The 71554-nt window shown below is 38.9% G+C and overlaps 4 protein-coding genes and 1 non-coding gene across 9 annotated transcripts in view; 3 read left to right on the top strand and 2 right to left on the bottom strand.

The window, feature by feature from the left end:
* Positions 1–5106, top strand: part of LOC133852103 (serine/threonine-protein kinase Nek2) — a 13146-nt gene extending 8040 nt beyond the window's left edge. For all 3 annotated transcript variants that reach the window (XM_062288778.1, XM_062288777.1, XM_062288779.1), the window contains exons 4-15: positions 223–288; positions 419–465; positions 583–628; positions 756–836; positions 931–973; positions 1108–1157; positions 1246–1327; positions 1430–1479; positions 2153–2226; positions 2443–2494; positions 3145–3606; positions 4129–5106. In XM_062288778.1, coding sequence (XP_062144762.1) covers positions 223–288; positions 419–465; positions 583–628; positions 756–836; positions 931–973; positions 1108–1157; positions 1246–1327; positions 1430–1479; positions 2153–2226; positions 2443–2494; positions 3145–3606; positions 4129–4764 — 1689 coding nt within the window. In that variant the 3' untranslated portion in view covers positions 4765–5106. The remainder of the gene's footprint in view (positions 1–222; positions 289–418; positions 466–582; positions 629–755; positions 837–930; positions 974–1107; positions 1158–1245; positions 1328–1429; positions 1480–2152; positions 2227–2442; positions 2495–3144; positions 3607–4128) is intronic.
* Positions 5107–10667: 5561 nt separating this feature from the next.
* Positions 10668–10806, bottom strand: LOC133853095 (small nucleolar RNA Z247). Its single transcript, XR_009896216.1, has one exon. It is a non-coding gene; the product is annotated as a small nucleolar RNA Z247 (small nucleolar RNA).
* A 2500-nt stretch (positions 10807–13306) lies between these two features.
* LOC133851008 (uncharacterized) lies at positions 13307–21850 on the top strand. 3 transcript variants are annotated; one of them, XM_062287295.1, is made up of 3 exons: positions 13307–13651; positions 15995–17149; positions 21571–21850. In XM_062287295.1, exons 1-2 carry the CDS (start codon positions 13373–13375, stop codon positions 17114–17116), a joined length of 1401 nt encoding a protein of 466 aa, XP_062143279.1. In that variant the 5' UTR covers positions 13307–13372; the 3' UTR covers positions 17117–17149; positions 21571–21850. The 3 variants fall into 3 exon arrangements, with proteins under 3 accessions (XP_062143279.1, XP_062143278.1, XP_062143280.1); XM_062287294.1 differs by lacking the exon at positions 21571–21850 and adding an exon at positions 17234–17791; XM_062287296.1 differs by lacking the exon at positions 21571–21850 and adding an exon at positions 17238–17791.
* A 12735-nt stretch (positions 21851–34585) lies between these two features.
* LOC133851997 (VAN3-binding protein) lies at positions 34586–40713 on the top strand. Its single transcript, XM_062288647.1, has 7 exons — positions 34586–34969; positions 35397–35522; positions 36598–37030; positions 39483–39713; positions 39859–39908; positions 40003–40060; positions 40180–40713. The coding sequence occupies exons 1-7, from the start codon at positions 34598–34600 to the stop codon at positions 40392–40394; spliced, it is 1485 nt and encodes a 494-aa protein (XP_062144631.1). The 5' UTR covers positions 34586–34597; the 3' UTR covers positions 40395–40713.
* A 904-nt stretch (positions 40714–41617) lies between these two features.
* Positions 41618–43960, bottom strand: LOC133851998 (protein LIFEGUARD 4). Its single transcript, XM_062288648.1, has 4 exons — positions 43516–43960; positions 43283–43396; positions 42222–42379; positions 41618–42110 (listed from the first exon to the last, which is right to left on the bottom strand). The coding sequence occupies exons 1-4, from the start codon at positions 43763–43765 to the stop codon at positions 41904–41906; spliced, it is 729 nt and encodes a 242-aa protein (XP_062144632.1). The 5' UTR covers positions 43766–43960; the 3' UTR covers positions 41618–41903.
* Positions 43961–71554: the final 27594 nt, after the last annotated feature.

Genomic DNA, 71554 nt, shown 5'->3' on the forward strand with positions numbered 1-71554 from the left:
TGTTTTTCTTTAAACTTTGCATGATACAATAATTTTACTTTTTTGTAATATGATCATATATATAAAGAAACTCTGATTATAAATCTTTCGTTGACAAACTCTGTATAAAAGCAACATTTATTTTTTCCAAAATTTTCTTTATAAAGAATGAATGATGCTATTGTTGTACCTCTATCTATAACTTCAGCCTCTAAGATGCTCTCTTGGTTCTTAATTCTGCAGATGGAGCTCATTTCTAAAGTGCGGAATCCATTCATTGTGGAGTACAAAGACTCCTGGGTGGAAAAGGTCAGCATTGTGTGTTTAACTTCTAATGAGGCATTATAAATTTTCTATTCTGAGCCCAAGCATTTTAAGGAACTTAATTCCCCAATTACTAGTAGTTCTACAATTAACATTTTGGTGTTTTCACTTCCAGGGTTGCTTTGTTTGCATTGTAATAGGATATTGTGAAGGAGGAGACATGTAAGTTATATTTTTTGCTGAAGTCAGTTATTTGATTAATGTTATTCTATGTGCTTGGACATGATTTCTTCTTGCTATTTTCTGACCTTTGCATAATTGCCACTTCTTGTTATACAGGGCAGAAGCTATTAAAAGGGCCAATGGTGTTCATTTTCCTGAAGAGGTTGTCACTCTTGCTGCCAAGTTTCTAATTTCCTTTCTGAAATATAATAGACTGTTCTGTGTTAGAAACTTGGGTGAAAACTATGGAACTCCATTTTGTTTCATACTTGAAATTGTGGTAAATGCAGAAACTTTGTAAATGGCTAGTTCAACTCCTCATGGCACTTGAATATTTGCACGCCAACCATATTCTTCACCGTGATGTCAAGGTTAGTGGCAAACTAATAGAGAAAAGCTTGTTAGATTTCATATGTGAAATGCCAAAAGCTAATTTGCACTGATTGTGTTCCAAATTTGCTCAAGTGCTCAAATATATTTCTGACAAAAGATCAAGACACACGTCTAGGTGAGTGATTTTTCTCTTTTGTCCCCTTTATTGATGTACATTGTAAATTTTTTTGACATCTTCCAATTATGCCTTGGTCTATAGTCTTATATTTTGATTAGTTTTACCATATTAAATATTCACATTGGTTGCAGGTGATTTTGGTCTTGCTAAGATGTTGACTTCTGATGATCTTGCTTCCTCTGTAAGTTAGCATGACCAATGATATTACTATGTCTTTTTCCCACCCTCTGCTCTGTATAGTTACAATGGATTTTCTTCTCCGTATGCAGGTTGTGGGAACTCCAAGTTACATGTGCCCTGAGCTTCTTGCTGATATACCTTATGGTTCCAAATCAGACATATGGTCTTTAGGTAAAATCTCTGTCTTGAATTTTTATTATCACTCTAGACTTCAGGATTGTTCCTTTTTGCTCAATTTTCATATGTATATACATAATATGATGTGTATTCCAGGATGCTGCATATATGAAATGGCTGCTCACAAGCCTGCATTTAAAGCTTTTGTAAGTTTCTGACTGGTGGTTACTAACTGTAATTATTTTTGTATTGTCTCTTTGCCTTTTTTCCCCAGCTAGTAACATGGTTTTTTTTTTTTTTTTTTGAATTCAGTAACATTGTTTAGTAGCTAGGCATTTATTGTAATGTTCACTTTTCCTTCTTTTTTTTTTTTTCTTTTCTTTTCTTCAGTAAAGTAGGCTTCAGGAACCATTTGATGATGACAGGAACTCTATTTTTGGATCATATGGGACTATGTATAAGAGTTCATTACGATGTGATTTGTGCTAATGCTGTTTGGAAACGGAATCATGTAAAACCATGGCATGCAAATGCATTTCTATTTATATGTGAGACTGTATGAGCACTTGGCATTTTGATTCATTACTTAATTACAAAGAAATGGTAATTGAATTCCAACAATCTGTTTAGTCTGCCAGTAATTAATGTCTTTCTTGGAGATTCTAATTGTGAGTTTAAGCCTTAGATAATTTCTATTAGATGTGATTGGAATCAATATGGACTCATTGAAGTTGCGATATGAAGTACAAGGAATGATTCTCTTTCCCTTGTTATTTCTATGTGCGATTATAATGGTTTCTTTCCCTTTTGCATTGAGCTCCTGTTTATTTGGCTGAATTTTCTATAAATATTTCATGTTTGTCTTGTTTTACTGAGCAGGATATGCAAGCTCTGATTAACAAAATAAATAAGTCTATTGTGGCTCCCCTTCCGACCATGTACTCTGGTGCATTGTGAGTCTGCTTGCTCTTCATGCGAATCCTGATCTTAAGTTCTCCTGAAATTATTATCCTTCTATATTGTTTTTTCTGTTATGTAATATCTTGAGATTTTCAATCTCAATAGAAAGTAATGATGTTTTTAAAATAATGTTCTCTTTTTTTCATAACTGCCGTGGGCTGTGATACTGCTGTGGTTTTCCTAATCTGGGTTTTTTTTTTTTTTCTCAGTCGAGGGCTTGTTAAAAGCATGCTGCGGAAAAATCCAGAGCTTAGACCAAGCGTATGCTCTTTTTTTTTTTTCCCTTTATTTTAATATTTTTTTTTTCTTTGACACATGCATGTAGATCTAGAAACAAAGACACAGTTCAAGAATATCATTATTTGAAACAATGGATACACCTGAAGTGTATTTTCTTTTATTTGATTGGCCATCTGGATTTGGCATTGAAAGGTGCATATGAGTCTCTGTACTGTTGATATAGTGCCTGAGTGACTTCCATGCTTGTCATTGAATTATTGAATAGGGTATGAGTTGCTGTGTTGGATTTATATGATAATGAAACCTATGGGTATGATACTTGGGATTGCATTACAACAAATGAGATTGTTTTTAGAAATGGAACTTTTATATACATTCTGTAAATTTTTGTAGGCATGGAAACTTTCTACTGTTATAGAAAGCAATATTTAACTAGAAAGCAGATTGTTTGATTAAGACACATTGAGAATTATGGGCACAATTGTGAAGCATTGGACTGATGTCCCATAAGATCCTTATCCAAGTTCATATTATGTCATGTTGGGGTTTGGTACTCCATCGTTCTTTGGCTGCCTTAGCTTGTCAATATCAGTTGTGGTTTATTCAAATATATTTACTTCTGCTTTCTTTCTTCAGACTTATTCACCACAAGTGTAACTTGGTTTTGACAGGCTGCCGAGTTGCTCACTCATCCACATCTTCAACCGTACATAATTAAGATTCATCTAAAACTGAATAGCCCCAGACGGAGTACTTTCCCCGTCCAATGGTCTGATTCTAACTACATAAAGAGAACAAGATTTGTAGAGCCAGAAACAATTTCCATTCATTCTGTCAAAGAGAAGAGGAGGTCATTTAGCAATGACAGGACCTTGAATCCTAGTATATCTGGAACTGAACAGGACTCACTGTGTTCTTCTCAAAGAGCACAGGACTTCCCAAGCTTGAATCAAAAGTTCACAGAATTATATGTTGGTTGCCTCCACAAAGAATATGATATTGATAAGTCAATAACCACTAAGTTTTCAAGTGCTGTCAAGACTCCAAGATTGACACCAAGAAAGGTTTCTGCTACACCGAGGAGACAGACAACACCTTCGAAGATATCCCACACTGGTTCAAAACGTGACTCAGTAAGTATATACACGTCTGTCGTGAATGTAGCATCTCAAGTTCTTTATTTTTCTTACTCGTGGTGGCTAATGGAACAATATGTTCTTCCTGGACTTTTAATGTTTTATACTATTTCTTACAATTTTCCAACTGGAAAAAATATCGAGTCTGGTACCTTATCAACCTTATGGCTTGCAAATAAAGGTTAAGACCCCATATTAAATCCACCTTACCTTTGACATGTATGTAGTTAAAAGTTTTTGTCCCTGATTGTGAACTGCCTGACTGTATCTTGTTAATTCATGCCATAATAAAAACTTCTTTCAAGTAGTGTCAAAGATAATCTAGAATCACATAGTTAATGTCATTTAGATAATGTATTTTTGTTATTATTGATCATCTACTTAAGCTTGGTGATTTGGGGTTCTACAACCCTCTACATCTATAGAAGATTCAAGGATCATTATCAAGATGCCAAGTCATTTGTCTTTGAATTATATGCCAGTGGTTGATTATTTAAAAGCAAATGCTTTTATTTTCAGCTTCCAATGTCGCAAACTCCAGTGAGAAGATTTTCTCTGCCAGCACGAAGAGCATCACTTCCATTCCCAACAAGAGCTGCAGCCTCAGGAACTCCTTACAGAGCCAATGTTGGTCTCCTTCACAGCATGGAGTCTCCAGATGTCTCTGTCAATGCCCCACGGATTGACAAGATTGCTGAATTCCCCCTAGCTTCTTTGGAAGACCCACTCTTTCCAATCCGTAGAACTTCATCAACATCTGCACAATGCTCTTCTAACTCACCAGCCAGTGCTGACCGCTCAATCACGAAGGACAAATGTACAGTCCAAGTTATGGAGAGAACCTTTGCGAGGCCAAATTTCAATGATGCCAGCTGTGGAGCTACAGAAAGTGGCAGTGAATGCTCCGAGCATAATCCAACAACTGGGGTCTCAAGTCGTTCATCTTCCGAGTCACGACAGCGTCGGTTTGACACCTCGTCGTACCAGCAACGTGCAGAGGCATTGGAAGGGTTGCTCGAGTTCAGTGCACGGCTCTTACAACAAGAAAGGTTTGAGGAGCTTGGTGTGTTGTTGAAGCCATTTGGGCCTGAGAAAGTCTCTCCCAGGGAAACTGCAATATGGTTGACTAAGAGCTTCAAGGAGACAGCAATTTAGATGGAATACTGATTGATGACATGTGATTGTTGCAAATGTACATTATTTCCACCTTTGACATATGAAATTTTAAAGTGTAGGTAGCTGTAAGTCTTCATCTTGAAGGTAGCATAGACTGATAGAAACTGAGCCCTTCTCTTATTCCCCAAAAGAGAGACAATGTACTGATCTTTAAGATTTATGTACTCGGTAGGATGTTTTTCAGCTCCAGAAAGACATTGCTTCATACACAAGTTGAAAGAAGTCATGGAGATGAATTTCATGAGTGTCTAGTTAAGCAATGGGCTATGTCAATTTCCACAACTCCTATCAGGTTTGATTTGAAATTGGATGTTAAGATAAGAGTGTTTGGGTAAGGAGGGTTCTCTTATGGGCTTCTTGTTTCTTCTCGGAATTATTTCACAAGGACTGGAACAAGCAAACTTGGAATACATGTCATTTTTCGTCTTCCTTGGAAGGGTGTCATACATGCTATTTGTATAAAACTGATTTAATTTGGTATAATTTGAGGCCATTGATAGCAATTAGTTTTGAGAATAATTTCTATAGGGACTTGGCAAGACTTCAAACCCTCTTATGTTGATTAGGGGTAAGACACTTAAGTATAGAATTTGATTTATGCTTATTCTGTAACAGGCAGTTATGATGAGTGTCAGGAAAAGATCATGCGTGTAAGTCGATGGCTCTACCTCCTAGAGCACTTAGGACCCCCGACCCACTCCAGACACAGGCTGCTTATGACTTTGATGCTACAGAGTATGAATTCGAATCAACCCCACTCGTAACTTCACCAACCAAAGAGCCCCAAAGACTCCATGAGCCGTTGTTTGATTGCATCAAGTTTCGCACCCAACTAGCATCCTACACATTCTTCAAACAGTACTTGGGAAGGAATGTGGTTTTAGAGAGAAGGGTTAAATTTGACGACTTCGTGAAGTTTGCTCCACGAGTGGTGGAGGTTTTCACCTAGCAAAGATGGGTGGAGATGCTCTCCACATCTGAGGAGGTGTCCCCTACCTTGCTTCGCGAGTTCTACGTGAACCTGCACGACATTTAGGATGGCACCTTCTGATCCATGCTCCGGTAAAAGGAGATTATAGTCTTTCCTACCTTGATTTGCAAGCTCACCAGCACTCCCTTGGTCGATGACTTGCCATATCCTTGGACTCCCGAGAAAGCCCCACCCCACATGGAGGTCGTTGCCACCTTAAGCACATGGCAGACATAGGCTGACACTTAGTATCTTCTCAAGACTCTTCTGGTGGACGTCTACCTCATTTACCGAGTTGTAGCAGCATGCATCCACCCGATCTCTAGCATTGACCTGATCACACCTAAAAGGGCATATTTCCTATATGCACTGCTCCAGGACACTCCGATCAACTTCGCCACCCACGCCATCAGGACAATGGGGAATATCCATAGGATAGTGACCAACACCGCTTTGCCTTTTGGAGGGCTGATTATGAAGGTAGTAAAGATGGTTGGGGTACAGGCCTTGCACGGAGGAGATATCCAAAAGCCATTGGGACCCTTCAACAACCGCTTCATAAGCATGAGCATGGGTCACTTGACCAAGGCAGTGTCACAACAGCAAGGGGAGAGAGACCCAAAGCAGCCATTTGATGGAGCGACAGGACCCCAGCAACCGCCCCAAGACCAAGACATGCCCTCATGGGCAGCCTAGCTGTTTAGCGAGGTGCACTCACTACGTGCGAGTGTGGATGCCCACATTGCTACCTTTAGGAAGGAGTAGGGCAGATGGGACGCTGACCACTCGATGTTAGCGCTTCTCACTACAATGGTCAACCTCATCAGAGAGAGGATCGTGGGCGAGGAGACAACTCTGGAGGACCTTTTCGCTTATCATGAAGACAACTTAAACTGATTTTGCAGTGAAAATGTCTTGAGGACTTCATATTCAATATTTAATTTATAGCAGGAGATTACAAGAGAGAGACTAAGTTAGAAAACAAAAAAAAACACCTTTCATCTGAGATGCCTGAGTACAACAACATTTAGCAAAGATATTTCTTGAAAAGAGACGTTGCAGGCTGCGTATGGTCTAGGAGAAAATAGGTCTGACTTGCAGCAAACTTTTCCTTGAAATCTGGTTGACTTGGCAGCAAGCTTGTCCTTGAAATTAGGTTGGCTTGGCAGACTTGGCGACAGGCTTTTCCTGGATATCAGGTTGGCTTGGCTTTCGTAGATACATCCTTTGATGAGTCTTTAGACTTTGCTTGGAAGTCTGTGGCAGAGTGGCTGAAACGATAGACTGATTTGCAATAGACCCCCTCAAGCTGGACGGGTTGGAACAAACGTTCAAATTGTTCCTAAGTGAAGCAAATCGGGTAGCGACCAAAGGTTTAGTGAGAATATCAGCGACTTGGTCCTTGCTAGAGACAAATTTGACATTAAGAGTTTTGAGGGCAACGCGATCCCGAACAAAATGATAATTGATCTCAATGTGCTTGGTGCGAGCATGAAAAGCAGGGTTAGAAGATAAGTATGTAGCACCAATGTTATCACAAAATAGAGTGGGAGCTGCAGTTAAGAAGACACCAAGTTCTTTAAGTAAAGACTGAAGCCATGTTAATTCAGCTGAGGCATTGGCAAGGGCTTTGTACTAAGCTTCAGTACTAGAGCGAGAAACAGTTTATTGTTTCTTGGAATTCCAAGACAAGAGATTTGGTCCAAGAAACGTGCAATATCCAAAGGTGGATTTGCGATCATCAGGACAACCAGCCCAATCAGCATCGGAGAAAGCTACAATGTGAAAATTGCGACACGGGTGAAGAAGGAGCCCCTGAGTGAGGGAATGCTTTAAGTAACGGAGGATGCGCTTGATAGCGGTCCAATGGATGTCACGAGGGTCCTGCATAAATTGTGAACATTTGTTAACGACAAAGGCAATGTCAGGCCTGGTAATAGCGAGGTACTGAAGAGCACCAACAGTGCTGCAATATAAAGTAGCATCAGACAAGGAAAGGCCATCAAACTTGCTGAGAGGAGCAGAGGCAGACATAGGAGACGTAGTGGGCTTGGCCAACGTCATATTAGTCTTGTGCAAGAGATCAAGAACATAACGGTGTTGAGACAAATGAAGGCCTTCAGGACAGTGTGTGACTTCCACTCCCAAAAAGAAACTCAGGGGGCCAAGGTCCTTAATAGGAAAGTCAATGGAGAGGGAACGGATGAGACCATCAAGAGCTGCAGTAGAGGACCCTGTGAGAAGAATATCATCGACATAAACAAGAGCCATGAGTTTAACTTGAGCAGAGGTAAACAAGAAGAGGGAGCAACAAAGCCAAGTTCCAACAAGCGATTACTCAGAAGGGAGAACCAGGCTCGAGAAGCTTGCTTTAATCCATAAATAGCCTTTTTCAGCAAGCAAACATGCTTGGGATGTTGAGGATGTTCAAAGCCAGGGGGTTGTGCCATATAGACAGTTTCATTCAAAAAACCATGTAGGAAGGCATTGCTCACATCAATTTGTTTAATAGGCCACCCATAGGACACGGCAAGGGAGAGAACCGTGCGAATAGTGACAAGCTTGATAACAGGATTGTAAGTTTCTGCATAGTCCAAACCAGATTGTTGATGAAAACCTTTGGCAACAAGGCGTGCCTTATACCGATCAACACTGCCATCAGCTCGCTGTTTGATTCTGAGGACCCATTTGCACCCTACAATATTCAGAGAAGGTCGAGGAGGAACCAAAATCCAAGTGCCATTTTTTAAGAGAGCATTGAACTCACTTGCCATGGCCTCACGACACACTGCATTTTTAACGGCTGTAGAAAAACAAGAAGGTTCAATGTCAGTAGAATCTAAAGAGACAGTAAGGGCACGGGGAAGAGGATAACGGATCGTGCCATCAGTGAAGATTTTGGGCTTGTGGATGTGAGCTTGAGCTCTTGTGACCATAAGGTGAGGACGGGGAGGTGGGGAATTGGGTGCACGGGGACTGTTTGAGATAAGAGAAGGTGAGAGAGGACCATTGAGGGGACTACGCGGTGGTAAGGGAGAGACACATTCAAGTGATGGGCTGCAAGCTATGGAGGGAAAGGTGGAAGGATCACGTGGGTTGCTACAAAGGGAAGAGTGACGTGGTGTACTGCATGGTGTGGAGGGAGAGACCTGGCCACGTGGGTTGCTTGAGGGAATAGGGAGTGAAATAGGAATCAAAGTAGGGGAGTCTGCACGTGAAGGTGGGTGAACGTTGGGCAGTGAAGGATAGAACATGGACGGCAGAAAGGCAAGAGAGCCAGTACGTGGGACAGTAGGAAAAAATGAAGACGACTGTCGCATCCCATGTTTGTAGGGAAAAAAGGTTTCATTAAAAATAACGTGCCTGGCAATGTATAGTCTGCCGGTGGACAAGTCAAGACATTTGTACCCAAGATGGGGTTTACTATAACCCAAAAATAGACAAGATTTGGAACGAAAAGAGAATTTATAAGAGTTATAGGGACGGAGGTAAGGCCAACATTCACAACCAAACGTTTTTAAGAAGCAGTAATCTGGAGATTTCCCGAAAAGGAGCTCAAATGGAGATTTAGGACGAGTGACAGTGGGAAGATGATTTATTAAAAAACAAGCAGTATCAAAAGCATCATCCCAGTGTTTGAAGGGAACACTGGAGTGGGCAAGAAGAGCAAGTCCAATGTCACCAATTTGACGATGTCGTCTTTCAACACTACCATTTTGATGGTGAGTATGGGGACAAGTCTGTCTATATGAGATGCCACTGGAGGCTAAAAAACGCTGGAGGGGAATAAATTCACCCCCACCATCGGTTTGTATAGCCTTGATGGTATGGGAGAAAAAAATTTCAACAAGTCTCTTAAAGTTGGCAAAAATGGCAGAAACATCAGATTTGCATGACATGGGAAAAAACCATAAATACTTGCTAAAATCATCAACTACACAAAGGAAATAATGTTTGTTATTGGATGGTAAAACAGGGGCAGGACCCCATACATCAAGAAACAAAAGATCCAGAGGTTGCTTAGAAACAGAAGCAGTTATACCAAAATGCTGCTTGTGTAGTTTCCCCTGCTGACAAGAGGAACAAAATGAAGGCCGGTTGTGGGAAGTGACAGGGAGACCGTTCCAAGACAAAATGCATTTAACCAACGGAGATGCAGGATGACCAAGGCGGTGATGCCATTGATCAAAGGAAACTCGTTCACCAACAAAAGCAACTTGAGATTGGCCCGACAAGGAAGACGTGGGCCAAGGGTAGAGGCCGCCCCTACTCGGCCCTTTGAGAAGCAAGGTCCTCGTGTGTAGATCCTTGACACAGAAAAATGAGGGATGAAATTCAATGAAAACTTGATTATCATTAGTAAATTGATGAACAGAGATAAGATTTTTCTGGATGCGTGGGACATGAAGAAGATGAGGTAATTTAAAAACACGAGTAGGAGTGGATAAAGAAGCCAAACCAGTGTGACATATTTCCAAACCTTGGCCATTACCAACGCGGATTTGGTCAGGGCCATGATAGGCATCAGCCCGAATGGTGAGATTAGAGAGATCATTGGTAAGATGATTGGTGGATCCAGTGTCAGGATACCAGTTTAAATTAGATGGCCCAGAGGGAATGGTGAGAAAAGCCGAAGGAGCTGCTGAGTCAACTTGATAGGAGTGGTCGAATCTGTGGTAGCATTTGAGAGTAGTGTGTCCAGGCTTAGAGCAAACTTGACAAACAAGCCGGTTGGAGGTGGGGTTGGAGAAATGCTGTTGGGAGGGACCACGGCCACGGCCCCCTCTGCCACGACCACGACCAGAGGCATGAAAAGGGCGTGATGGACGGCTTGAAGTTTGGTTGTTGCGTTGAGCAACATGAACACTGGAAACTGCTAAATCTCCTGCAGTGTTGGCATGATCAAGGCGCTGGTCATGGGTCAGTAAATGACCATAGAGATCCTCAAGAGAGACAGGATCAATGCGAGTAGTGATAGACGTAATCAGTGGATCATAGTCAGAGCCAAGACCAGCAAGAATATATGAGATTAACTCAGAGGCTTTCAAGGGTTCATCAATAGCTGCAAGGGTGTGAGCAATGCTTTGAGCCTTTTGAAAGAAGTCAGATATGGAAGAGGCTCCTTTCTTCAACGTAGCAAGTTGGTAACTTGAGTGCATCACACGGGCTTGAGACTGGGCAGCAAACATGCGCTCAAGGGTGAGCCATACCTCACAAGAGGTCTTGAGGCCAACTACATGGGTGAGAAGACTCTCTGAGAGAGTGGACAGCAGCAGACTGAGGATGAGCTTGTCTTGTGGATACCAAGCTGTGTAGGCAGGGTTGAGTGTTTGGGTAGAGGTACCAGTGCTAGGGTCTGTAGAATCAATAAATTGAGGACGACAAGGTGTGTCACCATTGACATAACCAAAGAGGGACTGTCCTTATAGATAGGGAATAATTAAGGTGCTCCACAAGGGATGGTTTTCACGAGAGAGTTTGAGGTTGGAGGAAATGTTGAAGTTACTGAGGGGTTGAGGAAGTGAGGAAGCAGAGGATGTGTTGGTAAGAGACATGGTGGCTCAAAAAAAAAAAAAAAAAGATGTTAATCCTTTAAGTCCTTTGATACCATATCATGAAGACAACTTAAACTGATTTTGTAGTAAAAATGTCTTGAGGACTTCATATTCAGTATTTTGATTTATAGCAGGAGATTACAAGAGAGAAAGACTAAGTTAGAAAACAAAACAAAACACCTTTCATCTGAGATGCCTGAGTACAACAACATTTAGCAAAGATATTTCTTGAAAAGAGACGTTGCAGGCTGCGTATGGTCTAGGAGAAAATAGGTCTAACTTGCAGCAAACTTTTCCTTGAAATCTGGTTGACTTGGCAGCAGGCTTGTCCTTGAAATTAGGTTGGCTTGGCAGACTTGGCGACAGGCTTTTCCTGGATATCAGGTTGGCTTGGCTTCCGTAGATACATCCTTTGATGAGTCTCGAGACTTTGCTTGGAAGTCTGTGGCAGAGTGGCTGAAACGATAGACTGATTTGCAATATCGCTGACATTTAGGTCTATTGGTTTTATGTTGTTTTTCTATGACATTTCTCTTTTGCTTAAAACATTATTTAAATTTGGTATATTTTTGTGTGTTTAAAACATCTTTTCAATTCAGTAATTAGGGTAATTTTGGATAATTTGCGTTTCCATTAATGTTTATTTAAATCTTGAATGCTTACGAAATTTCGAGGACCAAATTTTTATAAGAAGGAGAGAATGTGATGCTCTGTATAAAAATCAATGTTTTTAAAAAATAGATTAATTCTATAACGCACCCCCACATGATGTGTAATGATGTTAGAGTGATTCCTCCAATCAATTACCAGTTAATTGAACTGAGGGAATCGCTAATAACTCTCCAAGTTAAATAAATACAATTACTTAATTTTGGAGGCGTTACAGGCGTACTGATCTTGGAGGGAACAAATGACTTGATTTATGCCTAGGTCCTTATAGAAGGCATTCTCATTCATTTTTCCTTGTTCTTTTCTAAGACAAAAATGCATAAGAATTGTTAACCCCATGTAACATATGATACCAAGAAAACTTTGTCAAAATGGAAACAAGTTTTCTCTAATGTTCCATTTGTTTGGGTGTAAAATATTTCCTGTATTTTTCGGTGTTTGGTGCAACCAAAAATGATGATCAACGGAAATTATTTTTCAGTTTGACTGTAAAAGCCTATAAATCGTTTTCACAATTTAAATTTTTAATTCTTGCATGCATGTTTGTCGGAACCTGTCATCGTCGGCATTAGAGTTTGTTGGTAGCTTGAATCTACCACCAAAGGTCCCCAAATTTTGGTATCTGATTACCAGAATCGAGCAGCACTGGCCAGAATCTAGCAAGCCAGATTTCGACAAAATATGCCGAAATCCAACCGGTGCCGAAATTTGGCCATTTGTACCTGATTCCGGCCACCTAGGCCCGAATTCGGCCGTACTAAGTAAGATTTCAGTTAACTGGTCGGAATTTGGCTCGCCGGAATCTGATGACTGTGGCCAGACATTGCTAGATTTCAACAAAAATTTCTAGATCCTGTACTGGCGAGATTCTGGCTTATTTTGCCGGAATCTGGATTATCGTCAAAATCCAACTAGTGTTGCCAGATTCCAACCTTCATCGCCATAATTCGGCAACAGTAGCCAGAATCTGGTGGAAGTGATTGGAATCTTGCTGATTAGTGACGAAATCTTGTGACTAGTGATTTTTCACCGTTGATCTTTTTTTTGTAAGAGCCAAACATTGGACAATATTTTTAGGTGTTGAAAATATTTTACGACAGAATATTTTACGTCGAAACAAACAGAGTATAAATGGGGTTGGAAAAAATTGATCTAACTTAGTCTATTGAATTGACAAAGTCTTTAGAGCATGTGATTTTCACATTTATTTTTAATTCTTTAAATGCCTTTTTAATAAAGTATATAAATCACATATTCTAAAAGACATATATTAATTTAATTTGTGATTTAAAAAGTATTTTTTCAATTGGGCTTGCAAGTGGGTGAAGACCCAGACCTCTACAAGTGGAAGAAGGCCCATAGCTGTCTCCTCCGTCGTGGTGTTCGTAGAGAGATGGAAGAAGCAGAGGTCTTGGAATTGTACGAGCTCCACTATTCGGATCTCATGCGTCTGTCTTCGACAATTACTCCGTCCTCATTGTCATTAGCAGAAGAAGAAAGGGAAAGCCTGAAATTAATAAGCAGAGACATAATGGAAGCCCTAGGGCCCACGGGCCCGGGCCTGCTGTCGATCAGTGGGGTCCCCGACGCCTCCACTCTCCGTCGAGACCTCCTCCCTCTCGCTCGCCGGCTCGCCCTTCTCAACCCCGACGACCGTAAAAGCATTCTCAAGGTACTTTCCGAATTCGATTACGTTTTTTTTTTTTTTTTTTTTCTTTCTTTGTATGTGCATTTAAGGGTAATATTTAAGAAAAATTACAGTTTAGTCCCCAAATTACTATCCGTTTTGCGAATAACCTCCTAAACTGCCATCACTCCGACTCCGGCCTACCAAATTACCAAATCCTTTGAAAAATGCCTCATTTGGCGAAATATCTCCATATTATCCCTCCCACGTGTCAGTTTTTAATTAAAAAATTTTAATTTTTTTTTTTTTAAAAAAATAAAATAAAAAATATGAGTTTTTGGGGTGGCTCGAGGGAGGGGGGTGGCATGCGAGCCAACCCCAGAGGTGGCCGAACTAAAATTTTATTTTTATTTTTTTTTAAAAAAAAAAAATAGAAAATATAGGTTTTTGGGGTGGCTGCCGAGCTACCCCCTTGGGGAGGGGGGTGGCCGTGCGACTACCCCAGTGGCCAGGAGTGGTCGCGCGCCACACACCGAGCCCTAGGGGTAGCTTTCGGGCCACCCCGAAATCCATTTGGGGTGGCCAAAAAGCCACCCCTAGGGCTCGGTAGGTGGCGCGCGGCCGCTCCCGACCACCAGGGGTAGCCGCGTGGCCACACCCGGCCCCAGGGTGGCCACGCACCACCCCTTGAGCCCTAGGGGTGGCTTTCGGGCTACCCCGAAACCCATTTGGGGTGGCCCGAAAGCCACCCCTAGGGCTTGAGGGGTGGTGTGTGGCCACCCCCAGGGGCCGGGGTGGCTTGCGAGCCACCCCAAAGGTGGCGCCGGCCACCCCCCTCCTCAAGGGGGTGGCTGCCAAAAACCCATATTTTCTATTTTTTTTTTTAAAATTATTTTTTAATTGAAAAATGATACGTGGCAGGGGTAATATGGAGATATTTCGCCAAATGGGACCTTTTTCAAAGGATTTGGTAGTTTGGTAGGCCGGAGTCGGAGTGTTGGCAGTTTAAGGGGCTATCCGCAAAACGGGTGGTAATTTAGGGGGCTAAACTGTAATTTTTCCTAATATTTAACACCTTATTTATTCTGGGATTTGTTTTTTTGAATAGTTTGGTCTTAGTGTGTTTGGTTCCTGAGAAAATGCGGGAAAGATAACAGGTTTAGTTTTGGTGCTGTTTATTTGTTTGGGAAGAGATTATAAAATAACGTGTAGGAGACTCCAGGATTTTCGAGTAGGTTTTTATTTTCAATTAGCAGCCAGAGAAATTGGAAAATGGTGCCGTGAACACAGTTTAGAAGTATCTTTTGTAGAGTAATGATTCACTACCACCTAAATATACAACTTTTCACCACCTTGTCTATGTGGCAAAGTGGTCCCCCACTACTTTTTGAATTTTTTTATTTTTTAAAAATAAATTAAGGTGAGGGACCACCTTGCCACATAGATAAGGTGGTGAAAAGTTGTATATTTAGGTGGTAGTGAATCATTACTCTTTTTTGTAAGATTTTTTGAGAAAGTAATCTGGGATGGCTTATTAACAAAAGTTCCCTGAGCCAAGAAGTTATTTGTGTATTTCATTGTTGATGTTCTTTTTTGTATGCTTCGTTTTGTTTTTATTTTCTGTGTTCCAAGAACATTTTTTTTTTTTGAAATAAGTTCCAAGAAACGGAACTTGAATGGTACTGTCCACTATGAGAATCATAATGTGCAAGAAATGGGCTCTTTCTCGATCGGTCATGGGAGTAGGTGCTATGTTGATGAGTGTCTAGTGATTGCTGGGAAGTTTTGCAGTGCTTCAAATGTTCTAACTTTTGGTTTTCTTGCTTGTTGGATAATGTACATATTGTATAAATGTGGTTAGGTATTTGTATAGATTGTTGATATGGTAGGTAGGCTGATGTTGTTGCAGGAAGATAGTTGGTGTCTTAAACATTTTATTCTTTTCTTTTGGTTTTGAATAACAAGATATTCAACTATCAGAAAAATAAAAGGAAAAAATTTCTTATTATGATTCCGAAATCCTTGTAGCGGTAAGATAGTCAAAAGATTATACACTTCTCCCCCATAAAATGAGGATGTAAGTTTGACTTAAAAGCTCAGTAGGATCTTAATTGACGTGCCAACATATTGGTCTGACTGTTTATTATTAGGAATGGGAGTCAGTTTATGTAAGTTTCTGTGGTTCTTTTGGTTGGTTGTTTTTATGAGCTTGCACTAGATTGTGTTAAAAGCCTTGATGAGATCATCATTGACCTTCTTCCTAGTTGCAGTCATTTCTGTGTGTAATTTCTTTTCTTCTCTCTCAATAGAAAGGCAAAATTCTTTCAAAAGTAATTATTCTTTAGAAGTGTTTTTATTGCTCTCAAATTCTATTTCTACATTCTTCAGGAGCATAACTTGGGGAGCGATGTTCCTTTGAAGAATCCGGATAGAAGTGTCTCTTCTTTTGCAATGCAACTCAGATATGCACAAGGTCTGGGATCCAGTCAAAATAAGCCAAGTCATAGAGGTGATACCATACTGAATTCTGAACAAGATCATCTGGAAGTTGGTATGATGAGAGAAATTCAGGATAGTGAATTTAAAAATCTTGGAAACGCTTTTAGAAAGATTGGATTTTGCATGATGGATCTAGGGCTCCGCATTGCACAAATATGTGATAGGGCCATTGGTGGACAAGAGCTTGAGCAGAGCTTATTGGAGTCCTCTGCAGCAAAAGGGCGTCTTATTCACTATCACTCAGCTCTAGACAACATTGTTCTAAAAGAAGCTGGGAGGAGCAAGGCAACAGCAAAAAGACAGGCAAATGGTAGAAGGGACAAAAACATTTCCATAAGGAATAAGCAAGGCCTATCAGAAGGCTCTAACTTGGATTCAAATGGTAAAGAAGTTAGATCAAATGGAATTCATTCCAATCTGTGGCAGCAATGGCATTACGACTATGGTATATTCACTGTTCTGACAGCTCCCTTATTTCATTCCCCATCTTTTCAACAAGCAACAGAACCAAAAGATCTGTTTTCAGTGTTCTGTGATGAGGAATGTCCATCCCCTAGCGACCACACATATTTGCAAATTTTCAATCCCTACAAGAATAATGTCTATATGGTGAAGGCCTCTCCTGAAAGTTTTATCATTCAGGTGGGTGAATCGGCTGATATCTTATCAAAAGGGAAGCTTCGCTCAACCCTTCACTCTGTCTCTAGACCTTCTAAGTTGGGAAATTTGAGCAGAGAAACCTTTGCTGTGTTCTTGCAGCCTGCATGGAATAAAACTTTCTCTATCTCAGATTATCCTATGAAACAGTTAATGTCATGTGATCAAGACTTGCGGGTATCTAATGGGGAAACAAATCTTGCTGAGCAGGGCCAAAATAAACCAACTCAAGAAATTCAAAAAATACTTCCACCACTATCATCACGGTTAAAGGATGGGATGACATTTGCAGAATTCTCACGTGAAACCACCAAGCAGTACTACGGTGGTAGTGGTTTGCAATCTAACAGATAAGTAGTTCCTTGGATTTCTGCACAATGCTATATGGTGAGTAATCTTAATCCATCTTTTTAGTTGCTACTAATTTGAGCCAACTAATTCATCGTTGTTAACTGGTTAATGTTAATGCAGAAAGCCATTTGACTGGCCTTATTACCAACAGTCAAAACACACTGCTTTCCTTCTTCATCAGTCCATGCATAAGTAATTGCAACTTCTCAGTGTGAGCAAGCAGCAACTTTTCCTTCTCAACCTCATCGATGTTCTGATATACATATCCAGCTAACATCAGGCACATCTCCCATTTTCTTCATTTCGTGAACCAACTTAACTCGAAATATATCTCTCCTGTACGTATCTGGATGGGGCTACTCTTCTGCGCGCAGAGAAAAAATGAATCCGGTGTTCAATTTACATCCAGCTCCACACGTGCTGGCTTTTCCCCCCTTCAAGACACTCCACATCCTCCCATCCTATTTGATGGCATATAAGCTCATCGTCAAGAAATAATTAGCAGAGTTATATGGTTCTAAGTGAAATAGTTTCTTTGCTGGAATCTCCGCATACCTCATGTTTTTATGGATTCGGCACCGGGCCGACTTGATATATTTTGAGGCCTAAGGTGAAAAATTTAACTAAGACATTTTCTTTAAATTTAAATATTAATATTATATTTTAATTTAAAAATCATTCCTCCCGCTTTGAGTGCAAAATTACTTATTAAATTTATATATTCAAGTTTTTCTAACCTTTCATTTTCAATTAATAATATAGTTAATCTATGTAATCTTTATTGTGACATTGTTGATGTTAGAGCACTAGCAACATACAGTCAACAATTTTTCTTAAATTTATTGAACTAAACTATTTTTTATTTATTTATTCAAATGCACTTCACAATAAATTTTCTTAATTTTTTTCTTAAATCATTAAAATATTATTTTTACTTATACTATTTTTTTTCTTTATTCATTTCTTTTCTTTTCTCACAATCTGTGTCATGTCTCCCTTCTTCTATCCCCTCTCTCTCTCTCATCTTTGTCTTCGTCTCTTTCTTTTCTTTTTTTTTGAAAATTTTCTTCGTCTCTTCCACTTCCTCTTTGACACCAACCACAGAGAGAACATATCTTAAGCCTTTGGTTATGGTTTTGGTCCTGGTTTTAGGGTCTTCTTCAATTTGCTACCTGCTTTTCCACCTCTAGGAATCAAAAACTCTAAATTTGGGGGATCTCTACGACCTGTGTGTTTTTATTTTCTCCATGTCTGGATCGGAATATGTCTGCAAGTGTTGGTGTTATTTGGTTCATCCTTTTCCTTTTCTTTTTTCTTTTCTCAACTCTCCTCGATCACTTCTCGCATCTGTCCACGGGTTGATGTTATTGGGTTGTTTGATACTGATTTTCTTTGGGTTGAATTTTTGGGGTGTTTGTGACTTGATCTTTTCTTCTTTCTTTTCTTTCGGTCCTCTGTTAATGGGAGAGGTGAAAGAACGTGAAAGAGAGAGAGAGAGAGAGAGGGGGCGTGCGAGACGAAGAAGGGGGTATGGGGAGACATCAGACGTGAGAAGAGAGAGGAGAGAGGTTTTTCTTAAGATTATCTCTTAAACTTTTTTTTTAAAAAAAAAAAGAAAATTATAATAATATATTATTGGGTAGCTACGTGCTACCTAATGGCTCATAGAAGCTTTAAGGCATTTGCGACATGTGGTTTTTTGTAGTTTTTTTTTTTTTTTGAGATTTTTCTTATATTTAGGGAATGAAACAAGCTTTAGTGTATCTACTGTTAGTGCTATTAAGTAGGATTTTATTAATTTTAATTTTGAAAAACTTCTTTCTGCAAAAGTGATTGTAACATGTATTATCAATAAAATTATATAAATAATACGTGCAATTAGGAAAAGAATTAAATCATTTTATATAATTTAATATGTCAATTGGAGCACTTTCGTGTATTTGTAATTTTTTTTAAAAAAACTTCAGTTCTGAAAATAAATCTAAGACAAACCAAAAATATTTTTGTATATCTGAAATTGTTATTGTAAAATAATGAAATTGGAGAAGAAGACAAGAATTTTAAATTTGAATAAAACTTGAATAGAGAAATTGGGAGAAAAAATGGAAACTTATAGAGATAGGAGTTTGTAATTGAATAGAATATTTAGAGACTTTCTATCTTCTTAACATTTAATTTTTTTTCTCATCGTATTTTGAACGTTGGACTTCAATAAATAAATGTTATATTTTTTTAATGTTATGTGTGGACTAAAGCAACCCATTTGAGAGAGGAAAAAACAAAATCTCATGCAATGACAATCCAATTGGCAGTTGGGACATGAGATCATAATTTATTGCTGATTAGTTGTCTCTTGTAAATTATGATGGGAATCTTGGCCAAAACAATCTCTACCCAGCAACGTGATAATAAGTTTTATTTAAGAATGACTTTAATATTAATATATTATTTGATTTCCTTATTTAATGCTATTATTTTTTTTTTTTTTTTAAGACTTGTTTCAAGAATGAAATGCTGAAAATTTAGTTTTTTAGAGAATCAAATGATATTAAAGCATTTATTAATTACATTTTTTTTATCATAATTTTGGGCCTTAATTAAAAAATATTGACAGTAATTAAGGCCTTAAATATTTTTTTATGGAATAAATCTTCATTAATATTTATTAATTAGGGGCCTTAGGCGGCTGTCTGATCCGCCTAGGGGTAGAGCCAGCCAGTATGATCGAAGAAGAGTGCCCCAAATGAAATTCGCTTGAAGTACTCGAGCCTCCAATCAGGGCGTGCACTCTCTTGTGAAGATTTCCATTGATTTAGGGTATATAATTTTTCCTAAGTAATTCTATAATCGATTTGGGATATGCAAGGATAGTTTTTTTTTTTTCCTTGAATTTATAGGGGTATTTTTATCTTATTGAAAAAATGTTAGGGTTATTTTTGTCTTTTTCTTGGCCTTAAGGAGACATTAACATTTTTTTGATAGTTTGAAAGGGGCATTGTCATAATTGATTGTTTAAGGGGAATTGAGTGATAGTTTAAGAAGAGTATGTGAATTTTTTCCTAAATATATATAAATTGTCATCACAAACTTATATTGATTACATCTAGACTTGTTTCTCAAAAAATGCCTTAAGCGTCAAACTAAAACTAAATTTGACTATAGTAAGCCAGTCTTTCCAAAAGTAGAGGCATCCCACCAGCCTCATGAACATAAGTTAAGATACACATACATGCCCTTAGCATCTGTAAAATTACTACAATTTTTACAAGTGGATATATGAGTCTATGACTCGGTGAGTATCAGCATTTTGACCATTTATCTGAGTGTTTAAACCCTCTTTTATCTTTTGAAATCCCTCTAACTATTGTTTACTAAACAACTATTACATATGCAAGGTTTTCATAAAAGAGTTTATCACTAAAGTGTCATAGTTGTTATGTAAACACAGAGTAGAGAGGTTTGTACATAGTAATAAAAACATTAATATCATATCACATGCATTATTTGACATAATACATATACTAGAACATGTTCATTCATCATCTTTTCACAGGCATACTTTCTTCTTTCACATGTGATAAGCGTACACTCCCACTTATCCAATGGATTTTATCAAGCGTATTCTCTCACTTAATCGATGGGTTGCTAATGTTTTATCCCTCTACTAGGTTCTCGGTGCTAAGTATATAAACCATACTTAATCATTAGGTTTTGTAACACTATGAAATAAATTTGTTTAATTAAGTTTAAGTTTGCTCTAAATTAACCTTCGACATTTGGAGACGGGTTGAGTATGTGACTTGAAACTTTTTAAGGAATCTGTGAGTAATTGAACGATAACTTAGGATTAACGATTGATTGATGAAACCCTAGTTTCGAATGATCGATCTAGTACTCGAACGATCAATGGACGGTTATAACAACTTATTTTTGAGACGTCTCTACCATTTTGAGCGTGCATGGATCAATTTTAAAGGCATATTCTCGACCCTTCCATCTCATTTTGTTATTTCCAACCTCTGAAGACCTTAAAGAGAAAGAGAGAAGAGGAAGGAGGAGAGAAAAATAGATCTTGGAATTTTCACTCAAGGAGAAGTAATCACTCAAGGCTCGTGTGTATGTAAGCCTAAGCCACTGAATCACAAAAGTGTTATAGTAGGTGAGAATGTATGTAGTTGTTTCCAACAACAAAACTTCTATGTATAATTTGAGCTGCATAGTATGCTTTAAATGTTTTCTAATAGTCGGTGTTTACTATATCAGCTACAGGTGTTTTTAAAGACAAAAGTTTATAAAATTGGTAATTGTAATAATGTATGTAAGACTAAAAAGAAAAAGTTGGTTCTTTGCGAAAATTCAATCAGTTTAATATTACTAAGGTCTTGGCATGTTATATATTAAGACTGTGAACTCATTCTTTCACCTATACGGATGTGACTACCACTACAACCGTATAGATGCTACTCCTTCTTTGCCTACAGGTATATTAGAGGTGGATGATGATCCAGTGGCGTTGTATCTGGGGTATTACGACTGAAGTCTACCGCAACAGCTGTAATGTGTTGGACTATGGGGTCCTTTATTTTGTATATTTTTGTATAAGGCTTGTGACCTACGCGTCACTTATTTTTTTGGGTAGCCATTCTTTTGGTATATGAAGTAAATGTTGTTAAGCCTTAAACATATAGACTATTAATGGTTCTTTTGTATAAACATGTTTATTTATAGATGTGCTTTTCCGCTGGGTCAATGATTGTATCATTATGTTTTCCGCTGCATAGATATAACTCTAATTATCATGTACATGTTATAGGACATGTGTCATATGTTGGCTGAACAGCATATAATCGTGCCACTGTAATGATCCGTTTGTATGTTTAAAACAAAAAAAAAAAAAAAAAAACAAAACAAAACAAAACAAAACAAAACAAAACAAAACAAAAAACAAAAAAGGGTTGTCACAACGCGCCTGTCCATTGTCTTCTCTAGCCCCCCAGCTTGTTGTCGCTGCCTTCCGCACTCTGATCTGCCACCAACGGGTAGGCGTGTGTATCTCAAGCTCTCCGGCACGTGGATTACACTCGTAGGCGTGTGGCATGTTTTTGTCTCTCATTTGGATGCTGAGAAAAAAACAAAAAAAAATAAAATCCGACTGGTTGTTGGTATCACCGTTCGAATGGGAAATGTGGGATTCGGGTTCTTGGGTTTTTTTTTTTGTCTCTATTTTTTTTTTCTTTTGCTTGCACTGGTCTGGTTTTAGGCTTCTGTACAGATCTCTCATCTCTAATGTTATTAAGTTTTTGGCTTTTACTTAATTATCATGTTTTCAATTTATCAAAAAATAATTATCTTGTTTTTAGAGCTTAATCGTGTTGTTTTAGGTGTATTTTCCTTTTGATCACAATTGCTAGCACTTGTATTGGGGTTTTATTTGCTGTTTGGTTGCAGAGAAAATATTAGCAACCATTTTTTTTAGAAAAAAATTATGAAAAAATTACAGTTTAGCACTCTAAACTGCCAGCCATTTTGCAACTAGTTCCACAAACTACCAACACTTCGACTCTGGCACCCCAAACTACCAAAGCTTTTGAAAAATGTTAAATTTGCCGAAATATTCTCATATAACCCCTACCATGTGTCATTTTTCAATTAAAAATATAATAATTTTTAAAAAAATTAAAAATTAAAAACTAAAAAAAATTAAAAAATTAAACTAAAAAAACTTAATTTTTTTTTTTTAAAAAAAAAAAATGGAAAATGCTTGGGGAGGACCCGAAATCCACTTCTCTCTCTCTCGCTCTTTCTCTCTGTCCCACAAACACACAACGATGGCGTCCAAATCGCCGACCTGCGACGAAACCATGCTATTCAGATCCAAGCTCGGGTGGAGCCGCCGTTAGAGATAGAACCAGAGGAGGAGCGGGTTGCTGGATTTCAATTTGTGCGCGTGCTCCAAATAGGCCAGAGCTTTGCCGGAGAGAATGCCTCGCATGCAGGAGCCGTCAATGCTGAGAATGCAAACTTTGCATTTCTGGTTCTTGATCGCCGAGACGCTATTGCCGGCGGCGGTTGGTTGGGACTGAGCTTGAAGTTGAACTTCGGTGGGCTTGGGGATCCAAAGCTTCTGATTGTCGCAGCCAAACAAGAACTTGTTCTCCTGGATGGAGAAGATTTCATAGCACATTCTCCACATCCTCTGTTTCGTCGTCCAAAAGCAGAGCATGGAAATCGCATGAATGATGGAACTTTCCGTGGTGGTGCACAAGCATTCAAACTTGATACACTTTTGAAGTTGTCAGATGTAAAAGGAAAAGATAGCAATACCACACACTTGAATTTTGTTGTTCAAGAGATAATCCGCTCTAAAGTTGTGAGAGCTGCCCGTGCAGCTAAAGAAAGCTGGAGCTCCTCCAGCATCAAATCAGATGATCTGCTCGAGGAAACTTCCCATGACACAGAATAGCACTACTGTAGCCTAGGTCTTCAGGTGGTTTCCGGTTTGGGCAATGAACTTGAGAATGTCAAGAAAGCAGCGAATATTGACGCTGACAGCTTAACAAGAACTATTGTAAAACTTGGCCATCAACTGATTAAAACCCATGACTTCCTGAACTCAGACATGAAGAGTATAGGGGAAGATAGTGGATTCCACCAAACACTGAAAAGTTTTGTAGAGAATTGACGTAGCGCAGGCGGATACAAGTGAAGAGAAGCTGTGTTCTCAAGCACCAAGTTCAGCTCGCAAGTTGAAGAGGAAAAACAAACTTTCATTCAATGATAATCAATAATAATCCAAGTTCTTACATTGTCTCTTCCTTTTATAGCAAACCTTTAAAGCTTACAAAAGAATTAAATAATATGAAAATATATCATCAAATCTTCCTGAATGAAGGAGATTTGATGGACAACGTAATCCCTTGATTTAAGGAAAAGAAAGACATGGCCATTAATAACTAAAATACGGAAAGTCAACAAAATCTCCATGAAGTCAGCAATGGAATCTTCCAAGGAATCCCAGGAAATCTGTATGGCTGTTTCTCTCCAGAAATCCTGGTCTTCGACTGATTTGCTAGCAAAAAGTATTCAGCTTGGATTCATCGAACTGGGTGGATTCACCGAACTGGGTCTCGGCTCTTTACCGAGTCGACATTATCGATCTGTCGAGGCGCTCCAGAATCCCTATCTCGGACAATGTTCAAGATGATACAATGAATGCTCCGAGGCGACTCCTCGAGCTGTTCTACATCAGTCACCCCTTCTTCAAGAAAACTCGTCCTCGAGTTGTAGTCAGCGTAAATTGGTTCGTTGGGATGGTAGGCAAATAGGTCAGCCACATTGAAAGTGTTGGAAATGGCCATGTCTTCTGGAAGTTCCACCACATAAGCATTATCATTTATTTTCTTCTTAATCCGAAACGCCCCATACTTTCGACTCTTCAATTTGCCATATGTTTCGGCCGGGAAGCGGTTTTTGCACAGATGCGCCATCACCAAGTCACCTTCGCGGAAAATCTTTACTCCCTGCTTTGAATCAGCAGCATCTTTGTACTTGCCATTCGCCTTCTCCAGAGTCAAATGTACTTCTTCATGAATCTGCTGCACTCGGTCAACCATATGTTCGGCTGCGACATTCAACCCCGGAAGCTTTGGAAGGGAAACTAAGTCAAGAGCATGCTTCAGAGGTTTGGTGTAGACAACCTCAAAGGGTGACTTGCCTGTGGATCTATTGCTCATACAATTGAAGGCGAATTCCACCTGAGGAATGTTGATGTCCCACTGCTTCGGTTTGTCTCGGGAGACACATCTAAGCATATTTCCGAGAGTACGGTTGGTCACCTCGGTTTGTCCTTTTGTTTGTGGATGACGAGTACTACTATAGTTGAGGGAGGTGTCGAACCGCCGCCACAAAGTCCTCCAGAAGTGGCTAAGGAATTTGACATCTCGGTCCGAGGTGATGGATTTTGGTACTCCATGTAACCGAACCACTTCTCGAAAGAAGAGATGGGCTACGTGGGTGGCGACCAAGGTTTTCTTACAGGGAATGAAGTGTGCCATTTTGGAGAACCGATCAATGACTACAAAAATAGAATCCATACCTCGTTGGGTCCTCGGAAGTCCGAGCACGAAATCCATGCTTAGATCTTTTCAAATGGTCTCGGGCACTGGCAAAAAAGGAGTGTATAGCCCAGTATTCTGCGTACTTCCCTTTTCGGTCTGACACACAGGGTACTTCTACACAAATTTGAAGACATCTCGCCGGAGTTGTGGCCAATAACACCGATCCGAGACCAACGAAATGGTTTTGTCCCTGCCCACATGACCACCGAGTCCTCCTCCATGCAATTCATTCATGATCTGTTCACGAAGTGAGGTTCGAGGAATACAAAGTTGATTTCCTCGGAACAAATATCCCTCATGGATGTGGAAGTCGGCATTTGGCTGCATCGTCATGAACTTCTCCCAATCTTCCTTGAAATCCTCATCCTCAGCATATAGAGCTCGTAAGTGCTCTAGGGTACTTATCTCGGACTGTAATGTCATGAGTAAAGCCGAACGTCGACTCAAGGCGTTCGCCACCCTGTTCTGTTTTCCCAAATTGTGCTTCAACACAAAAGTAAACTTCTGCATGAAAGCAATCCACCGGGTATGCATCCGATTCAGAGTGTTTTGTGTATTGACGAACTTCAGAGCTTGGTGATCACTGTATAGAACAAATTCTCGATGAATCAGATAGTGTTCCCAATGTTTCAAGGCTCGGATCACTGCGTAAAACTCAAGCTCATGGGTCGTCCACTTCCGCCGAGCTTCATTTAACTTTTCACTGAAGAACTCTATTAGCCGACCTTCCTGGGACAAAACTGCTCCAATTCCTATAATGGAAGCATCACAGTCGACTTCAAATAACTTCTCGGAGTTGGGCAAAGCTAGGACCGGGGCTGTTGAAAGTCGCTCTTTGATCATGGCAAAACTGGCCTCCCGCTCTTCTCCCCATCGAAACCGCCTTTTCTTCAAACACTCGGTAATTGGAGCTACCAAGCTACTGAAATTCCGAATGAACCTTTGGTAGAAAGTGGCGAGTCTGTGAAAGCTTCAAACTTGTCCGACTGTAGTGGGCGTCGGCCATTCTCGAATGACTCGGACCTTCCCCTCATCTACAATAAATCCGAGGAAGAGCAACTTGTCCGTGAGGAAAGTACATTTCTTCAGATTAAGGTATAGCTTGTTGTCCCTCGGCACACCCAAAACTTCTCGAACCTACTCTAGGTGCTCCTCGGTATTTTGGCTATAAATCAGAATATCATCGAAATAAACTACAACGAATTTACCAATGAAAGGCTTCAACACTTGGTTCATCACCGGCATGAATGTGCTCGGTGCATTCGAGAGTCCAAAGGGCATCACCAGCCACTCATACAGACCTTCTTTCATCTTGAACGCTGTCTTCCATTCGTCCCCAGGTCGGATCTGAATTTGGTGATAGCCGTTGTGTAGGTCAAGTTTTGAAAAGACCTTTGCCCCTGCTAACATATCGAGCATATCATGTAGCCTTGGAATGGGGAACCGATACTTCACCGTGATTTTGTTGATAGCTCGGCTGTCAATACACATCCTCCAGCTTCCATCATTCTTTGGAATCAGTAACGCTGGCACAGCGCAAGGACTCAAGCTCTCCTTGATCAGACCCTTTCGGATCAGATCGTCTACTTGCTCTCGGAGGATCTGATGCTCCTCGGGACTCATTCGATAGTGGGGGAGGTTAGGAAGACTTGCTCCCGGCACTAAGTCAATCTGGTGCTGAATGTCCCTCATGGGAGGTAACTCAGTCTGTGATTCAGCTGGTACGAGATCCCCATACTCATCCAACATCGGTTGGATTAACTTAGGAATATCTGCCTTTAACTCCGACTTGACACCCTTAACTACCATAGTTAGGATTGTCTCGGCAGTTTTCAATTCCTGCATAAACTCTATTTCTCCGAGGGTAAGGAAAGACGGTTTGATTGCCGTGGTATGACTTTGAGGTGTGGTATTAGTACTAGCTGATACTAATATAATCTTCTTTCCATGCCACCAAAAAAGGTAGACATTGTCCCGGCCCTTATACATGGTGTCTACATCGTATTGCCACGGTCGTCCCAACAAAACATGGCAGGCATCCATGTCTACAATATCGCATTGAACCTCGTCTCGGTACGACTGCCCGATTGAGAAAGGCAATCGGCAAGTGTCTGTGACTCTCGTCTCGGCTCCTTTCTTGATCCAACTGATTTTGTAGGGGCTTGGGTGCTTCTCGGTTTTTAGTTGCAACGTGTCAACTAAGTTCCGAGAGACAATATTCTCGCAACTCCCACTATTTATAATCAGATTGCATACCTTTTGATTGATAGTACATCGGGTTTTGAAGATGTTGTGTTGCTGCAACGGTTCTTCGAGCTTCAGAGCTAACAACACTTTCTGGACTATGCAATTGACGAACTCTCCGTTGTCACCTTCGGTGAATTCTCCTCCTTCATATTCACCGAGTTTGTCCTCCTCAGTCTCTACCGAATCCTCTAGTAAGACTCCTTCTGCCGATTCCACCATAGTCACCGGACGTCGGCTCGGGCATTCATTGGATCGGTGACCTGGTTGGCCACACCTGAAACATTTACTGAGAATAGGCTTGGCTTACGGGTTGTTACTACTTTCGCAACTCCCTTTTCCCGAAGGGAAATGGACACTCCTTTGGCTGCCTGGGTATTACTGCTCTCACCCTGAAACCTTCGGGGCTGTGAGCTTTGTTGAGGGTTCGGTACAATCGTCGATTCTCCCCTTTTCTCGGACTGCCTGAAAGCTTGTGACCGACCCGAGTGTCGCGCCATCTGCGACTCAATCTTCATGGCTAGATTCACAGCCTTGGACAAAGTCCACACTGTATGTAACAAGACTTGATCTTGAATGGCCAAGCGCAACCCACCAATGTACCGGGCTACTTGTTGCCCCTCCGTCTCGAATAGATTGTTCCGAGAGTCCAGTCGATAGAATTCCTTGGTATATTCAGTTACTGACCGAGTCCCCTGTCGGCAATTCTAGAACTGCTGGTATAACATTTGTTCATAGTATGGGGGTAAGAACTGAGCCTTCATCAACTTCTTCATTTTTAACCATGTCCGAACCGGTTGTTTTCCTTGCCTTCTTCGGTTGCTCTGCGTTTGTTCCCACCAGGCTGATGCCCCTCCACGTAACTTGTACGCCACCAATTTCACTTGTTGAGCCTCCGGAGTCTGCATGTAATCAAATAAATTCTCTACCTTGAGAATCCAATCAAGGAAGTTCTCGACGTGGAGATGACCATTAAAATTAGGAAGGTCAATTTTTACCCGAAAACTGTGGGCATTTTCCGGCCTTCTTCTATTGCCTTCTCCTTCCCGGAGGTGGTCTTCCTCCTCACTAGATGACTCTTCGAAGGGTTGATGCCTTCATCGAGGTCCAGGACCACGTTCTCCCCCGGGATGGCCATGAGCCTCTTCGTAAGCGCGATTTTGGGGGGGTTCATGATTCCGGTTGCCGTCAACGCCCAGTCCGGCAACTGCTTGCTGTAACGCTTCGAGTGTGCGTTCCATGCAGAGAAGTTACTGATCACGGGTGTCTTTGGCTGCCCAAAGGGCCTACACTCCACATTCTTTGCCGTCAGAGTGGTTGCCATCGTTTCCGTCTCTTGCCATCAAACCAGGATAGTCAAGGCTCTGATACCAATTGACGTAGCGCAGGCGGATACAAGTGAAGAGAAGCTGTGTTCTCAAGCACCAAGTTCAACTCGCAAGTTGAAGAGGAAAAACAAACTTTCATTCAATGATAATCAATAATAATCCCCATTCTTACATTGTCTCTTCCTTTTATAGCAAACCCTAAAAGCTTACAAAAGAATTAAATAATATGAAAATATATCATCAAATCTTCCTTAATGAAGGAGATTTGATGGACAAGGTAATCCATTGATTTAAGGAAAAGGAAGACGTATCCATTAATAACTAAAATACGGAAAGTCAACAAAATCTCCATGAAGTCAGCAATGGAATCTTCTAGGGAATCCCAGGAAATCGGTATGGCTGTTTCTCTCCAGAAATCTTAGTCTTCGACTGATTTGCCAACAAAAAGTATTCAGCTTGGATTCAACGAACTGGGTGGATTCACCGAACTGGGTCTCGGCTCTTTACCCAGTCGACATTATCGATCTGCCAAGGCACTTCAGAATCCCTATCTCAAACAATGTTCGAGATGATACAATGAATGCTCCGAGGTGCTCCAGAATCTCCATCTCGGACAATGTCCGAGATGATACAATGAATGCTCCAAGGCGACTCCTCGGGCTGTTCTACATCAAGAATGCTGAGATTGATGTCACGTATCTCCTAGAGGAAGAAAAGAAAATCATGGCTTTGGTAAAGAGCACTGGAAAGTAGGGGAGAACGAGGGTTTACACGAGTTTACGGGATTTCTTGATAATGTTGGATAAGGCATGTAAACAGGTGAAATTCGTCCTCCTCTGATTCTCTCCGGCAAAGCTCTGGCCTATTTGGAGTAGGCGCTCAAATTGAAATTCGTCCAAACTGCCGACCTACGACGAACCCATGCTGTTCAGATCCATCGGAACACACCGGATCGACGATCTCGTCGTCCAGGAAGATTACGAAAGCGAGCCTGCTGCCGATCCTCGGCCCTAGGGCCACTAGCATGCCACCCCCTGCCGGCCAAACACCAATTTCTTTTTCTTTTCTTTTCTTTTTTTCTCTTTTTTTTTTTCTTTCAAAAAAAAAAAAAAAAAAACACCCCCGCCAACCAAACACCAATTTTCTAATTTTCTTTTTAAATTATTATTTTTTAATTTTTTTAGTTCATATTTTTTTAATTGAAAAATGACACGTGGCATGGGTAATATGAAAATATTTCTCCAAATTGAGCATTTTTCAAAGGTTTTGGTTGTTTGGGAGGCTAGAGTCGGAGTGTTGACAGTTTGTGGGGCTAGTTGCAAAACGGCTGATAGTTTGAAAGGCTAAACTGTAATTTTTTCAAAAATTATTTATTTTGATTGATGTCATTTCTTGACTTAAACTCTTAAAAAGTAAAGTCCCATTATAAAGGACATTAAATCTGCAAGGCGTTTGAGAAACGACTTGAGAAAAACCTTAATGTTTTCTTGTTTAGGGCGTGAGTTTTCCACATTTTCGATTAAAAAGACGTGATATTTTTTTAAAACTGAAAATATGAACCAGACTCCAAACAATGCCTAGAAGGGGGGTTGAATAGGTGTATGCCAATATAATGTGGAATTAAAAATATAATCAACTACAAACAAACAATCACCAAAATATGAAAAACAATAAAGTAATTGACACAGATATTTGGTAACAAAGTGGAAACTCTTTGAACCCAAAGAGAAAAATCATTTCGGGATAGCCAACCCAGGAAATCAATTCAATAACAAAGAATCCGCGAATTACAAGATGTTAATACTTACAAAACTTTTGCATTCGTTATATTTTTGAATTATAACAAGTGACCAACTTATCTGCTTCTCACCAAAACATCTGGAGAGTTCTTCTTTTTGATCTCCTTAATTGGAACTCCGGTTGGTTTCAATTGTTTAAGATTGATGGTTAAACAATAACAAAAACTCTAATAGAGATTTAACATTAACAGTCTAGGTCTAACTATGATGTCCTACATCACTTGGGAACATGGATGTGCTTATATGTATAAATGCACATTTCTTGACACAATGCGTTTTAAAGTCGTGATGGCCATGAACCTATCAGAATTTCGCAGTTAAGCGTGCTCCTGCGAGAGTAGTGGATGTGTGACCTCCTGGGAAGTCTGGTTCGGAGGAGCCAAAAGCGGACAATATTATGTCGTTTAGGGTGGGTCGTTACAAATGGTATCAAAGCCATTGCCTAGCCTGAGATGAGGAGAGTGTGCACAAGCTTATGAGGGTCGCTAGCAGGCACTTGTTGGGGTAACAAGAATGGGGCGATTCCATGAGGGTTGCCAGCGGGGATGCTGAGTCCCAAGAGGGGGTGATTGTGACGTCTCACATCGCCTAGAAATGAGAATGTGTTTATATGTATAAACGCACCCTTCTTGACACAACACGTTTTAAAGTCGTGATAGCCAATAACCTATCAAAACTCCGCAGTTAAGTGTGTTTCTGCGAGAGTAGGACAAGGATGGGTGACCTCCTGAGAAGTCTAGTTCGGGAGAGTCAAAAGCAGACAATATTGTGTCGTTTAGGGTGGGTTGTTACACTAACACCCTCTCTTAGCACACTGAATTCTAGAGTAGAATCATTAATAAATTCGTGCCTAGAAGTCCCTTTAAATAGACTTCTGAAGAAAATCTAGTTCAAGTTGAAATAGGATTTCAGAAACATTCGCCTAGATTTTTGGTCATATATTGGCATAGTAAACGTCCGAATTAAGGAAAACCAATTTCAGATATATTTGTTGTCTTTTTAGTTAGCTTTTCAATGTCACTGATTTCACTACAATTTGATACTTTAGTCAAAAGTTATAGGTAAAATATGGAGGCGTGCTTAATCTGGAATTGACAAATCGTATTTTAACTCTACTTAATGAAATTCTAATTTTCTCCTTTCCTTGATTGATTAGGCTTAACCACATCTTCTAGGTTTTTCAATTTGAGTTGAATTAAGTTTTAGATAAAATTCTTTACCGACTTAACCACTAGATTAAAACTTACAACCAAATAAATTTTGACATCAAATTTGCCGACATTAAAAACTTACCATAAACTAAATGACCACTGCCTTTTGCATATGTCGTGTAAAAAAGGACAGAGAATGCTTCACGTTACTTTTACCATGGATGAAGACTTTTTTAGAAAGACGTAAATAACCTTATTTTTTGTAGTGACCCTTAAGCATCGTAGATGTTCTGCGCCAGCACCCTCAACAAGTCTCCATCCTCACCCATTGTCCGTTTTATAGACACTTTTAAACTTCAAACTGTTCGGTGTGCAATTATTTGGTGAGTAGCAATAGGGCTTAGGATCTCACTATAATTGGTGACTAGCATCAAATTATTGCGAGTGCCATATATCAATTAGTTAAGTACAAACGAGGGAGCTAGTTATAAATCTCAAAATGGCTCTTTTGTCTATTGTTAGAAAAAGCAAAACAGGGGCCATTTGAGAAGTCCTAGAAAAAAGGTATAAAACACATTTTGAAATGGAAATGAAAACGAAAGGTGGTAATGATCATCGAGAAAATGAGGCAAACGGAATAAAGGGTGTATTCATTTTGTCAGTAATTATGACCTTTAGATAAACAAAGCTGACCAAGAAATAAAAATAAAAGAAAAATAAGTGGGGCTAGTAAGAAGCAAAGGATGATGACGGAGCCAGGCACGCTCATTTTAGCATAAGTCCCTCTCTTGTGCGCAGCTTTGTGGCAAGAGGACCATTACCATGACCATGGAGTTGAACCTAAAATTTTGTTTGGACCTCCGAGCTTGTCGGGCTTGGACGTTGCCAAGACCTTAGACAGGTAAGAAACACAATGACTTTGGTCACCTCTTAGGGTTTCTGTACTGTAGCATGTCAGAAGTGGAAGGCCGACAGATTAGCAGAGCCTACGAGCTCGTTGGAGCCAAAATGACCCCAAGACCTGAAAGGCACCAGTCAAGCATGCATGCAACTTCAAAGAATCTTCTCCAAGCGCCATTTTCATTCGGTAATCTGTTTCTACACAAGTTAAATCTGTAATTATCAAGATCAAAGATGTTTTCTTTTTTACTTTTAGAAAGAAAAAAGGAATTTCTTGGTTCTTTCCTAAAGGTAGTGTTCATTGCATACAAACTTTATATATAATAAGGGATCAATTAGACATCCCATAAGATCAAAAATCCTCAAGAGTTCATAAACAAAAGTTCTATTCGGTTATGTCGGCACTTGTCTTAATAATTTAAGCTATTGAGATGAGGTAAATTTTATTATTTAATCAATACTTTAACATCTATTTTCAGTGAGTTCAAACTCATTTTTAATACGTGATGTCTCACATAAAATATTTATTTGAAATGGGGCCAGAGTAATGATTGAGACAAGGTTGAAACTCAGTACTTTTAGTTCTGATATTATACTAAATTATCACTTATTCTAAAATTAAACTTAAACTGATATGAAGAGATAAATTTAATCATTTAATAAAAAATACTTTAATATATATCGACTTCTACTCCTCTCAAGAAGTGTCTTATCCGACATATATGAAGTACTTTGGTTCAAATTGGACACTAACAAATAACAACAACATTAACTGGACTTACTGATAATTCGTGTCTACCACGTGAAGAGAAATGCCAAACCAAAAACCCAGCTAAGCATTCTTCTTTTTTAGCAAGATCGGCCACATGGTTAACAAAGCATTTTCTTTTTCTTTTCACTTTTGCCCTTTTGTCAAAAAAGCGTTCTTAAAATGTGTATTAATTTTATACCAATTATAATCTCTTCAAACAATAATATTGTTGAATTAGCCTCAATGGGTTGAGATCCACCGCAATAAATAGTTAATGTAATGAGTATTATATAGGGTACAATAATATTTATTTGAATTGTTCATTTAAAATAAAAGATGATTTATTTAAAATAAATTGTCCATATTGGGACAATGCAAAGGAATGAAAGAAAACTTAAAAAAATGTGTCATGCAAGCCACGAAACAGTCATAGAGAGGGATCAAATCACCCATATGACTAAATGGGTGATTTAACCACCGGCCTCAAACAAGCTTTGAAGGTGACTAAATCGTTTAATTCTTTTGCCCACGAGTATGACCACTCCTAATGGTCAAGTTAGCAATGGTCGAACTATTCCCAGAGCAGCTAGGAGCGGCCAAAGCATCTTTGGTGGTGAGAAATCGTTAATGATGGTTTAGTGTTGAGGTCGGCAGCAAGGAAAGTTAGAACAGAGTCTATTGTGGTTGGAAAGATTTTGTTATAGAGAACTGATTCATTTAATTTACTCTTCTTATCCTCTTACTTTTAAAATTATTATTGAATTTGAGAGATTTATATGAATCTCTCGTATAACCCTACAAATTTAATAATAATTTTTGAAAATAAAAATACGTAAAGAAAATGTGTAGCACATTTATTTTTTTTAAAGATTTTTAATATATAGGATGGCAGAATAATTCTAAATGCCATACTCCTATATTTCTTGCGTTTTTATGAAGACTAATTATTATTAAAGAGGCGCTAGAAGAATACGACGTCTACAATTAGACTGTTTAAAATCAACCGGTCAGATTAAAATTATTGCACAGAGGAACAGGCCTTAATCAATCCACCGTGGCATCCCAAAGTACACCTGGATATGCCATTTGACCATATTCTTATCAACTTTAGTCACAGTTGACCAGGCCTTGCCCTATATAACACCCCCGAAGCCCCTCCACCTCTCTCCAAAACCCCAAAAACCACCCACTCTCATGGAAGAGAGGTTTCTACCAAGGAACTCTCGACGTGCTGGGTCCACCCCTCGCGGCGGAACCCAGCTGCCGGAGAGCCCAAGATTGCCAATGGAGTTTCTGTCGAGGTCATGGAGTGCTTCGGCTCTTGAAGTCTCCAAAGCTCTGGCTCCTCCTACTCCTCCTCCTCCTAATCATTCTTCTTATTCATGCATGGCTTCCAAGTCAGCTAGTGGATCTTCTTCTTGTACCACCAATTCTATACCCGAAGATATCTCTGGCGAGTCAGAGGAGCTTCCGCCAAGTACACTTTCTGGGAACCAGTTCTCTTTCGCTTCCTCTACTACTTCCCAGCTTGTTCTTGACCGCATTATGTCACAGTCTGTTAGAGAGGTGTCTACTTAGATTCGTGTTTCAGAAAGTTTTGAACTCTGTTTGGCTCTCAAGAAAGAGTGAGAAAAACGCAAGAAACTGCCTGGAGATTTTTAAGTCATTTCTTGCAATTCTTTTCTTGTTTCTCATTCTTCCCTGATACCACACTAAGCATAAAAAAACAGAGGATCCCTTTCCATCAATCTGTTTCTTTTTCCGGTTTTCAATAGTGTACGATACGTTTTGCACCAAGAATGAAAGAAACAAAAAGAAAATGCATGTGTGTACTTTGAAAAGAACTCAACTTTTAGCTTTTTCTTCTCATTCTTTCATGGGAACCAAACAGAGGAAAAGCAGAGGAGCATCCACTCTACGAAGCTTTTTCTTTTTTAATCTCTTCTTTATTTGGGTTTTGAAGTGCTTAGTTGCTTCGTTGATTTTTTTACAGGAAGTGTCGCCATTGACGTCAGGGAGGCTATCTCACAGTAGCGAACCTTTGAACGGCCTGGGTTCTTTAACAGGAACAGAGAGCCCACCAGTTTCTCCTTCGGAGGAATTTGACGATGTTGTTAAGGTTTCTGCTCTTATTGATCAAGACTCCCATATTCCTTTCAAGATATAATTTGATTATTTTTTAGTGATTAATATATATCTCAATAGAATATCTCAGCTTTCTGCTGTTTCTCTCTGCCACATAATCGTTGTTCGTAATCGCACTCTTTCTTTTGTTATCTTTTGGGTTTTGCTTTCAAATTTTTTCCCAACAGGCCAACAAAATAGGTGCCTTTGGTTTTACAATTTTCCTCGAGATATTTTGAGGCTCGGTTGGGCCGAGGAGCTTTTAAGGCCTTGGAACTCGAGCTCTTCTAATAATAATCTTGTGGTAAAATTGAATTGAAGCTAGCTTTACTCTGGTCTTGTCATGTTGCCTCTTTTGGTTATAGAGGAACCGGCACTGATGCCTGCATACTCTCCCCATATCTTTTGCTTCTGATGGAAGCTGTAGCATTTCCATAATCGGATTTGGATCTCTCAGCTCAACGACATACGGCCGTAAGGCACTTTTGGAAACATATGAATATTAAAAAGCCTTTTTGTATATATTATTATTATTATTATTTACACAGCACTGTGCTGTCACGTAAATCAGTCATTTCACTCGACTGAAAAACAGTGAAAAGGAAGCCAAATCTGCCAGCAGATTGCGTAAGGGAATGCATCATTGATCATTGTGACGAAAGCCGTTGCATTTTCTGTTCTTTAATTTGCACAATCTTCCCTTGAACTAATCAATTAATTAAGACACTGTGGAACATATCTTCCAGATTGAAAGCTCTTCTTGAATGGGACCCTTTTAAGTTTCTTTTCAAAAAAAAATAATATATAATTATTTGTCCGCACATCCATGGTGAGAAATGAAAGCATATCAGACACGTATGGTATAAGATTAATTAAAAAATCTTAATAATATTTTTATGAATACGAGTAATGATAGTCCCGCGCGTTCAAAGTTTGTTTCTATAATTACTTACGTAAAAGCATGCGAAAAAGTAACACACACTGAGATTTGAGACCATCTAAAGTACAAACACACCCTTTAATTCGTCTTTAGAGATACTAAATCATGTTGTATTTGTTTGTGCGTGCAGTTTTTCCGTGCCAACAACACCATACATCCCCTATTCAATGGAGGCCGTGCCAGTTCTGGCAATGCCAATGGCAACCCCGGCGGTGGAGCCAAAACAGTTGGGAGGTGGTTGAAGGACAGGCGAGAGAAGAAGAAAGAGGAAACCAGAACCCACAATGCCCAGATCCACGCAGCTGTTTCGGTTGCTGCACTGGCGGCGGCCATAGCAGCCATTACGGCAGCCACAGCAGCCTCTTCGGCCTCAGGAAATAATGAGCAGTCGGCCAAGACTGACATGGCCGTGGCATCAGCCGCCACACTAGTAGCCGCGCAGTGTGTGGAGGCTGCAGAAGCCATGGGAGCTGAGCGTGATCACCTTGCTTCCGTAGTCAGCTCTGCTGTTAATGTCCGTTCTCATGACGATATCGTTACTCTTACAGCTGGAGCAGCTACGGGTAAGTTTGATTAGACTAGAGATTAACTGTACGTTTTGAGTCTCCTGCATGTGGGGAAGGGTTTAAGGAACGAGTGATCTTGGGGTTAATAATTAATACCATTCAAAGTATAAATGGAAGTAAGAAATATTTCTTAATCACGTCAACTTATAATATTTTTGCAATATGATTTGTAGTGTTCAAAATACATCAATCAATATGCCCAAAATACATCTAAAAATGAAAAATCAACTCTCCAAGTCGTGAAGTTAATTTTATCCTTTTGGGAATCTATGTATGAGACATATTGGCATGGGAGACACAGAATTGCATCCTGTTTGTGATAAAATTAGGCTATGGTAGTATATTAAAGATTTATATATATATATGTTAACACATATCTCACGCCAAATGTCTGACAAATGAGACCTGGTAGGAGGACAAAAAAGGTTAGAGTGGCTAGCTGGGATAACGGTGAAATCACGTCCGTTGCTTAAGTTAGTAGGCGAATAAAGAGGCAAATTACCAAAATGTAGGTAAAAAAGCGAAGTCATCCCGTACCTGGTGGGTTATTACGTTTTTTTTTTTTTATAGGATTGTGGTTCCCACTTTCAATTGGTAAGTGGGATCTGCTAGGCGCCAAAGGTAAGGGATCAATATGGAAGGCGGCTTCCCCCAAAGAATTGCTTTTCTTTAGTGGGATGCTCTAACGGGACCTTTTATTAAGTTGATTTTAAATAGGCAAAAAGTAAGGGTGGATACTCTATCTTATAATATGATCATAATTGTTCAACCACGTGCACGAGGAGAAAGGGATGTAGTGTGCCGTGCCATGCCTACCTGGGCCTTGATGGACCCATTCCTTGATTCTGGCATGTTGTAATGCTTAATTGTAGGGGATCCTGATCCTTCTTGTATAGGTGTTTACTGCAAATGGTTTCTTGGAGTTCAAGGGTTTAATGCTTAACTACCCTTGAAGAGCGGGTAAGGCCTCGCTGGCCTACTGGTAGATAGTGTGGTTATAAGCCGTTTTGAGGAACTTGAGGCATGCACCTCGCCGCTTTCTGCCAGATGGCACAATCATAGTCATTTTATCAAGGTAGTCGAAAATGTGAAATGTCATAATGAATGCCTGCCTTGGGGAAATGGACCGGTGGATGCTAGGTGGCGAGCTCCGGGAGCTCTTCTGACCAAAAACACTTGGACTTATCCAGTCGAGCATTTATCATCCGAAAGATGGTTTTGTTGGTGGCTTCTGTGAGTGCCTAGGACTTAGGAGACGAGTAGTAATTTCTGATCCCGAGTTGGGTAAACCAATCCTGAGAGGCCTTGTTGTCAAATTGCTCTCTATTGTACGTCTTGCACTAATGCATGCAGAATTCCGAACCGGTAGACTATCAAGCACCATACAAACTTCTCGATATTCTTCTAGGTGGTTGTAGCCAAAGCCTTTGCCTCTACCCACTTTGTGACATGGTCCACTACAGCCACAACAAGCTTCACTTGGCCCATTCCTAACGGGAGGGACCCAACTATGTCCATCCCTCACTGCGCAAAGCGCAGTGATGAGATGGGTGTTAGCTCTTTGGGTGGGCATCTCAGTATGTTGGAGAACTCCTGGCATTTCTTAAATTTCTTCACCATCTTGTTGGAATTCTTTTGCATGGTGGGCCAACATATAGTATCCTGTCCAGAACACCTTTCGGGCCAAAGTCTGGCCCCATAATGGTTCCCACATATGCCTTCGTGTTACAATATATATATCATATATTATGAGAGAGAAGTTTATCTATAAAAAGAAAAGGATAACCTGAAAGAGTGACAAGTAATCTAACTTTTATTATCTTGCCAAGAAATTGATCATTTGAGCTTGCTTTCTTATTTTATTTGAATGGTTGCTTTTGGATTTTTGACAATTTCTTTGATATTCTTTTTATTTTATTTTATATTGCCAGTTTGAACATATGAGTGGTGTTTGGTAACCCTTTTTAAGAAGTGTTTTTTGTGTTTTGATTGAAAAAGTATTTTGATGTGACATGAAGGAGAAATGAGTTTTAAATTTTTTGTGAGGAAAAGAAAAAGAAAAGAGGGAAGGGTTAGCAAACAGACCCGACATTCCATGGGTTATTGGGTAGTTTGAAACACAATTTTTGAAAGGAACGATAATGACAACATTTATGTAATTAGGGATGCTGAGTAAGAGTGATACCAAAGCCCCCCTGTTAAGTCCAATTTTTCTCATGGTAAAGGTGACATCCTTCGTAACGTCTGAGCAAGAGCTTTACCAAACACTCTATTGAGGCGACTCAATGAAAAAGGAGAGGTTAGGCATAGTAAACTGAAGACGGTCTGACTGATATATGTCTAGGACGCATACCAGAAGAATCAGATTTGCTTTTGTCATTGAACCTATATGGCTAGGGTCTTGAGGGATAAAATGTCACTCCTATTGAACCATGTACTTTGTATGCAGCTCTACGTGGGGCAGCAACCTTGAAGGCAAGAACATTGAAGGAAGTGTGGAATATTGCAGCTGTTACACCGGTGGACAGAGGAATGGGAATCGGACTTTGTGGTAATGGAAATAACGGTCATCCCAGTGGCAGCTCTAGTGGAGAACTTGCCCCTGTAGAGAATTTTCTAGGCAACAATGGCCTGGACCTTCTTGCTAGGGGCAGCGAACTCCTGAAACGCACCCGCGAAGGTAATCATCAAAAATGAGTTCTGTGATATCAAACTCTTTTTACTCTTTTTGTTTTGTTTTGTTTTGTTTTGTTTTTTTTTTTTGGTTCATTTTCTGAACTAATAAGTCCTAGACATAATAAATAAATGTTGTATTTGTCGTGCAGGTGATCTTCATTGGAAGATTGTCTCTGTTTATATTCATCGGACGGGCCAGGTTTGCTTCCTTATTCAAAACAACTAATGATAACGGTCAGTAAGTGGTATTATGCTATTTCATTTATCATAAGCCCTGCTTTCACTTTGTTCAGGTAATGCTAAAGATGAAGAGCAAACATGTTGCAGGGACCATCACCAAAAAGAAAAAGAGTAAATCACTGTTATCTTTATCAGCTTTTCCACTTTCTTTTCTCCTTCAATACAAAATAGGTTGCTTTTTGATAACAAAGTCAAAAAATAGGTTTATAATTTGTAATTTGGAATCGCAGATGTGGTAATGGAGGTGTACAAGGACATGCCAGCATGGCCGGGAAGACACTTGTTTGATGGGGGAGAGCAGCGTTGTTACTTCGGATTGAAGACTGAAACACGAGGTATTGTGGAGTTCGAGTGCAAGAACCAGAGAGAATATGACATCTGGACTCAAGGAGTTTCAAGGCTTCTTTACATTGTGGCAGAAAGAAAGAACTCTCATTCTGGGTAAAGTTTTTGTCTACTGGCATCAATTTGATCTGACTAGGGAGATAGGTAAAGGGCCCTATGCAAAAGCAAAAGATAGTAGATACAGCTTTCAATGCTTTAGAAGGAAAGGAGAAACGAGTCGGAAAGGGATATAGGCTGCTTTGAGTTGAAGCAAGAGTAAAAATTCGATCAGTTGGCCTGCTTTTTGACTATGATTTCATGTATGAATCGTATTAATTAATTATTTTATGAATATATGCTATTTGTCTTAACATTTTCAATCAACAGTTGCTTGTAAATCCAGTTGTTATATGCTATTTGTGTAAACATTTTCAATCAAACAGTTGCTTGTAAATCCAGTTGTTATATGCTTATTTGTCATAAAATTTTCAATCAATAAGGTGCTTGTAAATCCAGTTGGCATTGCTTAGTCCTCTTGCCCAACCTGACATGACCTTTAAGGTAAAACTATAATATGGCCACTTCAGCCAGTCACAAGAAAGAAAACAATGGGAAGTAGAAAGTAAAACGGTCTTGATCAAAAAAGCAAAAGCAGAAGAACAAGCAAAATGTGATTAGGCTTCCATTGTTGGGAGATTAAGTGAGTCGATTAAGAACAGGGTGAAGGCTGACTCGGGATCAAGTTGAGATTATGTTTGTATTTCCAAAGTTCGTGCAAAACCATTTGGAAAATGAGATTTTTTCTGAGGCGTATCACGACACGTATACATGCACGCAAATTTCATTGTCAACAGCGAAAGAAACCTTCAGTAGCAAGCAAGAGACGTAGCAAAAACAAACACAAGACACTTCATATCCTCATCTTAGGGTTACTGACCTTGCATGAACGTCGCACCAACCTCCATTCAGCAAATGGCTCGGTCAGCCCTTGATCACTGACACATATTAGTCCATTTTAATTCAATCTATTTAATTAATCAGGTTAGTTATACATCTCAACTCTAATTAACTAATTTCATGTGTCAAATTCAATTATATACATAATCATACCCTTTAATTATGACTCACTAATTTCGTATTAAATTCATGTCGAACCTTAATTTCGTGTTAAATTTGTGAGCAACATAAAAAATTATCAGATAAATCCTATGCAAGCAAAATATGTACTGTTCATTTTGTAGAGTAGTAAAGATAAGATTATCTTTAAAAGGCTACTAAAAATACGAGATGCCACAAATCTCAGTGCTCATTCGGGAGCAGAACCCACAACCCAACATTTCAATCTTTCAGTCCAATTCACTGGACCATTAAGCTCCCTCAGTCCAAATAGAAATGGCAAAGTACACTATTGTTTCAAATTGCTCCCTTCCATTATCAACAAAACGGTAAAACGAAAAGCATGTATATTTGCAACTGAACAAAATAAAGTAAACTATTTGTCAGTACAATTACTAGAATGGTTTAGAACCGGTGAACGTGGGGGTTGGGAGAAGTAAGAACATTTACTTGTTGACAACAATTTTGTCTTTGATCCAAACACGTAAGAGAAGCAGAGTTCAAAATTATTTCCTCAAGCATCGGCAGCTCTGAAAATAGTTAAAAGCGACAGGAAGAGGTTGATGATGTCTAAATACAAGGAGACTGCAGCCCAGATGTACTCATCATAGGAATAGCGTTTGATCAAGTTGTCAGTGTCGTAAATTATGTACCCACAGAATATCAGTGACGCCAAGCACCCGTAGATCATCACAGAAATCCTGCCGAGCGGAAACAGAATCTGCAGCCAGATATAAGAATACCAACCCACTATTAGCAAACTAGATGCACCAAATTCAAATGGGATGTCATAAAGATTCAGGGAACCACCGATGTGGGATAATCAGCATACCTGAATTATAGCGAATACCATAAGAACCATAACAGCGCCAAACAAGAAGGGCCCAAGGAAGTTGAAATCATGGCCTCTCCTTGCTGCCCAAAATGTGTACAGAGTGAGACTCACGACAACCACAGTCGTCAGAATGACGGATTCCAATATAACCTTCCCTGTTTCCAGTTGAAATACCAAACAAAGATCGCAAAAGGTCAGACATAACTCCTTACAATAAAACATGCCAAGCAACAATGTGCAACACAAGCTTAATGACCAAAATCGACAAGAAATCCCAATATTAATGTGACGACTAAACAAAAATAATTCTCTCATAAAAAGAACTAAAGAATATGAAATTATAGAGCCTTGACTATTTTCCTATAATGAAGGCCTAACAGAAGCAAGTAATTACCCTATAATTAAGGACACTAACTCATGGAGTCTCCACCATTTCGGATCTCTAACCCGAAAACTACAGTTTTTAAGCTGCTGGGCAATTAAGAAATGAAAACATGGATTTCAAAAACCATCTCAAAATAGTCCCTGAAATTACATCCTTTCCAATGACTACCCATCTCCCAAGAGCACTTGTTTGTAAAACTTCTCTTCCTCCCCTTCTAAAAGTCCACTCTACCATAGAATCCGCTATATCATCCAGGACAAAGGCAACCAAAATGATAAAGTTTCTACTTGCAAATTTAATTAGGATTCCTCCTCCTTACAACACCCATATACCACAATTAAACATCCTAATCCTGAACTAGGGTTTCAATTCCAAAAGCTTCTTCTTCTATGCATAACCAACAGAAATCTCACTTGCTCAACAAGCAAAAACAAGGTAATTACAATTCCTCCTCCTTACAACACCCAAATACCACAATTAAACATCCTAATCCTGAACTAGGGTTTCAATTCCAATAGCTTCTTCTTCTATGCATAACCAACAGAAATCTCACTTGCTCAACCCGCAAAAACAAGGTAATTACAATTCCCAACCATAAATACAGAAATATGTGCCAAATCTAGCAATATACATTATATACATGGAAAACGAAATCAAAAACAGCATTACTTACCACTGGTAAATGCACAAGTCAATCCAACCACAAACGCCAGAGAAATGGTAAAAATCCCGAGAAGAAAGTAATTCACCGGGTGCTTCTGGTGGTAGTAGTACAAGGGGCATAGCACTGCCACATTCCACAAAGCCACAAAAACATCAAACATCAAAATTTATAAAACAGAAAGACAGAAGCACAAAAAAAGTAGTTCCAAAAAAGTGGTTTCGCAAAACATGAAAGTTACATACCGATAAAGGGCATGATGATGAGCACGATGTAGAGGGCGAGCCCGGCCCCGGTGCTGACAAAGAAGGTTGCGATTGGACGGACCGAAACGACTGTGGCGGCGACAACAATGGTAGCAAGCAACTGCACGGTCAGGATCGAATAGATTTTGCGAATGAAGGACCACCGAAGCTCCGGGCTCTCAAGCATCATCGGGTAGAGAGGCCTCGCTCCGGCCTCCACGTCACTCTTCCGGTAAGGTTGGGGCCACATCTTCCTCGTAAATCCAAAGAACAAAACCAGAATTATCCTATCAGTTAAGGGTGAATAGCGAACGACTGTCGGGAAAGTTGAGGGCTTAGTGTTTAGGCCTGAGGAATGCGAGACGGTTGGGGGAGGTGATGGGTAAGAAGAGCGGTTTTAGAGGGAGATGAGAAAGTTCTTGATGCATCGCGTAAACGTGTGGTTCTTTTGCGGGTTGAAGGAGAGATTGACACGTGGAACGTGCTTTGTAGAGAAGTGGAAGGAGCGGAAAAGTTCTAGAGGTGGGAAAAGAATGTTTTTGGTATATGTTCCTTTTCCTTGTGAGAAAATTAAGCGGAAGTATAAACTGGGGGATTAAATTCCTTTGCAGACAAAAACTCTTTGGGCTGTTTCTACTTTCCTGCAACATTGGGATTTTTTTTTTTTTTTTTTAATGAAAATAGATGGCAAAGTAGACAAGAATCCTCTCAACGGGAGAAGATTCGATTAGTCTTATTTTAAGGGTATAATTGTCTTTTTATATTTTGAGTGGACAATTATACCCTCCAAGTAAACTAACCGGATGGTCTCCTATTCAAATGAACCGGAGAGAATAAATGACATGTCTTAAAAAAGAAAAATAAAAGAAAAGAAAAGAAAAGAACCTAATAATGTCCACCCTTCTTTCATGTCTGTTGATGCCATATCAATATCATAAAATTCCACTGGCTTGAGGTCTTTACACCTGGAAGAGGGCAAGCTTGGCCCAACCTGGTAAGGGCCTTACAGGGTGACTTGGTGCCACCGAGCAAGGGCTTATCATCTGGAAACATACGAGGGAAAAAGATTACGGAGGCCACCAAGAAATGCGGAACATCTGAAAAAATATTTTCACTAAATGTATCCATTTATGTTATCAAATAAAATCCAGTTTACAAATGTCATTAGACGACCACCAATAGCTCGGAAACAGTGCGCCTCCTAGGCCCATTTCTTAGACTACTCGGGATCAGGACTTTCATGTCCATATCCTATCTCGGATAAACAGACTTTCACGTACTATCCGCAATAGCTTGGAAACAGCGCGCCTCCTAAGCCCATTTTCGAGACTACTCAAGATCAGGACTTTCATCTCCATATTCTAACTTAAATAAATGGACATTGTTAGTTTTATTGGCTACATTCTGTTGACAAAATCATTGCTATATTATTAGTGTATTGCTGAAACAGGGACGTCGTAATTATTCAGAGTTTTACAAAATATTCAGAGCATGTTTTCTCAACTATGGAAAGGTCTTAATATGACAAGTATTAGTGTCACAAGCATCTAGAAGGCAAATTCTGCAGTTCAGAAAGAAACAAAGTCGGTCCCCCAGTTGACTGTCCAGACGGCCCAGAAAAACATTCGGACGCCCGTTAGTGTTCGAGAAGATTCTAAACAGCTCAACATACACGGTTGATGAAGACAGCATACAATCGTCCAGATGCTAGGGCAACACCTTCCGGATGCGGAGGCTGAAGTTTAATGAAGAAATCCGTGAAGCGCGTAATAGAAGTCGGTTGCTGCTTACCATCTGGACGCCCACTATCTAGGTCCGGACGCTGCCCAGATAACTCCGAATCAGTATTGTAATAGGTCTTCTAAAGCCTATAAATAGAGGTCTCTACGCTTGTATTATTTACAGAATTTGGTATTGAATTCTATTGTGCTTAGAGAGGGTGTTTAGGTAGAAATTGTGAGATTTGTTAGCTCTCTAACCGTTTTTCTTTGTGTGATTTGATCGTTTGAAGTTTAGCTTATAGAGGAGCCCTAAGCTAAATGAATCTATTGAAGACCCCTTCAGGTAGAAGACCTGGTTGGGAGGCGTTCACTTATAAGTATGTGTCAGTTAGAGGTACGACTACTGTATCTGGTTATGTGAGTATTACTGTCTTGTAACTAGTTTTGTCTTCTGAATAGTAGATTTTTTGAGTTTAGCTGTCATGGAGTGATTTTTCTCTTAATTAAGTTTCCACTTCGTTAACAAAGTATCTGTCTTCTTTTAATTCTGCATTTAGATATTTTGTTACACAAATTGATCACACACACATTTAAATTAGGAGTCTATTTATTTTCAATTGGTATCAGAGCGGGTACACTCCTTTTGGATTAATTTCCTGAGTGTGATCCATTACTCATTTTAATATAAATTCTTCTGAGTTCTTTGAAGATGATTTTAATAATGAATTCTCTAAAGATAATTTAAGAATAAGTAAACTCTTTGTGAATTCCAATAGAGAACTTAAAAAGGTTAAGTAAGAAAAATAGTCTTTAATCATTCAATTGTCTGCATCACATGCTTTGATTAACTCTTTAAAATTTGAGAATACCATGATGTTTAATTCTGCTGATGCACTTGAGAATAAATTAAAAGAATTTGAGGATCTTGAAATAGACTTCTAATTTACGGTGTGTGTGTGAACAATGTGTAACAAAATATCATAAGTGTGGAATTTAAATGAGATAGATCTTTTGTTAACGAAGTAGAAACTCAATTAAGAGAAAGACCACTCCAGGGCAGCCAAATCCAAGAATTCCACTATTCATAAGACAAAGCTAGTAATAAGACAATAACACTTGCATACCCTTATACAACGATCATATCTTGCTCTCTGACACGTAACCCAACGTGAACGCCTCTCAACCAAGTCTCCTACTTGAAAGGGTCTTCAATTGATTCCTTTAGCTTAGGGCTCATCTCTAAGCTAGACTCACACGAACAAAGTAACAGCACACCGTCAATAGCTAGAGAGCTTTCAGATCTTCACAATGTTTCCTTAAACACCCTCTCTAAGCTATAGAGACTTCAATACCGAATTCTGTGAAAAATACAAGTCTAGAGGCCTCTATTTATAAGCTTAGAAAACCTAAATCACCACTGATTCGGATTTCTCTAGGCGGCGTCCGGACGGAAGCAAAGAGCGTAAGGACGGTGAACTGTGCAACCGCCTTTCCATAACGCGCTTCACGCTTTCTTTATTAAGGTTGCGTCCAGATGGTGTTGCCCTAGTGTCCATACAGTTGCAAGCTGTCTTCCACGATCCGTGTCTGCAAAGGAAATCTAGAATCTTCTCGAACTCTGAAGAGCGTCCGGACGTGTTGCCCTGACGTTCGGACTGATGCAATGCTGAGCTTGTCAGAATCTTCTAGACATTGGAGGGCATTCGGACTCATGACTAGGCCGTCTGGACGGATGCAACGTTGAGCTTGTCAGAATCCTCTAAACACTGGAGGGCATCTGGACGCATGATTGGGCCGTCTGGACGGAAACAATGAATCCGAATTTTTCTGACTTGTCAACTGTGCAGAATCTTCCTGGGTCTTCTAAAATTGCCTTCTTGATGCTTGTAACACTGAACTTGTCATAATAAGGCTCTTTCTATCTTTAGAGAAATAAACTCTAATAAACTGGAGATTCTGAATAAAACAGTAACCTTGTTTACGACAACAACATTACATGATAGTGATTTTGTCAATAGAATGAAGCCAATCAAACTAACAAACTCCCCATTTGGCCATTTTGGAACAAAAATCACTTGACCGGTTTAAAAATACAATCCCAGTCCAAAAATAAAAGGACTCCCCCTTTCTGTCTCAAAAGGACAAAGGGTAAACAGAGTATAGAAAAACCACAGTTATAAAAATACTCACCCTTTTTGTCTCAAAAGGACAAGGGTAAATAGAGTATATAAGATCCATAGTAGCAAAATTACTAATATTCAAAATAAGAAGAATAAAAGTAAATTGTCTCAAACAAGAGCCAAGAAAGCACATAAAAAAAATGAGTAACAATAACACTCAATCCTCATCATCACGAGATGGATGATAGCGCTTGAGGCACTCCTGAATGTTGATCTGGCACTGCTCCACTCTAACACTGATAGAGTTGACCTCCCGCTGAATAGAACTCAACATATCCATCATCTGAGCAAAACTAGCATCATACAATGGAGGAAGAGGAGCAGTCTGAGAGGAGGAGGCTGCTGCATGCTGTTCATCCTGTGCTGGAGGAGGCTGAGGTACTTCATCTTGACCCTCAAAACGAAGCTAAGCATTAGACTTCATGAGAGTCTTACTCCTAAGAGGATCCTGAACACGTATCCTGGGCTCAGCAGAGATGTCTGTCACATTCTTAAGACATATCTTCGTGACCAAGCACGCATAAGGAAGCCATGTAGAATGATCATCTCGCATATCAAGCATAGTGTTGGGGATGTGCTTGCACAAGCAGAAGGGCATCCTCATAGCCAATGCATACAGAAAGCGGGGGAGAGATTGTGCAAAACAATCTTCGCGAGTAGTCGGTGCGGGGGAGAGGATGCATTGATCTTGATGTGCGAGTGTGCTCGCTCTTCCCCCTGAGGAAGGGCATCAAAGTAGTCAATGATATGCTCCAAGCTAGGAGGCTCTGATACCTTTGAGAATGGATTGGCTGAAATAGTAAGTACTGGGGGACATCAATAATAGTACCGATAAACCGAGGGTCGATCCAGATAATGTGCCCACGAATTGTAGTCTGAAGAATGATCCCACTCTTAGCATCCTGTATCACCTCCAAGTGCTTATAAAAGTCCCGCACCGGCTGAGGATACACTGGGCATGCACTGTGATGACCCTTTTTTTAAAAAAAAAAAAAAAAACAAAACATACAAATGGGTCACCACAATGGCATGACTATGTGTCACTGAGCCAAATCGTAGTACACATTCCTTAACATGTACCTGATGTATCAAAGTTACATAATATATGCAGTGGAATACAAAATCTAAAAGCGGAAGTCAACATATAATCATAAACTTGTTAATTACACAAAAGAGCCAATTAATGCCTATCTGTTTAAGGCTTAACATAATTATTAAATACATACCAAAGGACTGGCTCATAAATACAAGTGTCACAGACGACACGAGCCATAAACAAAGACTACTAAACAGTGGACAACCCATGGTCCAATCATTACAACTGTCGCGTTGAGCTTCAGTTATACTGTCCCAAGCACTATGCTACAACATCATCCACTAGATCCACTGAACCTGCAGCCAAAGCATCAGAGTATGTACGGTTTTGGGGTTAACCGTACAGGTGAAAGTATAAGTTCACCACCTCAATAATAAATCATCGAAGTCTCAGTGGTATAAGACTCACTACGGAGTAAATAAAGCGCACAAACATAAACACATACAAGATTCATCAATATCAATCTCAATTTACCAAGTCCACACCATTCATCACACATTTGTTATTTATCTCTAACCCAAGACTGGACTTACCTACACCCCAGCTAGAAGCAACACCTTTAGACTTCGCTTAGTATATAAGAATATCAACACGCACTGCTCGTAAAGCCACATACCCGCAGGGCAACCATACACAAGTGCTAGAGCCACATACCTTAGACTTACCTTTAACACCGCCTGTAAAGCCACATACCCGCAGGACAACTACACACAAGTGCTAGAGCCACATACCTTAAAATTACCTTTAATACCGCTCGTAAAGCTACATACCCGCAGGGTAACCAAACATAAGTGCTAGAGCCACATACCCTAGACTTACCTTTAACACCGCCTGTAAAGCCACATACCCGTAGGGCAACAATACACAAGTGCTAGAGCCACGTACCTTAGGCTTACCTTTAACACCACCCGTAAAGCAACATACCCGTAGGGCAACAATATACAAGTGTTAGAGCCACATACCCTAGACTTACCTTGTATACTAAGTACTTATATACTACCATTATCACAACATATTCAATTCCCACGATCCACAACTCAATCACATTATTCTTATTCATCTTCTTCCGAAGCATACCACATTCATAATATAATTTTATGTTATTCAATCCCCAACAATTCCAAATATATTAATTTCAATCATGTCAACATTAACTTATCATCATATTCTCAATTCAACAATTCTCATTTCAATCATGTTAGTATTTTATGTTGGCTACATTCTGGATGACAAAAACACTTTATGTAATGGTTGCAATTTAAACAGGATGATCGGATTCTATTCAGAGTCTTCATGTAATATGGACAGTGTTCATTTCAAGTCATGTGACTGATCACAAGTTTCTAGAAGATGTCCATGAAGATTTCATGCAATTTCCAAGTCAAAACAATCGGTTCCTGTGCAACCGTCTGGACTAACCTTTGAAGGCGTTCGGACGCCTCGCAGTATCTAGAAGCTGCAGCATTGAAGACGTCCGGACGTCAGAGCAACACCGTCCGGACTCTAGGTCAAGCTTCTCCAATTTCTATACGGAGTTGGATTTCAGTCGACACTATTTGAGAAGTCTATGCAAGACATTCGGACGATGTGGCAACACGTCCGAACGTTGTCCAACATTCAAAATATTCCGGACTTCCTTTTCGAGCTTGGAAAGGAGTTACAGCAAAGACCGTCCGGACGCTCGGCCAAGCCATCTGGACATGGGACCTGTTATGGAAAGAATTGTATGACTATTGCAATGGGTTTTGTGAGTACGAGTGCTTTGTAACTTGCTTTGTTTTTGGATAGTGGAGTTCCTGGGTGTTAGTATTTTAATTGGCTACATTTTGGATAAATAAAAAATACTTTATGTAATGGTTGCGAATTAACAAGATGGTCGGTTTTCATTTCAAAATCTTTATGTATTCAGACAGTGTTCAAATCAAAGCATGTGACTGATCACAAGCTTCTAGAAGATGTCCATGAAGAGTCCTTGTAAAATCCAAGCCAAATCAATCGGTTCTTGTGCAACTGCCCGGACGCCCTTCAGACAATGTCCAACAGTTTTACATTGAAGACGTTCGGACGATAGAGCAACACTGTCCAGACGCTAGGTCAATCAGTATTCAATAATGAGTTGGATTTCAGAAGTCGACACTGTTAGGGAGTCTCTGCAAGCTGTCTGGACAACGTGGTAACACGTTCGGAAGCTGTCCAGCATTTCAGAATATTCCAGCTTTCAGGTCGAATGCTACAAGGAATTATAGCGAAGATCGTCATGACGCTCGGTCAAGCCGTTCGAACGTGGACCTGATAAAGATAGAATTACGCTGTTTCTGAAAGGATATCGCAGAAAACCGTCCGGAAGTGGCTAACTTCCGTCCTGACGCTCGATAGCCAAAGCCTGAATCTCAGCAGTTTTAGGTTTCCTGTAAGCCTATAAATAGAGGGCCCTAGGCTTGTATTTTGTATAGAATTAGACAGTGAATTTCATAGTACTTTGAGAGGGTGTTTAGGGAGAATCGAAGATCTGCTAGCTCTCAAACCGTTACCGGTGTTTGCTCAACTGTTAGTGTGAAGTATATCTTAGGGGTCCGCCTTAAGGTTAAGGAATCCATCAAAATCCCCTTTAGGTGGAAGATATGGTTGTGAAGCGTTCACGATGGGCTTCGTGTCAGAGTTAGAAGTATGACTACTACATAAGGGTATGTGAGTACTGTTGTGAAAATATTTACCTAAATAAATAGGCAAATACTTGTATGTTTTACTCGCAAGTGCACAAGATCAGAAAGATAGTATAGTAGGCAAATACGAGATCATTCCCACAAGGATTGGTAAATTATGCTTAAAAAGATATTTCTAAAAGAGATATGTTTAATAAGACGGGATAAAAGATTGAATTAAAAATAATAAGAAAAAAAGGTAGGGCTTCGATATCCACCGCTAATCATACTCAAATAAGATTTGCAATATGCACAATACTACAATTGTTAGTTTTTAATTGGCCACATTCTGTTTGACAAAATCACTTCTTTGTAATGATGCTTTTTAACAGGGATTCCACTATTCAGAGTGCTTCCAAAAGATTCTGCACATTTCATAAGTCAGAAAATTCGGTTCCCTGTGAGCTATTCGGACGACGTACCATACCGTCCGGACGCCCAACTATCCAAAGCATAATCCGTCAGGACGACGAGAACTGTCCATCCAGACTGCTCCAGCTTGCATCCGTCCAGACGTTTCAGCAGCACGTCCGAACGACTCTCAGTGTTCAACAAGCTTCAGGATTTCCTTCCAAATCACAGTTATGGAAAGATTGCTGCAATCGTCCGGACGATGTAGATTCCCGTCCGGACGTGCTCATCCATAAGGCAAGTATTGCATTCAAAATCCAGATGATGAGTGCCAAAAAGTGTATATTTGGACCCCTTAATTTACATTAGTTAAACCTTTAGCTTTGTTACTTTCTGATGTTTTGGTTAGTTTTAGTGTTTTTGCATTTTTGCAGGGCAATAAGAGTAAAATGACAATTTTCAAGGCAAAAATACATAGAAAAGCTGGATTTCACTACAAAAAAACTGGCTTTTAGAGCCGTTTTAACAAAACGACTCAAATTGGAGCCAATTTGAACGAAAATGGCTCGAATTGGAGCCGTTTTAACTAAACCGACTCCAATGGAGCCGTTTTGTTAAAACGGCTCTAATTCGAGCCGTTTTAGTTCAAACCGACTCTAATTGGAGCCGTCCTTATAAAACGGATCCAATTGGAGCCGTTCTAGAACGGCTCCAATTGGAGCCGCTTTATACAAGCGGCTCCAATTGAAGCCGTTTTAAGCGAAACGGCCCAACATGGAGCCACTTAAACAAAACGGCTCCAATTGGAGTTGGTTTAGCTAAAACAGCTCCAATTTGAGTCATTTTTCTAAGGCGTCTCGAGTTGGAGCCGTTTTTAAACGGCTTCTATTGGAGCCGCTTTATGATAAACGGCTCTAATTTGAGCCGTTCTAACGAGATGACTCCATTTGGAGCCGCATTGAATAAAACGGTTCCAATTGGAGCCGTTTTTCTAAGGTGTCTCCAAGTTGAGACATTTTAAAACGACTCCAATTGGAGTCGCTTTATAAGAAACGGCTCTAAATTGGAGCCGTTTTATTGCAAATGGCTCCAATTGGAGTCGCATTGTTCAAACGGCTCCAATTAAAGCCATTTGTATAAAGCGGCTTCAATTAGAGCCGATTTACAGCAAATTCAAACGGCTCTAATTGGAGCCGTTTTAAGGAAAGCGGCTCCAAATCCGTTTTCCTTAAAACGGCTCCAATTGGAGCCGATTTAAAAAGCCTCCGATTGAGGCCCTTTTTGTTAAAACGCTTGTAATTAGAGTCGTTTTTGTTAAAGCACCTCTAATTCAAGCATTTTTGTTAGAACGACTCCACTTAGAGCTGTTTTGAAAGTGAAGTCGTTTTTAAAAATAAAAAGCTAGAACTTCATTTATAGTAACCCTAACCCTAGGATTTAAGATTTCAAGACTGATTTGTTTATGAGTTGAGCTTAATTGAATAGTTGATCTTGAATTAGAGCCGATCTATAAAATGTGTGTTTAAGCTCGACTCGTTTAAACTTGATCGAGCTCGTTGAGAATGCCCCACTCCAGTCAATTCGGGTTACTCGACAAGCTCAGCTCAACTAGAGCTCGAGCTAGGTTATTAAATTTTTTAAGTTCAAGCCCGAATTTGAAAATAGCATGTTATTATATCATATTAGAGTATATATATATCATGTTAGAGTTCATTATATATATAAACTAATGGTATATATGTATAATTTTTCAATCTCAAACTAGTGCCGATCTATGAAATGTGTGTTTAAGCTCAACTCGATCGTTTGAAACTCGAGCACTATTACCAATCTATGAAATGTGTGTTTAAGCTCGACTCGATCATTTAAAACTCGAGTGAGCTCAAGCTCGAGCTCGTTGAAATTGCTATTCGAATTCATAAACTAATGATATATGTATAATGTGAGCAAGTAGTTATAAGTCTAACATATTTTATATATCTAAGTAACTATAATATAAGTATTATATTATATATATATATATATAACTTATTAATATGTTAGTTTAACATATATATAAATTCTATTATTAATGTATTATAATTAATATGTAATATATATAATATGTAATATTTTTATCAAAAAAGCTGATTAAAAAATAAAAGTAAATTATTGAAATTATGTAACCGTCGTTCAAAAATCGAATCCATTTGGAGCCGTTTTAGAGAAAACGACTCCAAATGGATTGGTATTCTTCAAGAAAACGGTTCTAATGGGTTGTTTTAGGTGTGCGCGCGAAACAGGAAATTGTCCCGCGCGCCACACCCCAGAGTCCAAATCACAAAGGTTTAATGTTTTTTATTTTTTTATTATTTTTTTTCTTTATAGAAGCAGACTTTCTCTCGTTTACAATATCTCTGAGTCTCTCTTGTAACCGCTGCTAGCTCTCCATCGCTCGCTCTCACAGAGACCCCACGGTATGTCCTCGATCTCTCTATCTCTCTCTCTCTAGCTCTCACACATGAACACACTCTCTCTCTCTCTCTCTCTCTCTCTAGCTCTCACACACGTACAGTTGATTTTTAAATCTGATGCTTGGGTTGTGATATTTGTTGGGGTTTGTCTTTCTGCCATGGTAGTGTTGGTATGTAGTCTGCTTTCCCCTTGCATTCTGATTTTCTTTTGTTTTAGCATCAGTAGTTAGCAAATCAGTAATTGTTTTTGACAGAATAAAAATCTCCTATCAAAAAATGATCTTCAAGGATTTTCTGGAATTATTCATAGGCTTCAGATGGTGATTGCTAAGTTTTTATGCATAGGCTTCATAATGATTGCTAGGTTTTTTGGCATAGGCTTCAGATAGTCTTGCTAAATTTTTTTGCATAGGCTTTAGATGGTGATATAAAAGATAGTGTTGTTTTAAATACTTTTATAGGTGGAAGACGAGAGCACTTCCATTGGAGGTGTAATACCCGGGAAAGACAACCCACTTGAGTTATCAATATATGCATAAATATAAGACTTAAGAATTGCTCTTAGTTTAATTAAGTTACATAGTTATGCATATAGAGAATTGGATCACTAAGGTTAGTCGATCGAGCGACTTTCTAGTCGATCGAGCGACTATAGGTCGAAGTCGATCGAGCGACTTTATTTTCGATCGAGCGACTTCGCCCAGTGCAGTGCAGTTTCCGCCAGCTGCGAAAATTGATCTTTCCACCTAATAACTTGGGACCCACACGTGGTACTTAATGCCAAACGATCATGTCCACATTTAGTTAGCCTAGTTAGTCCATTTTGGTTGAAGCCCAACTAGATTTCCTTAGATATCATGCAATCATGGGCCAAGATATGGAATAGTAACCTAGGAGATTTGAGCTAAGAATTTGAGGTGTTGGTTGGCTCAAATCTGGCCATTAGGATGATGGTTTGTTGGATAAATCTCAGCCCTTCAAGAGTACTATATATAGGTTGCATGGGAAGTTGATTTTCATGAAGGAGAAGCAAAACTATAGCCAAAACTCTCCCTCACTCTAGTGCTGAAAAAGTAGCACGAAAATCCCCCATTTTCACCCCACTTTCCAGCACCTAGCAAGCCCAATTAAGCTCCAAAAACCACCCTCATTCTCCCACAAATCAGTAGTAGAGTGTGAGTAGAAAACCTCCTTTGTTTTGAGACCAAGAAGCCAAGCTTTGCAAGAGGAACTTTCTTGGACAGCAACTCTCCTTCACTCTCTAGGCCATTGAGGAACTTTGGGTGAGTATTTTCTCCCTCAAACTTCTCATAAGATCAAGTAGTTCTATTGCTATTTGAAATCATGACTTGTTCTTGTTTTTAATTATGCATGTTATATGGAAAGTTGGCTAGCTTACATGTGAGTATATGTGTAAACATATGGATGAGTATTTGCTATATGAGATTAGTAATTTAGAATGGATAAATTGTGTTTTAAAAATAGATCAAGGTATATAAGTGTGAGAGTAATATGTTGAGATTTTATTATTTATATATATATATATATATATATATATATATATATATATATATATATATATATATATATTAAGAGAAAAGAGGTGAGCAACATTTAGGTGTGTTACAAGGATGTGAATTAAAGAAGAGTAAAATCATATGTGTGCTTGATTATATGGCAATGTATTCTTATTTTTTTAAAGGGTATATTATGTAGTGGATAATTCTAGTAGTACAAGAGTTGGTGTGTAAGCATTAAAATAGATAAATAAGAAATCATGTTTAATTCGGTAGCCGTTGCGATTTCTAGGAAGAAATATGGTAGTAATGATGATTTCATGAGAATACTTTATTAACTCGCTATCATCACATAATGATTGTTATGCAGTTGTAAAGGAAAATATTTGGAGCAGAAACTAGTAAGTATCTCTATACTTATTGAGGACGAAGCTGGTTGACTTTTCCTATAATATTATGCTTACTGTTTTATTTACTTGTTTGCGCATGTGGCTTTGCATGTTTTATTATTTTTAATAATCTGTCTAATAACAAGCTGCTGGATCTAGATCCACAGTGGGTACGCAAGGCTTCACATGAGTTCCTAGGTTCTCAGTGAATGAGGAGGTACCTGAAAAGAGAATAATAAATACAAAAACTGGTGTACCTAGGTCACCAGGGATTCTGAGGTTTCCAGGAGCCTAGGCTCCCAAAGAAATAATTAAAAGTTAAAGGGAGGAAGCCCAGGCTTCAAATAACACGATAACCGTGCCTAGGCCAACAGAGGAGTGGAAAAAGGAAAATACCTAAAACTATACCCTTAAAACTGTCATTGCTTTATGATTACGTTTATGTTCATTTTATATCTATGACTCGCGATCATAGATTATATTTTGTATATACATGTGATTATATGGTCATTGCATTGTGTTGCATTAATTAAATAAATCACCACTCATATTATTATTGGAAACAGCGGACTCACTTTAGTGTTTATGTTGTCTTCTTTTCTTTGTATGGCATTTGTAATGATTCAGGTTATGAGGAAGAAGAGGAATATCAGGACTATCCCGACACATAGATGGTTCCTGGTTCAGTTTTGTAAGGCTGGATAGCCTATATTTTGGGACTACCCTGTTATAGTCCATTAGCTTAACCTAAGACAATTCTCCGGTTATATATAGATATTTTGGGTTGTATAATTATTTAGCCCTGTGTGGTATGACTGGTGTTACTGTCTGTATAATTATGCTGACTGACTCATTATATAAATATATTTGAGGTATTTCAGTAGTAGCTCTGAAGTGTCAACCTATTTCCAGTTTATATTACATTCATTCCGTTGCCAATAATTACCTCTGATAAGTTAGTAATGTCTTGTGAAAATTCAAAAATTTTCACTGACGCTTTTTGTAAAAGCGGGGCGTTACAGGAGGAAGATAAATCAGTAATTGGATTCTTATTTTATTTTATTTTTATCCCATTTGCCATGTGTTTGGATTCAAGCCTTGAAGATTGGATTCTTGAATAGATACAGGAAATGCGTTTGCGCTTACATCTATACTATTTATTTATCTATATTGTTAATTGCTACTTCTTCCAATTCGTTAGGAAGCTTTAGACAGCTGAAGCAATATATATATATTTTGGATTCACTATCATTTATTTTTGAGAATTATGGTAGTTCAAATCTTCATTAATAAGTGGCTGCTCTCTCCTGGAGAATAAATAAATAAATAAACTAATAGCTTTCTTTTTGTTTTGTTTCATTTCATTTTTCTGTCCTGGTTCCTTCTGATGTGGTCATGGGAGTTGTTATTTTAAATTTATGTTCTGTTCTTGTTTTTTTGAACTCTTTTGTTCTTTCATCTATTTGCTGGATAGAGAGAAGCTAAAGCCAAAAATATTAGAAATCAGGGAAGCTCTTAATAAAAAATTCTAATATTCCAACTCTATCTCACAAATCCTTTCCCTCACTTTTAAGGCATACCCAACATTTGTTTCTTTGTTTTCCTTACCTTACCTTCATGGAACTTTCGTTTTTGTTCTGTTGCCAAAATTTGTGTTTTCATGTATATCAAAGTGTCCCCTTTTCTCCCTAGCTTTCCGCATTGAATTTGAAAAAGAAAAATTGTACATCAAAGAGAGAAAGAGTGTTTGGTGGGGGTAATGTCAGAGTTTGAAAAGGAAACATGCCTTTTGCATTAAAAACATTTGATAGGGGTAATGAAAGTAACTCGAAAGAGTAAAAAAAGAAAGAGATAAAAGTAAATAAATAAAAAAATTTAAGACGGAGAAAAATGATATGGACTTAACTGAGTTCCAAGAAGATTAGGAAAACCAAAGAAAAAAGAAAGAAAGAGTTCCAAGAAAGTCAACATTAGGAACCCCCCCCCCCCCCCCCCCCAAAAAAAAAAAAAAAAAAAAAAAAGTTCCAAGAAAGTCAACATTAGGAAAACCAAAAAAAAAAAAAAAAAAAGATCCAAAAAAGTCAATAAAGTAAGTCTTAGGAGTTTGGCCCAACATAGAGACAAATATTCTTTAATGACCTTCCAGATTCCAGATTAATGACCTTCCATATTTCAAAGTTAAACATTAGTTTATAGCTAACAAGTGACTTTAAACTTGTCTGGTGTATCATATTTGAGATTGTGTTCATTTTATGTATTATAATGTAGTCACTCTAATTCATTTTATGTAGGCACCTCAAAACTTGATTTTCTGTGATTTACCATATAATGAAAATTGACATGAATATTTCACATTGTAGTATACATTTTTGAATTGAATAAGATAAGAAAGGAAACAAACAGCTAGCAATTTGAAACAAATAAATTGATCTGTGAAAAGTCATAGTTTTAGCTTTCAACTTGATAACTCAAGCCTTAACCATTTGCAGTATCTCCTTTGAAATCTATACATTTGTAGGCGTTTGTTGTATATGAAGTGCTTTACATCTTTATTTTAGAATCTGTAAGGAACCTGGGTTGAAGAATGTTGGAGCCAGAGACAAGCTAACCATTAACAGGATGAATAGCCGCGGGGATCTTCACTATCTTTGTGATTTTTGTCTTCAGAGCTGTATACAATAATTGAAAATTACTAGTGAGATAGCAGAACAATCTATGCTATATTGACAATTGCAAACTAGGTTTCATTTTATACCATCCACTATCTTGGATTGTTTTGCTATTAACCCTGACTTCCTCTGCCTTTTCCATTTGTGATGAAACCCCTGATTGTTCTTCTGTCAGCAGACTTGATAAAATTTTGCAGAACTGATAATTAACATGGGATTATCTCAGTATGTACACTCTAATCCAGAAATATAGCTAGCTTAGGAAATATATTAATCATACCTCTTCGTACACATGTAGCTCCCCTACAGAATTTGATTTGTGCCCTTTTACTGGCTTTTATACAGTAATTTATCATTATCCTCTAATGTTCTAGTAGTTGATATAATTCAAGTAGTTGTTGGAGTTGGCTTTGGATAATTTGAGTGTTTCCTCTTGTTTATGTAATTGTTGTTGTTATTTTTGTTTTAATAAAAGCTATGAGGCATTTTTGCTGTCACCTTATTGAAATCAAACTTCTTGCACTCGTATGATGGAAAAAGGCATATTGAAGGATCAAGTGTGTGTCTCTCTCCATCCTTGTTCTCATGTCCTGTTCTTTTTTAATTTTTTTTTTCTTTCTTTTTTGATTAATTGAAGTTCAGCAAGATATATATATATATATATATATATATATATATATATATATATATATATATATATATATATATATATATTCCTGTTCTTTTGTTTTCTTTTTTTCTTTCTTTTTTGATTAATGCTCTTACATCCATTTATGTGTTTTTGTTATATTCCTGTTATGTATAATTCTTGTTTTCCTTTCTATTTGGAAGCAAAAAATGGTTAGCCAAATGTATAAAATTTACACGTGGTTGTCAATTACTACTAAAAAAATAAACTGGTGCAAGTTCTTTATCTGTTTTTATGGCTATGGCCTTGATTTCTGTAATTGGCTTCTTTTGGGTAAACATTTGTTCTTTTGGGCTATTAAGGCTTGGAAGGATTATATATGACTGCTCTTTTTGATAGGGAGCTTATTTTACATCCCTGTTGGCTCCCAATGCCCAGCGTACACATTAAAGTTGAAGAAAACAATATGACATAGGTCCAAGTGTTTGGACATTCTTGTAGCAAAGAGTGTAGAAGTTCATTCTGGCTATTCGTGCATAACTGATGGGGGAAATTTAAAAAATGTTGTACATTTTTCTTGTTAGTATGCTTTACCTTTTTCAGAGTTATCTATATAACTAAGACTAGTGTAACATAAGAAATTTTTAATAAAGTAACATAATACATTCATAATATTCATTCATTTTTTTAAAATTTTAATTTATTTGTTAAGTTTGACAGTCATTGTAAGTTATGCATGGGGAATGTTGTGGTGACTTCATTACATAATACTTGACATAAGAAGGATAGAAGAGGAAGACCAAAAAGCCACGAGCTAGGGCTCTTTTTAGAACCCCATATTTGTTATATCTGTTTTTAGAACTTCATTCATTTGTTGGGTCATTTGTTTAAAATATGCTTATTGAATATGATTTCCAGTACTTTTTTTTTGGTAAGGTTATCAGCATATCGTTAATTCACATTTGATCCTCTCCATTTGTTGTTTTTTTTTTTTTTTTTTTTTTTTATTTTTATTTTTATATATTTTATTTTATTATGGAAAAGTATCCTCTGTATACAAGCTATTGGTAATTTTCTTTAATGTCGAAGGCGTAAAGTCTTTTTCTTCTCGACTTCATTGAGAAGTAGATATTGGGAACCTCAGAGGCAACATTTTCATGAGAAGCAATTCGTCAAAGAGGACACAAAAACAAACATAAGCAAAAAAAAACAACAAAATGAAACCTGCTTCTCTCTTTAGGTGAGTCTGCAAATTCTAAAACATTGCAAAGCAAAGGGTGTCAATTAATGACCGAGTGAGATAACACATGCTATTCAGTAAATATAAGAGAGGGTCAAAACTTTGATTTATATTTTCTTACAGCACATGTATAGGACAAAACCAGAGAAACCATTTAATCTTATTCTTGTCAGCTAGGTTGCAATAATATGTAATACAATTCCCCTACATAGAAAACAAAGTAACAGTGGTAGTTCACTTTTTAATGGTATGAAATGAATGAGACCACCTATCAAATACCCTCAGTGATAGTTCACTTTGCCATTCTCTTACTGTTACCCTTATTGCTATAATCAATTATTGCCTTTAAACTTGTCTGGTGTATTATATTTAAGATTGTGTTCATTTTATGTATTATAATGTAGTCACTCTAAATATGGATAAGAGTTGGATGACGAAGTTTAGAGGCTCGAGAGAGTATATGGAAGGGGCCGAAGCGTTTGTGAAGTATGCAGTTACGAACTCTAAAAATAAAAATTCAATTGTGTGCCCGTGCAAGAAGTGTGGATTGAAGAGGAGTTTACAGCCAGACGAAGTATATGACCACTTGACCGCTGGAAGGGGAATGTTGCCTAATTATACTGAATGGATTTGGCATGGAGAAAAGATTAGGGCTCCTGTACCTAATAGAGTGCCTAATATTGTTGAATCTCTCAACCCGTCTCCGGCCGCAGATAATATTGAACCAATACCTGACGAGTCAAGAACGATGCATGCCATGCTGCAAGATGTTTTTGGCATGCATGATATTCGGGCAGACGATGGTGAGTGTCAAGTGGAAGTGCAAGCCGAAGATGTACCTGAGGCAGTTGAGGAAGAAATCGATGAAAATGCCAGGAAATTCTACAACTTGGTTAAGGATGCAGACAAGCCACTTCATGATAAAACAAAATATAGCAAACTGTCAGCTATTGTACATCTATACAACTTGAAGTGTATGGGTGGACTGAGTAATACGATTTTCACATATTTCGTGGAGTTCATTAATGAGTTAGTACCAACAGATGAGCCAGCTTTGGCTAATAATACGTATGAAGCCAAAAAAATATTTGAGGGACTTGGGGCTTGGATATGAAAAGATTCCAGCTTGTCGAAATAATTGTATGCTATTCTAGAAGGAAAATGAGAAGTTAGATACATGTACAGTGTGTGGAAAATCAAAGTGGAAGGATGAAATTATTGAAGAAGATGGGTCATCCCGAACACCGAAGAGACGACCGGTGAAGGTTTTGCGGTGGTTTCCATTGGCATCAAGATTGCAAAGGTTGTACATGTCACAACATACTGCTTCCCACATGAGGTGGCACGCTAATGGACGCACAAAAGACGGTGTGCTCAGGCATCCGGCGGACGGTGAAGCTTGGAGGGCATTCGATATACTACACCCAGACTTTGCATCAGACCCACGAAATGTTAGGCTTGGGCTAGCGTCGGATGGTTTTAATCCTTTTGGGAACATGAGCACAAGCCACAGTACTTGGCCTGTCATACTGGTTCCGTACAACTTGCCTCCTTGGATGTGCATGAAACAACCATATTTCATATTATCCATGATTATTCCAGGCCCAACTTCACCTGGAATGAATATAGATGTCTACTTACAACCTCTAATATCAGAGTTACAGGACTTGTGGAATGCAGGGGTACGAACATTTGATATATCGATGAAAAAATCATTTGTTATGCGTACAGCATTGATGTGGACAATAAATGACTTCCCAGCGTACGCAGATTTATCTGGATGGAGTACTAAGGGCACACTGGCATGTCCATGTTGTATGCATTCAACGGGGTCTACATGGTTAACATACGGGCGTAAATTTTGTTATATGGGGCATAGGCGATGGTTGCATACGAATCATAAATGGCGACAGAACGCAAGATCCTTTGACGGTAAACAAGAGTTGGGTGCTGCACCTGTTGTGCCAGATGGCGATGAAATCCTAAGACAATTGCAGAGACTTGATTGCGTGAATAGAGACATAGAAAGGGGCGAACGAAAAAAGAACCGTGAATCAGGGTCATGGAGCAAATGAGGAAGTGGTATGGAAGAAGAAAAGTATTTTCTTTAAATTGCCCTATTGGAAAAATAATTTGTTACGACACAACCTTGATGTGATGCACATAGAGAAAAATGTGACGGATAATATCCTCGGGACGCTATTGGACATGAAAGAAAAAACAAAAGACAACCATGAAGCACGTTTGGACTTGTGTAAAATGGGTTTGAGAAAAGAACTTCATCCATTCACCAATGAGAGAGGCAAGACATATCTGCCCGCGGCACGTCACACGATGTCTAATGAGGATAAATTAAATTTTTTGAAAGTGATCAGAGATGTCAGAGTACCCGACGGATATGCCTCCAATGTGTCCCGTTGTGTGAATCTTAAATCCCGTACCATTGTTGGTTTGAAGAGTCATGACAACCATATGCTCATGCAACAACTCCTGCCAATCGCTTTGCGTGGATCCTTGCCAAACAATGTTGTGAAACCTTTGATAGAGTTGTCTGGATTTTTCAGGGGTATATGTTCGAAAACATTGACAGAAGAAGATCTAGCTCGACACGAAGCTGAAATCCCTATAATACTGTGCAAGCTTGAACAAATATTTTCCCCCGGGTTTTTTTACAATCATGGTTCATGTTGTCATACATTTAGTTTGTGAATGTCGGCTTGGTGGACCGGTACATTATCGGTGGATGTATCCGATTGAGAGGTAACGTGAATATTCTATATATATATACATATAAGGGTTTTTTTCCCCTTAATTGTCTCAATGAGGTGATACAAGAGATAATTTTATTTTCTCTATATAGGTCACTTGGACGGTACAAATCCTTAGTGCGCAATAGAGCTGCACCTGAGGGTTCTATAGCGGAAGGTTACTTAGTAGATGAAATGCTGACATTTTGTTCAAGGTACTTAGAGTACGCACCCACAGTCCACAATAGGCCTCAAAGAAACCCTGATGAGGCTAGGGGGCGGTAACACGAGTAAACCTCGACCAACGCACATTGATGCAAGTTCATCGATATATTATTTTTAACTCGGACGAGTTCCTTCAACTGCGCACGTGAGATATATATATATATATATATATATATATATATATATATATATATATATATATATATATATATATATATATATATATATATATTAAGACATCTTACTTTGGCTTAAACATACACTTATGATTTCTAAATGTGAACTGCAAACATATAGGATTCACCTGGATGAGCTGAGGCACAGCTCCAATAGGGGCTGACTATTGGACAGAGAATTGCATCGACAACATAGAGACACATTTTGTGATTGGTACCTTGACTACGTAAGAATTTCATATGGTTTATAAAATCATGATGATCGTTTTAGTGTATATGTAATTTTTTACATCCCCCAACTATAAGCGATTTTATCTCAAATCGTAGGTCAACCGAGTGGACCAGACACGCAGAGCTGAACTAGGGGATAAACTTGTTTGGCATTCTAAAGGGCCACTTGAAAAGGCCCTCGAATATAACCGATATGTGGTTAACGGCAATCTATTTCGCACTGTGGTCCAAGATGAAGGAAAAAAAACCCAAAACAGTGGCGTGTGTGTGCCAACAGTTGATGACGATACCTATTATGGAAAGCTAACTCAAATAATCGAAGTAGAGTATTATGACACGACGAGGTATGTGCTATTCAAGTGTGATTGGGCAGACATTAGAAAGGATAGGGGATGGTCGGAGGATGAGTATGGTATAACACTTGTGAATTTCAAAAACCTGATACATATGGGAGAGAAGATTTCGAATGATCCATACGTATTATCTTCACAAGTATCACAAGTATACTATGTCCGTGACGACAGGAACCCAGACTGGTGTTGCGTATTAAGAACTAAACCAAGAAACGTGTATGACATTGGTCAGGGGGAAAGGAACAATGATGAAGGTCTCAACTATCATGAGAGTGAGCCTTTGAACTTGAACATTAATCAGGATCCAAATGATGTTGACTATCTAGATGTTCAATGTGCCCGTAGCGACGTACCTGCAATCGAAGTAGTACTACCACAATAAAAGTAGCATGCATGTATGACTATTTATTTTTCAATAAACATAAGACTGATTTCAAATTATGTTAAACATGTTGAGCGGTTTTTATATTTCCATGTGATCTGATACTTTATTTATTTGTGTATTTTGTAGACCGATATGGCATCATCACCTCCGAGGAAGAGACTTTATACGCGGATCCCAATATGACTTTTTACACCTCAGGCACAACCATCTCAGTTTGTAGATGAGATGACACATGACACTCGCCCACCTTCTCCGAGTGCATTTATTGAGGAGCCCGTACTTGACAGCCCACATACGCCGTCGGATATGGCCAACACTGGATTTGCAGAGTCTCCTCGTGATCTTGATACTCCAATAGTGCCACATTTGGATGACACGACACAAGGTCCCAATTTTGGCGTATTATTGGACAATCGACAAGTCCGTACGATAGGTAGGTGTATATGTGTGTGTGTATATATATATACATATATAATTTTTCTAATATACACATGTAATATTGTTTCTAATATTTGGCATCTGTTTAATTTAAATACAGATACGGATGGCAATTTTCACATAAGAGATGTAGGCTTTCCAAATGCCCTTTGGACAATACCCATCGGAGAGAAGGATATAGTCGAATTTAATGGAATGTTGCAGCCAATTTGCACGAGTGGGTTGAAATTTCGCCGGCTAGGAGCGACATATGTCCGAAGTGGGAAGTTTGTGGGGCGCTCCAAACTGGAGGACGGTAAATCCTCAAGCTAAGGAAGACCTGTGGGCCGCCCTGATGGTATGTAAAACAAGTTAGTTATAGATTTATTACGTTGAATATATATTACATGTACATAGTATCTAATTGGTTTTTTTTTATTAATTTATAGAAAAAAATTTACATCATGCCTGATTCACCGATTGATGCGATCAAACAGATCGCAATGATGGACCTCGGGCATAAGCGAAAAAATTTCAAGTACAGGGTGAAGAAAGGTTTTAATATACAAAACAGTGATACTCGCAAATCAATTATTGACGCGACGCCCAACATCACAGAGTTTGATGCAGAGGACATCGAGATTACCATCGACACATGGTTGACTCCGGAAGATAAGGTAATTATAACAACAAATGTCACTAATTATTAATATCATATGTCTTTCAACTTTCAAAAATGCATGTTACCGTATTTGTTTATAACAAAAATTTTGTAGGTAAGAGCTGAAAAGAATAGACAAATTTCCAAAAGCAACAATAAGATATTTCATACACCTGGCTCGAAAAGCTACGCCAGAGTCGCAAAAGAGCTAGTATGTTTACTGATAGAATTTGGGGTTGATTTCACGTTCTCATATTCATGATTAACTTTGGTTAATTTATAATTTTTGTTTTCATAGGAGATATCAAAGCAAACGCCACCAACCCGAGCTGAAGTTTATGTAGTAACCCACACAAAAAGGGATGGGGCGCCTAGCACTCAAGCAGCTTTGGAGATGATTGTACGTGCTTAACGTAGTGATTTAATTTGTGTTTTGTTGAATTTATCATATATATTGAAATAGTATAAGTATTTACCGAGGCAATTAAGTGTTTACTAATTAAAACATTTAATATATATATATATATATATATATATATATATATATATATATATATATGTTAGGACAAGCTTAAGGAGCTGATAGCCGATGACACTGCAAGAACGAACCCTGTATATCCGCAGGGTTCAATACTGTGGGCCGAAGATGATGCGCTTGCAATGGCAATGGGAACAGCAGAATACTCGGGTCGTGTTCATGGAATGGGGCTTGGGCCACTACCGGTTAGACCCACTTTTCGCTCACCTGCATCGTCAGCATCACGCTTGTCCCAAGAAGCTGCATTCAATAATCGAATGAATGAAATGATGGAAAAATGGGAGGAAGAAAGGAGAAAAATGAATGAACGATTGGAGGAAGATAAGAGAAGAGCGGATGAAGAGAAGAGAAAAGTAGATGAAGAGAGGAGAAGAGCGGATGAAGATAGGAGAAAAACAGATGAACAGATTGCAGTACAGAGTCGAGTGATAGAGAATATGCAAAAGATGATTGAATGTTTTGCGTCCGATAATGCAGCACTAGTGGGCAACACTTCCGCTACGCAAGACACTGAGTCACCTAATGTCGTGAGGGTGAAACCTTCAATAGCCAGTCAACCAGGTTAGCTCCCAACATGATTAACTAATTAACAAAGTGTAATTTTTTTAATCTATACGGTTAAAAATGTTATGTGTATCGTTACTAGTTTCCTATATATATATATATATAGTTGCGTAATGTACATTTTATCCGAATCACTAATGTAGGTGTCGTGCCCTCGACCCCGAATGATGATTCGCATGAGAGACCGTCATCACATACATTGTCTTGATATAGTAAGTGACGATACTGTTAAGACTGTTTTGTCATTTAAAGCGTATTTCTTATTCTATAGACGTATAAACTTTTGATTTGTTTAATGTATTTACTTATATCTTTTAAAAAAATTTGTTTGAGGCTTCTAGGCGGTTTGAGCATGGTTGTGTAATAGTATAGTAGACTTATATAGCAGCTCTAGTAGTTGTTGGGACCATGTTACAAGTATTTAGCAATGCGATTGTTTTTATGCTCATGACATTCTAGGTGCTTCGGCCAATGGTGAAGAAGTTGTATGGTTATTATTGCAATAGCAACTGTGGGTGCTCTTTGGGTCGTGTAATATCTTTTGAAATTTTGAAGGAGATGCATGTTGTAGTTGTTGAAATTCTAAAGGAAGTGGAGTTCAATACTATAAGTAGCGCTTTTATGCAGCATCACAGATTGATTTGTTTAAGTTTTGTCATGTCATTCTAAAATATACTGTGTCACATGCAAGCAACTTTATCTGATATTCTCAGGCTACTTGGTATGGTTAGCCTTTGTTTATTTGTGGTGATGAAGATGGATGTGGAATGGACTGAGTTTGATTTGATTCCGAGGTTGTTTTGAGACCGGAGCGATTTTTTTGATCGACAAGATATTTCTAGAGTGTCTTTACAATAGGTGGCAGAGATGTTGCCCTAGTGAGAGGAGTTCCAAGTATGAAAAAACCTATGGCCAATGTTTGGAGCTTTTCACTTCCTTGAGGCAAAGTGAGAGTTTTTGTTTATCAGTGGTGACAATAGCAACTGTGTGTGCATTCTCTTGTGACATCTTTTTTCTTTGTTTTTTACTGTTGAAATGTTGTAGTTTTCTTGTTTTTTCAGATTTTGATGTCAAAGGTTGTAGTTGAAAATGAAATTTTATTTGTAGGTGAACACAATTTGAAAGTGCTTTCTTCTTTAATTAAGATTTAGATTTCCTTATAACATCCATTTTGTTTAGGTTATAAGAACACTTTTTTCTGCATTATATTACACCTTACCGTCTAGAAATTGGGGTTGAAGTACCAGGTATTAACAAAAGTGAAAAAAATAATGATTTAATTTTTTTTAAAATTTTTTTTAATTGTTTCGAGTCGTTTTAAGTCCTAAACGAATCCAATCATTTTGAGTCGTTTTGGACCTAAAGCGTTTCAAAACGATTTGAGCCGTTTTGAGTCCTAAACGGGTCCAATCATTTCAAATCGTTTTGGACCTAAAGTGTTTCAAAACGATTTGAGCCATTTTGAGCTGTTTTAGACGCAAAACGGCTCTAAATAGTTTGAACCGTTTTAATAAAACCGTTTCAAATAGCTTTGAACCATTTTAGCCAAAATGTCAGAAAACAATTGGAGCCGTTTTGATTAAAACGGCTAAAAACGTTTTGTGCCATTTTAAACAAGAACGACTCTAACCGTTTGTAGCCGTTTTGGATCTAAAACGGCTCAAAACCGTTTGAGCCGTTTCTGTTTAAAACGGCTCCAAACGGTTAGAGCCTTTTTTTTGTTAAAATGGCTCTAATTAGAGCCGTTTTAGTTAAAAACGGCTCAAAACCTTGATTTCTATACCCCATGTTCTAAGCCGTTTTCAAAAGGCTCAAAAAAAAGGGCTCAAAATGCCATTTTTTTTTGTAGTGTTTTCTGAAGTGCTGAAAAAGGAGATCGATCGACTTTAAAGTAGATCGATCGAATTTAAAGTCGATCGATCGAATTTTTTGCGGAGCTGGAATTTCAGAAACCCTAGCTAACTCTATAAATACCATTCTTTTCTCATTTTTAGACCAGGAGGTCGCTTGGGAGCGCCCTAGGCGCCGTTCTCACTGTAGTTTAGGGATTTTAGTGTTGATTTTGTCTTAGAACTTCAAATCCTTATAAGTTTCTTTGATTTTAATGCATCCTTGTTGTTTATTTATGCTTTCTTTTGTTATGGGTAGCTAATATTTTCGTTTAGGATTGAGGATGAAATCTCACCATTGAAGAGAAACTGAGTTTCATGCTTGTTTATGCTATTTGAGTTTATGGGTTTTGATTTCTCATTGTTCTACTTCGATTTTTGAGATGATTTTTTGATATCTCTTGTGATTTCCGGATACAAGTGATGATGTGGAATAAGTTTCATTAAATTGATGGCTTGGTTTTTCATCTATCAAAACATTGGATATTCATTGTGTTTCGTTCGACTGATACATTTGATGATTTGGTTTAATCCTAATATCTTTTGTGATTTGTGCAATGAACGGATTCATTGAATGATTTAAATGATTTTTGAAGCAATGTAGAGCATACCTAAGATTTGTATGTGAGAACCTCAAAATATGTGTGATGAGCATGAGATTAGGTTGTTGTGATTTGGTGAGTGTGGATTCCAAAACCCTAGACCCCTTTATTTTCATTATTTTTGTTTATGTTCTCTTTTATCAAAAACCCCTAAACTTGGAACTAGGTTAAAATATGATTAGTTTGAATAGAGATTAATTTTTGCAACGCAATTCCCTGTGGATACGATCTCGCACTTGCACATACATTATATTGCAAACGATTCGTGCCCTTGCGAGTATTAAAATTTGCACAACACCAGACGTCCGGATGCCAGTCAACATGGTCCGGACACGCGACCATCAGATATAGAAATTGCGTGCATTAGATCAACCGTCCGGACGACCATCCCCTTGGTCTGGACGCGCGAAGCCTTGGTATGAAAATTACTTGCAGCAGAAGTGCGACCGTCCGGATGACAGGACACCACCGTCCGGACACGGCTCAAAACAGGAAAGAATTTCAATGAAATTTTCAGAAAGCAGATTGCACAGTTGTCCGTCAGAACGCCCTATGACTACCGTCCGGGCGGCGCCTAGGTTTTATCAAGCCAGACGCTCATTTGAACCCTCAGCTTATAAATAGAGGTCCCTAGGCTTGAGAACTGCAAGAATTCGGTATTGAATTCCCTTAGTGCTTAGAGAGTTATATTGTGAGATTATTGAGCTGAGTTGTCTCTCTAAAGCCATTATTGTGTGTGCTGTTGCTGTGCTTATTTGACGTCTATCTTAGGGGTTGGCCATAAGGTAAAGGATTCCATTGAAGACCCCTTCAGGTAGGAGACCTGGTTGGGAGGTGTTCTTGTTGGGTTACACGTTAGAGTTCAAGGTACAACCATTGCATCAGGGGTATGTGAGTGCTACTACTTTGTAACTAGTCTTGTCTTATGAATAGTGGATATCTTGGGTTTGCCTGCCCCGGAGTGGTTTTTCTCATATTAAGTTTCCACTTTGTTAACAAAAATTCCTGTGGCTCAGTCGGTCCGACGGCCAGATGGTAAGGTTACACGTCCGGACGTTGGCAGCCTGTCTGCATGTTTACGAGGCAACGCGCGTTTGGACGGGGTTAATGTGCTGTCAGGACGGGGACCCCACAACCTTTATAAAACCTGGCAGCCGCATTTCTAAAGCTACCCCACAATTTTCTCATCTCTTTTGGATTCTAGTGAGTGACTTCTCGCGAGTTTTTGCATTTTCTCTCCCTCTTTTGTCCTTTTGTGCATTACTCACCACATTCCAGATACTCTTTCTAGTTAACTTTATTCGTTTCAGTTTCTTTTAAAACTGTTAGAATAATTATATTTTTGGGAATGTTATTGAGTTTCTTTTGGGATTGTTAGAATTTCCTTTTGTGATATCTGCTGCATTGGGATTATCCGGTTCGGTATTATTGAGGACTGTTTTGTGATATCTCCTGTTTGTAATTTTTGGAAAAGTCCATTTTACTACCATTATAATGCCGGATTTTCTATGTGCACTAACAAGAATATTGTTTTTGGATTATTCTTGGCAAATCTTGTTGGTTTCTTTTGCAGAATCATGTCTGCAGGCAGTCCACAACGTAGAGTTCGACAGAGGACAGAGGGAGATAGGGCAGCCCTTCGAGCCAAAATTATGGACCGACCAATAATTGTTGAGAGAAACGTTGTTCGGTATGACATCATGGTGGCTCCTCTAAATAGTATCCACAACACTATCCAGACCTATCATTGAGGGTATCTACACACCTGTGCTTGTGTTGTGTACACCAGGCTGGTCAGGCTATTCTATGCCAGCCTCGAGGTGGTTTAGGATGATGACCGGGGTTGGTGCTTTAGTCTATTGTTGGAGGGCATACTATCACTGTTGATCCCCAGATTATCAGTCAGTTCATAGGAATACCTGTTCTTCAGATTCCTGGTAGCCCTTATAATGAGGTGGTGCTCTCTCCTTCTCTGCATGATCTTAGCGAATTCTTTCATGTTGTTCCCCAAGGAGAGGAACGTGCCACCACCATCAGGATCGGTGCCTTATCTGCCCTTCACCACATGCTAACCAAGATTGTCTAGCACAACCATTAGCTTGTTGTCAGGCGCAGTGACCTGATTTTGAAGAGGGCCCAGTTTGTCTATGCTATCAGTCTTCGCTTGCCTTTCTGCCTATGCAAGCATATTTTGGGCGTTATTCTGGAGGCCCACGATGGGGGCCATACCGGTCTTCCATTTGGCTGCCTGCTCACACAGATTATTTTGCAGTTAGGCATCAGTATTGCTGGTGAGTCGAAGATG

Source organism: Alnus glutinosa, chromosome 12 (assembly GCF_958979055.1).
Source record: "Alnus glutinosa chromosome 12, dhAlnGlut1.1, whole genome shotgun sequence".
NCBI lineage: Eukaryota > Viridiplantae > Streptophyta > Magnoliopsida > Fagales > Betulaceae > Alnus > Alnus glutinosa.

Bases quoted from the DNA above. Each gene is read 5' to 3' on its own strand.
- LOC133851997 (XM_062288647.1), top strand. From the start codon at position 34,598: ATGGAAGAGAGGTTTCTACCAAGGAACTCTCGACGTGCTGGGTCCACC. The intron at 37,031-39,482 runs GTAAGTTTGATT...CTTTGTATGCAG, and splicing joins TACAGCTGGAGCAGCTACGG to CTCTACGTGGGGCAGCAACC. The intron at 39,909-40,002 runs GTTTGCTTCCTT...CACTTTGTTCAG, and splicing joins ATATTCATCGGACGGGCCAG to GTAATGCTAAAGATGAAGAG.
- LOC133851008 (XM_062287295.1), top strand. From the start codon at position 13,373: ATGGAAGAAGCAGAGGTCTTGGAATTGTACGAGCTCCACTATTCGGAT. The intron at 13,652-15,994 runs GTACTTTCCGAA...TACATTCTTCAG, and splicing joins ACCGTAAAAGCATTCTCAAG to GAGCATAACTTGGGGAGCGA.
- LOC133851998 (XM_062288648.1), bottom strand. From the start codon at position 43,765: ATGTGGCCCCAACCTTACCGGAAGAGTGACGTGGAGGCCGGAGCGAGG. The intron at 42,380-43,282 runs GTAAGTAATGCT...AACTGGAAACAG, and splicing joins GACTTGTGCATTTACCAGTG to GGAAGGTTATATTGGAATCC. The intron at 42,111-42,221 runs GTATGCTGATTA...ATCTGGCTGCAG, and splicing joins TGGTATTCGCTATAATTCAG to ATTCTGTTTCCGCTCGGCAG.